Raw genomic sequence first — 68017 nt, 5'->3', positions numbered from 1 at the left:
TTTTTTTATTGATTTCAGAGAGGAAGGGGAGAGAGAGAGAGACATCCATGATGAGAGTCATGGATCGGTGCCTCCTGCATGCCCCACACTGGGGATCGAGCCCACAGCCTGGCCATGTGCTTTGACCGGAGTGGAACCCGGGACCCTTCAGCCTGCAGGCCGACACGCTATCCACTGAGCCACACCGGCCAGGGTGCTCTCAGAGCCGCCCACCTCTGTGATGCCGCAGCCTCCTGGGCCCGATGACCCGTCTCTTCCGAATGCACTGCGAGCCCTCCGGCCACCACGCAGCAGACGCGCGGATTTCCGTCCGTGTTTTCATGACGACTCTCCTCCTTCCCTCGGTTCCTCCCTGTGAGCGGGGACCCCTCCTGCCTCCTCGTTCTAGGACCGCGTTCCGGACCCTGTCCCTCCCCACCGCGGAGCCCTCCCGGAGGCCTGCCTTCCCAGCGAGCCACCCGCCCGCCCCGCCCGCCCGAGGGGTCAACGACCTGCTCCCTCTCCCCCCCCCCCCGCCCTCTCGCTCCCCCCCAGCGGCTCCGTCCCTTCCGGGGGTGACCTCGAGCCCTGTGGGGACTCCCCAAGGACAGTGTGTGGTGGTGATGACGACACCCGCTGCCTCATGGGGGGGGGGGGGAGTTGTCGGGGTGACAGCAGGAGATCACGCCCAGTACTGAGCCCACTTTCTAACCAGCGTCAGGGCTTCATTCACAGGATCCAGAATCGCCATTATCTCGGGTCTTGGTTGTAAACTTCTGCTCAAACGTTCGTGTCGAAGGAGCCGATGCGGGTTTGACGGGATCCACTCGGGAAGGTTTTCGTTGTTTGTTTTTCGTGTCGATCGTGGCTTTGCAGCTGCTGACCTCCCGGGGCCTCAGGAACAAACACAGGACGGCAGGCGCCCCCCAGGGAGCTGGGGCGTGTTCCACCTTCGTCAGGTGGCGCTGCTCCGCGCCGGCCCGGCCGCCGGCCACTGGGCTCGCGGACACGGTCCCCCTGGCGCAGGCCCCGACGTTCACGCCGTCTCCTGTGGTGGCCAGCGTGCCTGCTCACAGCATTCATTTAACTCGTTCACCCCCGAAGGGACTTTTGATACCTTTTCCTTTCATTCAGACAGTGCCTGGCATACGACAGGAATTCAGTCACGTGTGGCTGTTATTATTATTATTATGTTGTTGTTGTTGTTGTTGTTGTTGTTGTTGTTGTTAGCATCTTACCTGGAGGCCTCTCGCAGAGTTGATGGTTCTCTTATCCACTGATTCTCTAACTGGCAGTCCGTGAGTCCTAAGTGACTGATGCGAGCACGTTTGTCCCCAGGGCCAGGTTTCCCGCATCGCTCCCCACACAGACCCGAGGTCAGGGACGTGCCCTTCGCCCGGACCAGCCTGGCCCCCCTGGCCGACCGGAAATGTAAGTGACCCGCCCCCGCCCCCCGCCCCCTGCCTCCCGCCCCCCACAACCCCCCACCCCCCGCTCCCCGCCTCCCGCCAGTGCCGCCACGTCCGGGCGCAGCTGAACGTGGTGTCCGCTTCCTTTCGTTTTGAAGTGTGCGGGGACGGGGACGGGGACGGGGACGGGGTGGGGGGCAGAGCCGGTCCTCACAGCCTGTCCACCGGGCAGCGGCTGCTCCCTCCCTCCGGGCGTTCCGCTGGGACTAGGAAGGCCGGCACCCGCCTTGCTGTCTGTGCTGCTGTCACGGGCCGTGTGCGGAAGAAGGGGTGACAGCCTGCTCCTGGGGCGGCCCCCGTGCCCTCCTGTGATGCGTGTCTGCCCTGCGTCCACGCCCGCCCCGGCAGGGAGGACGCGCTCCGTCGGGACTGCGTGGCTGTTGCCGATTCCTGTTGTGTTTTACCCAGAACGTCCCACAATACAAACACCCATCAGCTCCCTCCCGCCGGGACCTGCGTGCTGGTGTTTGCAGGTGCGACCTGGGGCGCTTCTTCTAAAGTCGATTCCGGGCCACACGCCCCGACACTCAGGTCTGAGGCAGGCTCGCGTTGCTCCCATTGTGCAGATGGGCAGACTGAGGTCTCGCTCAGCAGCCTTCCGCGGTGAAGAGCGCGCCAGGCTACGGGCAGCTGCTCCCAGCACAGCGTGCTTCCCGGGCCCTCAGGTCTTCCTTCTCCCCAGCCCAGCCCCCAGTTAGAACATGCGCCAGGCACACACACGTGCGCGCACACACATGCACACGCTTGGCACACACATGCACACGGACACACACTTGCACACACGCCCGCCCTCCGCTCCTCTGGCCTGCAGGGGGTGAGTGAAGTCGGAGCTGCCCCCCCCCCTTTCTGGACCCCCGTCTCCCCCTGAGCCTGGGACGGGGCGGCCTGCCGCGCTGTTGGGAGAAGGAAATGAGATGAGAAGGTCAAACCCTCGGCAACCGTTGTCCAGAGGAGATGTCCCCTGAGCCTCTTGTGCCCCGACCGTGGGGAGGGCGCCGACGAGCCCTCGGGGGACACAGTGACCCGGGATGGGGCAGCACCCCGTCATTCAGCAGAAGGAGAGGGAGAGGGGGCGGGCTCCGCCAAGTCCCACATGAGCAGCAGAGAGCGCGGTCTCTTCCTTAGCTCGGACTCCTCTGCGTGCTCCCCGCCATGCCCGCAGACATGCACACGCATGCACACACACACGCACACGTGCACACATGCTCTGTGCGCAGTGAGCGTTTTCTGCGGTGGGGACTCCGTCACGAAGGAACGTCAGGTTGCCCTGGTGACCTTGCTGCTGAGCAGAAAAGCCTCCGTCGGACAGACATCTGGGTGTGCAGTCTCGTCTCCCCAGGACGTGCCCTCACTCCTTAGCAAGTAACACCTTGGCCCTGGCTGGGCTGGCTCCGTGGAGAGAGCATCGGCCTGCGGACTCAAGGGTCCCGGGTTCGATTCTGGTCCAGGGCGCGTGTCTGGGTTGCAGGCTCGATCCTCAGTAGGGGGCGTCAGGAGGCAGCCGATCAGTGGTTCTCCCTCATTATTGATGCTTCTCTCCCTCTTCCTCTCCCTTCCTCTCTGAAATCAGTAAAAATACTACATTAAAAAAAAAATAAACAAGAAATAACCCTCAGGCGTCCTGCCACCGCCCCCTCGAGACTCAGAAGCGGCTTTGACGGTCTGTCTCCTTCTCTCCCGCCAGTTCTGTCCGGAGAGCCCCTGCGGACGAACCGCGTGCTCCCCGCCATCCCCAGCCAGCGGGGCCGCGGGGCCGCGGAGGAGGGCGAGGAGCACTGACCCGACCGGGCCCGTCCACCACCCCTCGGAGGGCGAGGCCGCTCCGGTCGGTGGGAAGAGACTGACTCCGTGAATCGCACTCTGTGAGCCACTCGCCGCTTTATGACCGAACGTCTTTATTCCAAATAGAGCGTTTCCCGAGGAAGCCGGGAGCCCCGGGCTGCGCCTGCGGGCGAGGCCGGCGTGTCCGTGGCGCCCACGCGTGCTCTCCGGGAGGCGCGGCTGCCGGGCCGGCTGGGGCTTACACAGCGCTCCGCTCCGTGTCCAGCCTCGTCCGCTCCGGCCGCGCCCGAATCCCGGACGGTGTATCCAGGCTCCGCTGTTCTGTGCTCGCGTCCACGTATGGACGGCTCCAGAGCGGGTCCACTGTCCCCGCAGAGAGGGCCGTGCCAGCCGGGGTCCACGTCTCGGCCCAGCGGGACGGAAGGGCGTGTCCACGTTCCTCAGGTTCGCTGCGTGTTGCACCCTCCGTCTCTCTGTTCCAACACACAGGTCCCGGCCTCCTCAACGCAGCCCCAAGGCTGTGACTTAGAGCTCGGAGCTCGCGCCCGGCCCCTCCCAGGGTGTCAGGGTGTCTGTGTGCTGTTGGGGCTGGTTCGAAGTTCAAGGCTCCGCCACACAAGATCACAGTCACTCCGTGTTATTACATTTTTAAATATGTTTTTATTGCTTTCAGAGAGGAAGGGAGAGAGAGAGAGAAACACCCATGATGAGAGAGAATCATGGATCAGCTGCCTCCTGCACGCCCCACATGGGGGGTCAAGTCCGAAACCCAGGCAGGTACCCTGATGGGGTAATTGAACCGTGACCTCCTGGTTCATAGGTCGACGCTCAACCACTGAGCCACACGGGCCGGGCCCTCCATGCTATTTCGGAGCCTGGGTGTGATTCTGTAAGCACCTCAAGTACAACACGTACCTTTTCCATCAGCTTCACTTGTTTAGAGAGGGCAGACCGTGCCAGCAACTTGACAGACGCTCCCTGAGGCCAGCACAGCCCTCTCCACACGTGTAGGACGTGTGCAGCGCCCGCGGGCAGCAGGCACTTACACGTGTAGGACGTGTGCAGCGCCCGCGGGCAGCAGGCACTCGCACGTGTAGGACATGTGCAGCGCCCGCGGGCAGCAGGCACTTGCACGTGTAGGACGTGTGCAGTGCCCGCGGGCAGCACGCACTCGCACGTGTAGGACGTGTGCAGTGCCCGCGGGCAGCACGCACTCGCACGTGTAGGACGTGTGCAGCGCCCGCGGGCAGCACGCACTCGCACGTGTAGGACGTGTGCAGCGCCCGCGGGCAGCAGGCACTCGCACGTGTAGGACGTGTGCAGCGCCCGCGGGCTGCACGCACTTGCACGTGTAGGACGTGTGCAGCGCCCGCGGGCTGCACGCACTTGCACGTGTAGGACGTGTGCAGCGCCCGCGGGCAGCAGGCACTCGCACGTGTAGGACGTGTGCAGCGCCCGCGGGCAGCAGGCACTCGCACGTGTAGGACGTGTGCAGCGTCCTCGGGCAGCAGGCACTCGCACGTGTAGGACGTGTGCAGCGCCCGCGGGCAGCAGGCACTCGCACGTGTAGGACGTGTGCAGCGCCCGCGGGCAGCAGGCACTCGCACGTGTAGGACGTGTGCAGCGCCCGCGGGCAGCAGGCACTCGCACGTGTAGGACGTGTGCAGCGCCCGCGGGCAGCAGGCACTCGCACGTGTAGGACGTGTGCAGCGCCCGCGGGCAGCAGGCACTCGCACGTGTAGGACGTGTGCAGCGCCCGCGGGCAGCAGGCACTTGCACGTGTAGGACGTGTGCAGCGCCCTCGGGCAGCAGGCACTCGCACGTGTAGGACGTGTGCAGCGCCCGCGGGCAGCAGGCACCTGGTCGGTCCAGGAGAGAAGAAGGGAGGAAGCAGGGGGCAGGGTGGGCGAGGGAGAGAGATGTGGGAGTGATGGTGAGCGGTGAGTCGTGCGCAGTCCCGTCCGGGCGATGGCGGTCATCAGACTCGGGGGTCAGGAAGGAGAGCTCCTGTGACCTTCGGTGCGGCCCGGCCAGGCAGCCGCAGGCGGGACTCCAAATCCAGTCCAGGGGCCTCCCTCACGGCCGCAGACACAGAGCAGGCGAATGGCATTCAGCAGATGGTGGACAGTACCCACGGCCCTCGGCAGGAAAGGTCCCCGCCCGGGGGAGGAGGCCGCCGGCCCAGCCCTCCGCGGTGCCCCAGGTGAGCCGTGAGGGCTGCCGCCTGCCCGTCCTTCTCTGAGGCCCTCCGTCTCCCAGATGCCGCACAAGCCGAGGCCGGCCTGGCTCTGCTGCTGCCAGGAGCCGGTCCCTCTGGGTGTGTGCCCCGTGAGAGTCCCGGCGACATGGGGGCGGGGGAGCAGCCCAGAGGGGCCCGGCCCCTTAATTCAGAGACTGTGTACACGGCAGCAATGACAGGGTTCCATTAAAGGACGTTTGCCGGCGTTTGCTCGTGCGGAGGGAGCAGGCTGGGGGTGGGCAGGCCCGAGGCTTTGGGGCCTGGGGAGCAGGCAGGGGGGCGGGGGGAGTCACGGACGAGAGGAGGAGAGACCGCAGCACGGCTCTCGCTCTCCTGTGTCCTCCGGCTGCACACGCTCCTCGCTGTCCCGAGTGTTTACGTGAACGTCCGGGCGCTGACCCGAGCCTCGGACAAGCGCCCTCACGCCGATGTTCACCGCGTCATGCCTGCGGCCCCGAGACCACGGGACCTAAGGAGGGGGCGGTGGGTCCCGTGCTCCGCCCGCCAGGCAGCCTGCGCTAGGAGCTGAGTGGCCGCGTGGACGCCCCGCTCTCCGCCTCCCACAGGCACGTGAGGGTTCCCCGCGGTTCAGGGGACTTGGCGACGGCGGGTGGAGGACTCGGGAGGCAGTGAGATTGTGGAGTGGCCATGGCCGGCCCGTCCGCTTTCCTGTCTCAAGGTCTTTGAAAGGCCCTTTGGATTCGCCTCTGCCGGGGGCGCGGGAGGCAGACTCGGGGTGCAGAGCCCGACTCCGGACAGCCTGGCACCCAGGGGGCCTGGCAGCCCGCAGCCCGCCAGGAGGAGGCCCGGCGTCCCCTGCGGCGGCTGGCAGGGCCCGTCCCAAACAAGGCCAGCTGCGGCCGCCCTGCCCGCGCCCAGGCGTGGCTCCTGGTTAAATACTGCGGTTATGTAGGCTGGCGGATCCCCACCTAATTTTCTTAAAAAGTCATTGGTTGGCTGCCTGCACGCCCCACACTGGGCATCGAGCCTGCAACCAGGGGATTGAGCCCACAACCCGGGCATCGAGCCCGCAACCCAGGCGTGTGCCCTGACCGGGAATGGAACCGTGACCTCCTGGTTCCTAGGTTGATGCTCAACCGGTCGGTCACGGGGTAAAGACTCAAGTGGCAACTGCAAAAGTCAGACACGTCACCGTCCACCTCTCTGCCCGATGTGCTCAGACCCCAGCTCCGTCTGCGCCAGGACACGTCAGCAGTTCTGCTGGTTTGTAAGCCGTGTCGTCACGGAGCCCACGGGACGGCTCTCCCAGGACACGTTGGCAGCTGCGTCCCCCGCCAGCCGAGCGGCGAGGGCTGGCTGTGCCCTGATGGTGAGGGAGGGCGCAGGTGTAAGGCCCACCCCAGCGAGCATGCGCCGGACGACGATCGGGCGAATCTGTCGGCGCCTGACGAACGGCCTGAGGTCCGACCTGCACGGCCTCCCGGATCCCCCCCAGGTCAGTGTGGCCGAAGTCGGTGCTGAGTCCTGGGGACGCTACGGCCCGTCCCGGCGAGGATGCGCGCAGTTTTACTGAAATAAAGAGAAGGGAAAGTGACTCTCTGGAAGGCCGTTTCACTGAGGAAATGGGGATGTGGTTTGGCCTCGCCCGGCCCCTGGGAACAGCAGGACACACAGCCAAACTCCGCGGAGGTGCTTTCCCGGGGCCCTTGTCGGGGTGACCCTGCGACAGAATGGTGCCGGGTTCAGGGGCGCAGCTCTGTCCGGCCTCCCCGAGTACAGCACCGTGTTCTCCTTCCGTCCCCGTGCGTCCCCTCTTCCGTCCCCGTGCCCCCATCAGCGTGCCCTGTCCGCGTCCCTGGATGCTGCTCCTGACGCCGAGCAGTGAGGACGGCAGTTCAGGCTTCCCCGCCCTCCTCCCGCTCCCGTCTCAGCTGGTGTTTGTTTCACGATCTTTTTTTTTTTTCATGATTCTTTCCACCAGTTTTGCAGTCCTGGCCTCAGTAACGCCCCATCCGCCTCGGCCCGCGGGCGGCTTCCTGCTCCGACTCCCCTCCTCCCAGGCCCTCCCGCTGGCCTTCACCCAGGAAGGGGCCCTCCTCCCAGGTCCTCCCGCTGGCCTTCACCCAGGAAGGGGCGCAGGCACCGCCCACCCCCGGGGCCAGGACCCAGCCCCCGCCCACCCCGCCCCCCACGAGGCCTGCCCAGCGTCCACCCAGGGCCCCGGCAGCCGGGAGCAGACAGAAGCCGCGCCCGCTGCCCCCACCGGGGACTGGGTTTTGTGTGACACACAGAGGGGGCTCCTGAGGGGTACCCCACATGCCACGGCACCCGCTCCCCAGCGCGCACACAGCCGTCCCAAAGCTGTCGCAATAACAGGGCTCGGCCGCTCCTGGGGGCAGGTTTCATGAACTTCCGGTGACGAAGGTTTCAACACTCGGTCTGCCCTGATTTTGCCGCCTCCGACCCAGAGCAGGGCTGAGGGTGGAGGGGCCACGTCGCGGCAGAAGGGAAAACAGGAAACGGAGTTCTCGGGAGGAAGAGCCGGAAAGGAGGCTTTCACCGGATTTGGGTGCAAGTGTCCAGGCCCGGCTCTGCCTCCGCTCCCTCCGCTCCGGGCCGCCCACAGGCTCCATCCGAGGCCCGGGCTGTCCTGCTCCACCGCCCACGCCCGCCGCTGCTAGGCCTCGCCCCTCCGGCTCGGGCTCCGGCTCTCGGGCCTAACGGGCCCTGGGCCTGGCACGCTCCGTCTCCTGCCACCTGCCCCGCCCAGGGCCCCCCGCCCACCCGCCTCCATGGAGAGGCCCGGACCCCACGCCGACTGGGGGAACCTCCCGGCCCAGCCCCGGAGCTCCCTGGGGACCTGGGCACGACGTGGCCCACATCTGCCCGCACTTCTCCGTCCCTCGATGACCGTCTCCCGTTCACTTCCCTCTCCCGGACCTCCCTCCCTCGGAGGAAGGCTGGTTTCCTGGGGGACTCAAGGTTACTGGGTTCACGGGGCGTGGGGGGAGCGGGAGTGGTTGCCGCCCACAGTGGGGACTGGAGCCCCGAGTTCGGGGGACCCCAGCCGCCACGGGCCCTGGGCCCTGAGTCTGCTCCCGGCCGGCTCCCCTCAACCCCCTGGTGAGGGAACAGCCGGGGAAGGGGGACTCTGAACAGAATTGGTCGAGTTTCTCCAAGTCACTGACCCAGGAAGGGGCCAAGCCTACATGTGGTCCCTGCGTGGATTCCCGTGTGAATAACCCGCTGTCAAAAGCCTCTGGGAGCCCGGCCGGCCGGCGTGGCTCCGTGGTTGAGCGTCGCCCTAGCAACCAGGAGGTCACGGTTCGATTCCCGGGCAGGGCACAGGCCCGGGTTGTGGGCTCCATCCCCAGTGCGGGGCGTGCAGGAGGCAGCCGATCCATGATTCCCTCTCATCACTGATGCTCCTCTCTCTCTCTCCCTCTCCCTTCCTCTCTGAAAGCAATAAAACTGTATTTTTTAAGACGTCTCTGGGAGCAATGTGATATGGGGATGGTTGTTTACTTCATTAGGGTTATGATCATGTGTGGCGTGTGGTGTGTGGTATGTGGTGTGTGGTGTGTGGTATGTGGCGTGTGATGTGTGGTATGTGATGTGTGGTGTGTGGTGTTAGGGTTCCGGCAGAAAATGCCCTTATCAGAGATGCATACGTGAGCACGTGGGCGGCATGGCCACCTGGTGAGACGGGAAGGAGGTGGTGAGCGTGGCAGGTGTGGGCGATGGGCCGATCTGGGGCACCTGGTGGGGTGCGCGTCCCGGCGGCTCCGCCTCCTGTTTGCGGGCAGCATCACCCTGCTGGCCTCCCCGAGACGGTGCCTCCCGGGGTCATTCCTGGGTGCACCCCCGAAGGCCAGACCCCAGCTGCCCCGTGCCGCGCTTCCCCGAGACCCTCGGCCCTCCGTGTCGGACGGCCGGGCCCCTCCCGCCGTGTCTCCGAGGTTTGCCTGGACACGAAAGGTCTGACTTTCAAAGTTTAAAAGCGTGAGCCGCCCCAGGTGGGAAGAGGAAGCTCCCCTCAGTCAGTCACCCCAAGGAACCCCCCTGCCCGGTGGGGGCAGCCGGGGAGGAGTGTGGCCCGGGGTGGGGGGCTGTGTCGGGAATTGGGGTGGTGCTTCCCGGAGGAAAGGACCCCTGGGCTGTCTCCACAAATGGGGGGCTTATCGGGCAGAGGAATCACCCTGTCCTCCAGGCGGGGCACCCTGATGCGGGGGCAGAGGACATGGCTTTGAAGCCACCGCGCCGCCCCTCCCCACCAGGCGCCTGCCGGCTCTGCCTGGGACCACGTTCTGGCTTTTCTGAGGAGGGGCGAGCTGGCCGGTGACCCCGCCCCGGACACCCCAGGGAAATGCCCTCCCCCCCTCAGGGCACAGTCACCTGGGACTCTGCCTCCTGGGCCCCGCTTCCCGCCTGCGGCCAGGCTCACCCCAGGACACACAGGGCGGGGACGCTGTTGTTGCTGCTACGGGGTCGTGACCTTCTCGGGGGAGGGGCCACCGCTGCCCCCCTGCAGCAGGAAGTTTCCAATCATTTCAGGAATCTGTCAGAATCTGTCGAAGGACATCCTGAAAAGCAAGGCTTGTGGAATGAGTGCCAACCCCCTCTTCTCCGGTAGACAGGACGAGGCCGATTAGAGGGTCCCCTCGGGCATTTGCTCCTCCGGCTTCCTTCCTGCTGATAAGGGCTTGCCTGGAAGCCGTCAGTGTTTACGGGTCACTGCACAGCTGCCCTCTCCCATGCCCCTCCGGGCGCTGAGCCTGGCGGGCCTCCTCGGTCACATTGGACCTGAACTTCCATTTGCTCCCTTTGCTCCATGCTCCCTCTGCATCAGGTCCAGCTCCTTCGTACGAAACACGAAACACGTCGGTGGGTCAGCTGCGTTCCCTGGCGGCTCTCCGGCCTCCTGAGCGGCGCTGTCGATGCTAAAAGGCGTCGGCCTCCCCAGAGGCCCCGGGGCCAGGAGGCCCTGAGGACCCCGGGCTGAGCTTTCTCGTCTGGGCTCAGGGCCCAGGGCCCCCAGGCACCCCACTCACCTGGCCTCCATCACACCCGCCTTCTGGGCGCTCGGCCCCCGGAGGCACCAGGGTGCGTGGGGAGACCTGCCTGCGTGGGACCAGCCGCTGGCGGTTAGAAATCTGCCCCCTCACATGGTGTACTCATCAGGAGCGCGCCTGCCTTCAGATAACGGCGACCTCTGACCTCCCTGTGGCGGCAGGAAATCCATTGTGCGGCAGTGCTGCTCGCGGGAAGCCAGGCCTGACGGAGCCCGGGAGACGCTCAGCAGGACGCCGAGTCCTGTGCTGACTCGCCAGGCGCTGAGTCACAGCCACGCCCTCCCCTCCCGAAGGCTCGGTCGCCTTTCAGATCGGAGGCTGATCCATCTGCTCTCCGCTCCCCGGAGCGTCCGCTACCACGGGCAGGGCAGATCCTCGCCGCCCGCGGGGCCCCTCGGTCACGGGCTCTTCATCAGAGAAGGACGAGTGAGGCTGACGGGGCCTCGGCCGGGTGCTAGGTGGTTGGCGCCGGGTCCTGGGCACCGCAAGGCTGCGGGTTCAACTCCCCGTCGGGCACATGCCCAGGTTGTGGGTTTGATCCCAGGTTGGGGCACAAGCGGAGGCAACCCATCGATGTCCCTCTCTTTCCCCCTCTCTCCCTCCTCCCCCCTCTTCCTCTGTCTAAAACCAATAGAAGTCATGTCCTTGGGTGGGGATTTAAAAACAAACAGCTGCGTTGAGTGGAGCACAGAATGTCCAGCCAACACGGCAGAGCTGCCCAGCCCCCGCTTCCCGGCGTTGGCCTCCCGGGTCTCGTCCCTCCTCTCTGACCCCAGACGCTTCCCTGGAAACCGTCTTGCGTGGCAGCCAAGGACATCAGATTCAGTGCCAACACACACACGAGGGCAAATCATCTTTAAAAGGAACAGCACTGGGAGCCCTGGCCGGTGTGGCTCAGTGGATAGAGCGTCGGCCTGTGGACTGAAGGGTCTCGGGTTCGATTCCAGACAGGGCATAGGCCCGGGTTGCAGGCCTGATCCCCAGTGGGGTGTGCAGGAGGCAGCAGATCCATGATTCTCTCATCATTAATGTTTCTCTCTCTCTCTCCCTTCTTCTCTGAAATCAGTAAAAATACATTTAAAAAAGAACAATACCGGGAGCTATAATTTCTTCTGTTTTTCAAAGAAACAAAGGCATTGATTTCTCTGTGGTCTTGTCCGTAACAACTCAATGTTGGCAGTATGAGCAACAGAGGCCTCATCTCCTAGGGAGAGATGCTGGGGGCTGGGGGTGGGGGGTGGGGGGTGGGAGGGAGAGCAGGTGGGGGAGAGGGCAGGTGGGAGGGAGGGCAGGTGGGGGGAGGGCAGGTGGGGGGAGGGCAGGTGGGGGGGAGGGCAGGTGGGGGAGGGCAGGTGTGGGGAGGGCAGGCCGTAACCAGGAAGTGTTGTCGGGTGAGCACGTCTGGTAACTGCCCGATCTCGGAGGGAAAGGCTCGCGCCTCTGGGTTCTATTTTCTCTTCCTGTTTATGGATTTCCATACGGCTTTGATATTCATACTGTTGTGTCATTTTCCCTAAAGAGAGACTGAGGCAGGAAGAAAAACGGCCCCCTTCTGAGCTGGGGCTCCCGAGGGAGGGCTCCCAGGAGACGGGCGGACAGACGGGCGGAGATGCTGCTCCACCGTGGGCGCCGCCCCCTGACGAGTGACAGGCCTCGTGGACCCTCCGGCACGGTCCCTGCAGAGACCAGCAGACGCCGCGTCCTGCAGGCAGGCATGTCCTGGGCCCGGGCGGCGGCCTCGCTCAGGGCCGGCTCTTCCTCCTGCGGCTGGTCCGTCAGGGCCCGGAGGAGAGGACCTCCCTGCAGAGAGAGCTCCTCAGTCTGTCCGTGCCCGCCCCCCTGCACTTGGCCCTGCTCACCTCTGCCTGTGCCGGGTTGCGACGGCTGCCGTGGGGCGCGAGGCTGCGCCAAGGCGTGGCTGGTGGGCTCTGAGCCCTCAGGGCCGCGGTCTGAGTCGGCTCCCCCCTCAGCCTCGCAGTGTGGCCTCCAGGACGCACGGCGGGTTAACGTGCCCAACCACAGACGCCGCTTCTCCGACAGAAGTCATCAAAGGCCCGGCTTCGAAGCCTCACCAAGCGCCCCCGTCAGCTCAGACTCACGGCGCCCGTCGGAATCACGGGCCGGGGGACGGGAAGGTCAGGCGGTGGAAATGTCACCGCGCAGTCTCGGGTGCAGAGACTTCCGGGACGGGAACACTGTGGAGGTGCGAACACATTTCCACGATTCGCAGTGGATTCTTTCCACTCCCCTCCCCCGTCCTCATCACACTGCCCGCTGGCGAGCTGGGCACACACGCACCTCTGACGTCGGCGTGTGCAGTGCGGAGGGTGCGTGTGCTGCGCGTCACGCGTGAAAGGAGTGTCTCGCGGACAGTTAGTCCTTCACGTGGTCACGACAGTCCCGTGGGCGCGGTGACTGGAGGAGACGAGCCCGGGGGCTGCCTGCTGAGGGATGGAGCTGGCAGTGATGGGGGTGAGGCTTTGAGTGAGTGCTCGGGAGCCTGAACAGGACACGGCGGCCTCTGTCCCTGATCCCGGCCCTTTCCCCCCCGAGAGCACTGTCCCCCGAGAGCGACAGGGCAGGGCTGCTGGCCCATTACAACGGGGTGCGGGCGGGGCAGCCACAGCCCCGGGAAGTGTGCCTGAGGGGCGCCTCTCCGACGGCACTGCCTGCTCTCCTGGCCCCCCTCATGCCTGGGCGGCGGGGACACTTTTCCTGGGGCTCATCCTTGTGGTGCCGGCCAGGACCCCCACCTTCGCTCGCAGATGATAAACCCGACAACGAGGCCCTCCCCTCTCTCTGCCTCTCTCCCTCCTTCTCAGCGTGTCAGCTGGCCGGAAGCATGTACACAGAGGGGCTCCACAGTTAGTGGGGCGGGCGGGTGGGTGGGTGGGTGGATAAATGGATGGGTGGGTGGGTGGGTAGATAGGTGAATGAGTGGGTGGATGGATGGATGGATGGGTGGGTGGGTGGGTAAATGGGTGAATGGGTGGGTGGATGGGTGGGGGGTGGATGGATGGATGGATGGGTGGATGGATGGGTGGGTGGGTAGATGGGTGAATGGATGGGTGGGTGGGTAAATGGGTGAATGGGTGGGTGGATGGGTGGGGGGTGGATGGATGGATGGATGGGTGGATGGATGGGTGGGTGGGTGGATGGATGGATGGGTGAGTGGGTAGATGGGTGAATGGGTGGGGGGTGGATGGATGGGTGGGTGGATGGATGGATGGGTGGATGGATGGGTGGGTGGGTGGATGGATGGGTGAGTGGGGAGATGGGTGAATGGGTGGGTGGATGGGTGGGCGGTGGATGGATGGGTGGGTGGGTAGATGGGTGAATGGATGGGTGGATAGGTGAATAGGTGAATGGGTGGGTGGGTGGATGGGTGGGCATGTGAAATCTATGCGTCCATATAATACTCTGGAACTTTGACCTTTTACATATGAAAGTTGATACATTCAAGACAATCTCCTATGTAATATGCATACAAATGCCTGCCCCCCCACACACACGTGTTTCCCCAGCAGCCCGCACATGGGCCCTCACGGGCCTGCACCTGTCCTCAGGTGTCAGTGAGGAGGAGCAGACTGTCACCTGAGCAGAGAGGGTGAGCATGTGAGGACCCTGCCTTTCCTACGACTCACCCCTTTCACACCCGGCACCTCCCTGAGCCCGGCTCCCCGCCTGAGCCCGGCTCCCCGCCTGAGCCCGGCTCCCTGCCTGAGCCCGGGTCCCTCCGAGCCCGGCTCCCTGTCTGAGCCCGGCTCCCTGTCTGAGCCCGGCTCCCTCCCTGAGCCCGGCTCCCTGTCTGAGCCCGGCTCCCTGTCTGAGCCCGGCTCCCTCCCTGAGCCCGGCTCCCCACCTGAGCCCGGCTCCCCGCCTGAGCCCGGGTCCCTGTCTGAGCCCGGGTCCCTCCGAACCCAGGTCCCTCTGAGCCCGGGTCCCTCCCTGAGCCCGGCTCCCCGCCTGAGCCCGGGTGCCACCCTGAGCCCGGCTCCCTGCCTGAGCCCGGGTCCCTCTGAGCCCAGCTCCCTGTCTGAGCCCAGGTCCCTGAGCCCGGCTCCCTCCCTGAGCCTGGGTGCCTCCCTGAGCCCGGCTCCCTCCCTGAGCCCGGCTCCCTGCCTGAGCCCGGGTGCCTCCCTGAGCCCGGCTCCCTGCCTGAGCCCGGCTCCCTCCCTGAGCCCGGCTCCCTGCCTGAGCCCGGCTCCCTGCCTGAGCCCGGGTGCCTCCCTGAGCCCGGCTCCCTCCCTGAGCCCGGCTCCCCGCCTGAGCCCGGCTCCCTGCCTGAGCCCGGCTCCCTCCCTGAGCCCCAGTCCCTGTCTGAGCCCAGGTCCCTGAGCCCGGCTCCCGCTCCCTCTGGCCTTTGCCCTTCACCCAAAGGGGAAGTTGTCTTCACGTAGGAGGGTCCTCGGGTTTAAAAGTGGCTGAAAGGTCAAATGACACAGAGACACAAACAGGAAGCTGAGGGTCAGGGCGTCCAGGAGCGCGTGTGGAGGAGGTTCGAGGAGGGACGGGGTGGCCAGGCCCAGGGCCGCCCCCGCCTCTCGCCCCCTCCCTGTGCCCCCACTTCAGTCTAAAAGCCTGGCCCGGAGCTGCGGCCTCACACACGTCCCCCTCACGTCACGTCCCCCTCACGTCACGTCCTCCTCACACACGTCCTCCTCACGTCACGTCCCCCTCACGCACGTCCCCCTCACGTCACGTCCCCCTCACGCACGTCCCCCTCACGTCACGTCCCCCTCACGTCACGTCCCCCTCACGTCACGTCCCCCTCACGTCACGTCCCCCTCACGTCACGTCCCCCTCACGTCACGTCCTCCTCACACACGTCCTCCTCACACGTCCTCCTCACACACGTCCTCCTCACGTCACGTCCCCCTCACACACGTCCCCCTCACGTCACGTCCCCCTCACGTCACGTCCCCCTCACGTCACGTCCCCCTCACGCACGTCCCCCTCACGTCACGTCCCCCTCACGCACGTGCCCCTCACGCACGTCCCCCTCACGTCACGTCCCCCTCACGTCACGTCCCCCTCACGTCACGTCCTCCTCACACACGTCCTCCTCACACGTCCTCCTCACACACGTCCTCCTCACGTCACGTCCCCCTCACACACGTCCCCCTCACGTCACGTCCCCCTCACGTCACGTCCCCCTCACGTCACGTCCCCCTCACGCACGTCCCCTTCACGTCACGTCCTCCTCACACGTCCTCCTCACGTCACGTCCCCCTCACACACGTCCCCCTCACGTCACGTCCCCCTCACGCACGTCCCCCTCACGCACGTCCCCCTCACGCACGTCCCCTTCACGTCACGTCCTCCTCACACGTCCTCCTCACGCCACGTCCCCCTCACGCACGTCCTCCTCACGCACGTCCTCCTCACGTCACGTCCCCCTCACGTCACGTCCCCCTCACGTCACGTCCCCCTCACGTCACGTCCCCCTCACACACGTCCCCCTCACGCCACGTCCCCCTCACACACGTCCCCCTCACGTCACGTCCCCCTCACGTCACGTCCCCCTCACACACGTCCCCCTCACACACGTCCCCCTCACGCACGTCCCCCTCACGCACGTCCCCTTCACGTCACGTCCCCCTCACACACGTCCCCCTCACGTCACGTCCCCCTCACGTCACGTCCTCCTCACGCCACGTCCCCCTCACGTCACGTCCCCCTCACACACGTCCCCCTCACGCCACGTCCCCCTCACACACGTCCCCCTCACGTCACGTCCTCCTCACGTCACGTCCCCCTCACGTCACGTCCCCCTCACGCACGTCCCCCTCACGCACGTCCTCCTCACGTCACGTCCTGCGCCTCCCCGCCCCCCCCCCACACCTGTCTCGGGTCTGTAGGCCGGGCCACTCTGGCCGCGTCAGCATGTGGGTGCGGGTCTCCCGTGGCGTGTGCTCCGCCGTGTCTACGCGGGACAGTAAGAATGCCCGAGGACGGGAAGGCATGGCAGGCGGCTCCGAGCGTCCAGAGTGATCCCGCAGACCGAGCGCGCGGCTGGCCCAGGCCGCCTGACGTGGGTGACGCACCGGGCAGGGAGCCGGGCTCAGGGTGGAGAGGAGCAGACTGACACAGAACAACGGGATCTCGGGGATCACAGCGGGGGGGGGGGACCCCCCTCCACCTGCGTTCGCTCACATGACGTGCCCCAGCGAGAGAGCACGGCCCACGGCTTCCGCGGTGAGTGAGGGGCCAGCCTGTGGCGCGGCCGCCGCGGGGCGTGTCCGGGGCCTCACGGGGTTCTGTGTGGACTGTGGTGGGAAGACGGGCTTTTGTGAAAACCCACAGAGGCGGACGCTCCCATGTTTGAATTGTTACCGTATTCAGAAAGAAACGGGGAAACACTAAACCGGGAGCCAGGCTGCTCGGGGCCAGGGCGTGGGTAAGCGGGACGCCCGCTGTTGGAGGACCGGGGAGAGGCACCCTTTGGACCCCGGGACCGGCCGGCCGCCCCCCCCATTTCTCACTGTCCTCACGGCATCCGGTGTTCCCACCAGGAGCCGAGCCACCCGCTCCCTGACCTGCAGGGCGGGGCGTCCCCGGACGTTTCCACGGACCAGAGCACCCGGGAGCTGCGGGCCCCGGAGAGGGTGGGCACCTGCGTGAGGGACGGGCCACAGGACATGGGCGGGGCCACGGCTTGTCCCCGTGTCCGTCACACCCACATCACTGCACCGAAGGTGGAGACTTCAGAACCACCTTCTTCTTTTTTTTTTTTTTCTAAAATATATTTTATTGATTTTTTTACAGAGAGGAAGAGAGAGGGACAGAGAGTTAGAAACATCGATGAGAGAGAAACATCAACCAGCCGCCTCCTGCACACCCCCTACTGGGGACGTGCCCGCAACCAAGGTACGTGCCCCTGACCGGAATCGAACCCGGGACCCCTGAGTCCGCAGGCCGATGCTCTATCCACTGAGCCAAACCGGTCTCGGCAGCCTTCTTCTTTTTTTAAATATGTTTTTATTCAGAGAGGAAGGGGGAGGGGGAGGGGGAGAGAACCATGGATCGCTGCCCCTGCACGCCCCACACGGGGATCGAGCCCGCAACCCGGGCCTGTGCCCTGACGGGGAATTGAACTGTGACCTCCTGGTTCATAGGTCGATGCTCAACCCCTGAGCCACACCGGCCGGGCCAGAACCTCCTTTCAGAATATGCCCTGGCCGGTGTGGCTCAGTGGATAGAGCGTCGGCCTGTGGACTCAAGGGTCCCGGGTTCGATTCCGGTCAAGGGCATGTACCTTGGTTGTGGGCACATCCCCAGTGGGGGGTGTGCAGGAGGCAGCTGATCGATGTTTCTCTCTCATCGATGTTTCTGACTCTCTATCCCTCTCCCTTCCTCTCTGTAAAAAAATCAATAAAACATATATTTTTTTAAAAAAATAATGTGAGTTATACTCTAGCCCTTAATCAGGCGAATTCAAACCTGATAACATGTATTAACATTAAAAAAAAACATTGAAACCTGTAAAGAATTTTTGTGAGTGTATTTGAGCCAAACTGGACATCTGCTGATAGATTAGGGAGACGGGAGAAAGCAAACGAGGAATCCCCTGGGATTGGGTAAAAAGTGAAATGATGGACAGGTGCTTCTTTTACAGAGATGGCTGTAGGATCGTTAACATAATAAACAGAGATGGCTGTAGGATCGTTAACATAATTAACAGTTGATGATTAACTTGATAACAATAACAATGAGGGAGCGTCCTGGTGCCACGTGTTGTGCCCTGAGGGGTCCGGGAAAAAGGGAAGTTACAAGTGACCCAGACCTCTCACCGATACGTTATCTTAGAGGCAAACAGGGAAACGGGCTCAGTAAAGATCTACGTGATCTTTGTCCGGGAAAACACCAGCCTAGGACATGACCCCACCGTAACCTGTGTGTAGTTCAGTATTTAGTTTCCAGACCGTCCTTGGTGGTTACTTTAGGCCTTTGCGTTTGCACAACTGCCCTGCAGGCCTCCCCTGAGCGTGTCAGGTGGGCGTGTAGCTCCTTTCGTCCTCACGTGGAAACCATCGCTGTTGACGGCGATTAGAACGGAACCTATGAACTCACCACACAACGTCCTGTGTGGCAGCTGAAACTTGAGTTTACCGATTTCTTTTAAATCAGCCCCGAGGCAGAAACCCCGAGTCGGCAGTTTCGTGTGATGATCCAAGGATCACAGCCAGCCCACGGAAGCCACCTGGGTCCCTCATCGACCGCCGCACCTGCCCCGCGAGCGGATGGCACGTTTGACAACGGACGCCTCGGAGCCCGGCGGCCGTTTCCTGTGGAAACGTGCAGCGTGGGAAACGCGTGGCGTGGGAGGGTTTCCGTGAGGAGCCGGCCCCCCTGGCCGTGGGGCTCGTTTAGAAAAAGGAAAGAAGCCACATCCGGCTGCGGCCCACCGTCTTCCAGACGCGCTGCCAGTCAAAGAGAAACCCGGGCGCACAGGAGGAGTGGGCGGTCAGAAGGGCGGCGGCGCCCCGTTCACCGGGACCAGCACAGCCCAGGTCCTCTCCGCTGGCTCCTCACCTCAGTCTGGGAACCGCCGCCGCCTGCTTCCTCCCGCTGCTCACGCTCAGGGCGGCTGTTCTAGAGCTGCTGGTGCCGAGGGGAAACGGAGCCACAGCGCTTCCTTTCCATCTGAAAGGGGCCCTTCACTGCCCCGGGGGGGGAGGGGTTGGATGGGGCCCTTCACTGCCGGGGGGGGGGGGGGGGGGGCAGGCTGAGGCCTAGGCCTGCTCCTAGCAGCTGCGCAGCCAGCTTTCCTCGGAGCCTGAGCCCTGGAGCTCCGTGTCCTTCAGCTCGAATCTGTCACAACCCGGCAAGCAGGGCCACCCCTCCTGGTGCAGAGGCTCAGCGGCGTCAAAGGTGTCACGCCCGTGGCACATCCCGGCGTCAGCGCCCCCACCCCACAACACCCCCCCTGAAACGTGCATTTAAAAGGCACAGACACCGGACGCTCTCAGGCCCCAGGCTTGCCCTGCCTCTTGCAGGGAAAGCGAGGCTTCCTCCTCGTCCCCCTGAGCCCTCGGTGGGAGGAGCAGGCCCCACGCAGGCCCTGGGCCGGGCGGGCACAGCGAGCACCCAGCGAGGTCCTGAGAAACGCTGTCCAGATCTGAAGGGAAGAACGTGTGAACCGCGTCGTTACTTTGCGTGGCTCAGGGTGGAGCGACTGGAAAACACTCAGGTTACACGTCAGAGATGGAGAGCTAATCACGTTCACGACCAAAACATTCAAACTACTGTAACCTCGGTCTCTGGGGTGCTCCCAGCATTCTTTACGCGGAGAAACCCCGGAGGACAGCTCGGCGGGGGTGTTCACCCGGCAGTGGGAAGCAGCCGGGGCTGCGCTCCCCTGGCTGCCCAGCCCCCAGCAGCCTTTGCCTTCAGGGCAGGAGAGGCCTTGGGTGGCTGTAGGCTTGGGGTGTGTTCTCCCCACTAGCCGGTCAGCTCCAGGAGGACGGGGCGGAGTCTGCTCCGTCTCCCACATGCCCTGGCGCCCGGCACAGCGCCCGGCAGGCGCCTCAGGAATATTGGAATGAAATGAAGGTGGTAGGTGTGGGGGTTGACAGTCACCCATCGGCCTCAAGAATTCACCTCCTGGCTTTGTTTGGACAAGGCCGACAGGCGTTCCTCTCTGGTCGTGGGAGAACGCAGCAGTGCGATTTAAGGAAAGAACTGCTGGCCTTGTCACCTAGGGACGTGACTGACTCCACACAGGGTTTCACAGCCGCAGGGGCTCTGCGGGGGCCAGGAGGAGAGGAGGTGGAGGAGGAGGAGTGGGAGGAGGGAGAGGGGGAGAAGGGGCAGCAGGGGGAGGGGAAGGGGAGGAGGGGAAAGGGAGAGGGGAGGTGGGAGGAGGAGGGGGAGGGGAAGGAGGATGACGGAGGAGGGGGAGAAGGGGAAGGGGAGAGGAGGAGGAGGAGCAGGGGGAGGGGGAGGGGAGGAGGGGGAGGACTGATAACATTGCTCTTCCTAGAAAACACAAATCCGTCCCATGAGCCCTCAGTCCGCATGGGGACGTAGGTCAGTAGCCTCCGTGGCTGCCCCGCTGACCTGCCTCCTGACGCTGCGGACCGAGTTCCGGGAACGGTGTCGCCTGCGTTTCTGGAACAAGGTCTGGGGGCCGAGTCCTCTTGCTCTGCGGGCGTCCGGCGGGGCTTCCTCAGACGCTGCGGCTCAGAGTCACCGTCACCGTCACCGTCACCGTCACCACGCTTTCCCGTGCCCTCCCCTCCCCGCCGGCCTGGACCCCACGCGGCCGCCTGCGTCCCGGCGGGTTTTCCCATCGATGCTGAGCCTGTGCTAACCCCCTCCCTTGTGTGCCGGAGCCTCCTCTCCGCCTCCTTCTGAGAACCAGTTCTGGGGTCACGGTTGTCCCGGGGTCACGGTTGTCCCGGGGTCACGGTTGTCCCAGGGTCACGGTTGTTCCGGGGTCACGGTTGTTCCGGGGTCACGGTTGTTCCGGGGTCATGGTTGTTCTGGGGTCACAGTTGTTCCGGGGTCACGGTTGTTCCGGGGTCACGGTTGTCCTGGGAGCAGCAGCAGCAGGAGAACTAACGCCCCCCCCCCCCACGCCCAGCCTCCCGTGGACGCGGGCTGGCGGGATGGAGAAGGGAGATCGGTCTGTGAGGACGGGAAAGAGCCCTCTGCCGGGAGCGGGTGGGCGGCCGGTGCTGAGTGGGCTGGGCCCGGCGGCGGGAGACCCTGGGGCTGGAATGGCTGGGGTTCACCCTGGGTGACCCCTCGTCCTCAGTCGGCAGGGCTCACTGTCACCTCCTCTGGGCGGGCGGCTCCCAAGCCTCGCTGCGGGGAGAGGGGAGCAGGCTGTGGCGCAGGCCGTGGCACAGGCCGTGGCTCAGGCCCCAGTGCAGGCTGTGGTGCAGGCCCGGTGCAGGTCGTGGCTCAGGCCCCGGTGCAGACGGTGTGGCCGGCCCAGGTCTGAGCAGTTCCCCAGGCGCCTCGGTGCAGGGTCCTAGGCTCCAGGGAGTCAGACGTAGACACAGCAGGAAGTCCCGCTGTCCCAGCTCGCGCTGCAGGGCAAACGCAGAGACAGTGGACTAACTGACCGGGCGGTGCAGGCTCAGCGCGGGGAGGAGCCAGCGGGGCTCCAGGACGGGCAGGGCGGGCCGTGCAGGCGGTTCTCGGGGCCTGAGGCCAGAGCACTGAACCAGCGCGTCGTCTACAGCGGCGAGCCCGTGGCAGCCGTTCCTTCGTGTCCCCGCTCCCACGGGAGCAGCACACGTGCACGCCCAGCGGCCCAGCGCCCAAAAGTGTGCGGATGCATAGGTGTCGTCTGGAACTGAAGACCCCAGAGGAGTGCAAATCGTTATGTAATTAGAGCTTCCTCCGTGCCTGGTGGCACTCACTGCCATGGTCTGAGGCCTGACTGTCCCCCGCCCCCGCCGCCCCCACCCCCCTCGGGGCCCCAGGAGCGTGAGGAGTGGGCTCCATGGCTGCAACAGCCTGCCGCCTCGGCCCAGGGCCCAGCGCTGCCTCAGCGACCTGAGCGGCGGTACCGGTACCGTCACAGACTCTGCGTCTGGACCTCGGGGACCGACCCGCTGGGGTCCTGTGTGTGTCCTTGTGGGGGAAGCGTGTGGATCCCCCACGCCGCTCACGCGCCTCTCCTCCAGCGAACAGGCCCCGAGAGAAACAGGTCATTACGCGGTGGCCGCGTGTGTTTTGACCCAACGCCGTCGTCTCACGAGCCCGCGGTGGAGCCGGCGCGAGCAGCCCTGGCCTGCAGTGAGTAACAAGGCATAGAGCCTTCCCCAAAGTTCTTCTGGCAAATTCCGCAGACGTCCGGAAGGCAGCCCCCACCTGGGAAACGCCACCTCCCCAGGGAGAGGGTGCATGCCCCGATCCCAGACCCAGGGAGAGGGTGTGTGCCCCGATCTTGGACCCAGGGAGAGGGTGTGTGCCCCGATCCCGGACCCAGGCTCTCAGGCGACCGGCTGCGTCGGTGGCGGGGCGGTTTGAGGAAGTTGAAGGCTGAGGGCACCGGCGGGTTTCGCGTTGAGTCCCTGTGGCCGGTGTGAAATCTCAGACTGAATCACTCCCCTCCACTCAGCCGGCGCGGCCCCCGTGCACCTCGGGTGCTGAGCCCAGGGAGCAGGCGGGCTCGGAGAGGAGGCTGCACCAGGGGCTCCCCTGCGACGCCGCGGATCTGCGTCCCCGTGGCTCAAATCCTCACGGAGTGAGTGGAAGCTGGAGATAGGATGACGAGCCCTGGCTGGGGCGGCTCAGTGGATAGAGCGCCGGCCGAGCACCAAAGGGTCCAGGGTTCAAGTCCAGATCAAGGGCACGTACCTGGGCTGCAGGTGCATTCCCAGCCGCGTCGGGTCTCCTGGGGGAGGCAACCAATTAATGTGTCTCTCTTGAATCGATGCTTCTCTGTCTGTCTCTCTCTCTCCTCCTTTCCCTCCCTCCCTTCCCTTCTCCCTCTACAAAATACCAATGGAAAAATTATCCTCTCATAAAATTATCAATGGAAAAGGCCCCCTCAGAGCCACAGGCCGGTGACAGACAAGGCGTCAGAGCACGTCCCTCCTCCGCCCGACTCCGTGACCAGGGGGCGGCGTGACGTCATCGGTGCTGCCCCGAGGGTCCGTGACTTCAGGCTCTTGGCTCCGCAGCCCCTCCGGCAGCGCCGGCTCTGTTTGCCGCCTTCGCTGACCTTGAACGTCGGGCCTGAGGGAGAGCCTGCCCAGAGCGAGTTAAACTGTAACCTCAGAGTCAGTGGGCAGGAGCCTTCGCTCCGGGGAGCTGGCTGCCCAGAGGGTTCCCGGGAGGAGCCTGTCTCTCCAACCCCCTGCCCGACCCAGGTCCCCCTTTCATGTGGGACATTTTCTTTTTTTTTTTAAAAATATATTTTATTGATTTTTTTATAGTGAGGAAGGGAGGGGGAGAGAGAGTTAGAAACATCGATGAGAGAGAAACATCAATCAGCTGCCTCCTGCACACCCCCTACTAGGGATGTGCCCGCAATCAAGGTCCATGCCCTTGACTGGAATCAAACCTGGGACCCTTCAGTCCGCAGGCCGACGCTCTATCCACTGAGCCACACAGGTTAGGGCTCATGTGGGACATTTCCGTCCTCACGTTACCTCCTCTGTCTGAACAAAGCCCTGTCTGAGCTGTGATGACAGGATGTTATCTTCATCACAGGAGAGGTATCTAACGCAGCTGTAGTCAAAGCACAAATGCAGGGTACGACTGGTTAGGTTGGGACAGAGGATCTCAAATTTTATTATGTGTCAGAATCACCTAAAGGGCTTTTTAAAACAGCGATTCTGGCCCGGCTGGTGTGGCTCAGTGGTTGAGTGTTGGCCTATGAACCAGGAGGTCACGGTTTGATTTGGGTCAAGGGCACACGCCCAGGTTGTGGGCTCGATCCCCAGTGGGGGGCGTGCAGGAGGCGGCCGATCAAGGATTCTGTCTCATCACTGATCTTTCTCCCCCTCCCCCTTCCTCTCTGAAATAACGGAAATATATTGAAGCCGTGGTTCCTTGAGTCTCTCATTGAGCAGCTCTGGTGGGGGGCCTGGGGTCTGCATTTCTCACGTTTCAGGGGCGCTGAGGCTGCCGGCGTGTGGCCCATCCTTCGAGCGTCATTGGATGGACGGTTCTCCCGCTTTCCGGCACGCCCCTGGGGGGACGCTGCGGGCGGGACTCTGCCTCCGTCAGTGGGGTCACAGGACGCAGTAAAAGCACACGGGGCTTTGAACGCGTCCTGCAGGACTGTGCCTCGGACCACTGGCTCGGCGCGCCTGGAGCTGGGCCCAGGCCGGGAGGGTTTGCCGTTCCCCAGGGGATGTGTGTGCCGCGCCAGCACAGCCAAGGGTTTGGCGAGCCTGACGGGGGGGTGGAGAAGGATGAAGCAAAGACAGACAGAGAATACGCTGTGTCTAGGTGGGTCTTCTGTGCCTGGCTGAGGCCACAGGACAGATCCAGACGGCAAGCTGAGCCTTTATTTTATAGTCAGAGGTAAACAAGGTAGTGGTCACCATAGTTACAATGTTCTTGTGAGTTTCACTTGTTTTGGCAGCACTTGCTGCCCCTCCCACAGCCCATTAGCTACCCAGGAAGGATCTAGGGGGCGTCATGAGGTCAAGCTTAATTATGCTAACAGGGCTGTGCCCTCTAAGCTGGGACTTGTTTGCGGCTTTACCAGCCGGTCAGTCCGAGGCTTAACCCTATAGCCTCTCCCTACAGATGTGCAGATGTGTAGTCAGGTGAGGCCTAGGCCAGCACCGAGCCTCCTGGAGACGGGGCAGGAGGGGCCGGAGGCAGAGATCCGTATCTGGACGCCCGCCCCTGGGAACCTGAACCCGCCTCCCTGGGGTGAGACTCCTGATTTCGTAACCAGGCTGCAAGTCGCCAGATAATTGCCCAAAGGAAGGCCCGCATGGCATTCCCGAAGCTCAGTGGTCAGGGCCACGTGCCCGGAATGCCTCTCCGGTCACCGTGTCCCTTTCCTGTGGGTGGGCAGGTGACCCAGGGTGGATGCCCGGGGCCGGCGCCTCCGGAAGGCTCATCTCCTGCCGCCTCACGACCGCCCTCGGCTGCATTTGCCAACGCTGCACAGAGGGGTGCTCAGCCTGAGCCCCTGGACCCCGAGATCTGCACCCCAGAAGCAGGAGGGGTCGGGGCGCACATGACAGGGACTGTCTCTGCTCCCGGAGAGGCCCGCGGCCGACACTGTGTGACCTCCGACACCAGTTGGCTCAAGGTCACTGCTGGACAATGACCCCGGAGCCCAAGGCTTCGTCCCGCGAGCGACTCTCCCCACATGACGAAGGTGGTACCTCCTCCTGGATGGTCCCCCCTGTGCACAGCGAGGAGAAAGCCGTCACCTGACCCGGAGAGGCTGTGGGGCCGGAGAGCGTTTCCTTCCACAACCATAGAGGGAGCAGAGAAGGGCACCTCCCCCCCCCCCCCCCCAGCGTTAGTCTTCAGATCAGAAAGAATGCCACAGGCCAACGCTCTACCCACTGAGCCACACCGGCCGGGCAGTCACGGCCTCTTTCCAACCATCTCTGTGTGAGTCAGGGCGGGGAGTCCCCCACGAGTGGCAGCCGCGCACGGAGGCGGCCAGGAGCTCTCCGGCCCACAGCCCCTCGGAGTCAGACCTTCCACTGGGCCGTCCTACGGGATCCCCCCCGCTGTCCTCTCCGAGGAGGGAACCCCGCGGTTGTTCTGGCTGAAGAAGAAAAGCCTCATCAGAGGCTTCGAACAGCACGTTCACACAATTTGGATCACGTGACATTTCACATTTCTGGCTTTTGCCAAGAGCAGCGAGAAGTCTGAGCGTCTCGGGGCGATTCCGCTCCGGTTTGTGACTTCGTGTGGGACCGGGAGGAAGTGGTTCATTCACCTCTGAGCCCGCACCCCAGAGCAGCTGGCTGTCCGTTCCTCAAGAAGCTGAAGAGGTTCCACCTCCCCCGTGAGTCAGAACGAAGGTGCTCATGGGGTGACCCTGTCAGGCCTCACCGTCGGTAACCTTGGTAGGAAAAGCCACGAAAAAGAAACCAGAGTCAGAAAGGAAAGCAGGAGTGTCCTCCCCACTCTCCGTCCAGAAGTTACGTGGCCGCCTACGATGGCTGCCAGATGCAGTCAATTTCCAACGAAATCTTTTCGCTCTCCGGGAACCAGAAGTATTTGGCAGCCAACACTCTTTATTCATCCTGAACTCTGTTTTACTATGAGCTGCATCGTGGTCAAAGTTTTTTATTTATTTATTTTTATTATTATTATTATTTTTTAAATATATTTTATTGATTTTTTACAGAGAGGAAGAGAGAGAGGGATAGAGAGCCAGAAACATCGATGAGAGAGAAACATCGATCAGCCGCCTCCTGCACACCCCCCACCGGGGATGTGCCCGCAACCAAGGCACATGTCCCCGACCGGAATCGAACCTGGGACCCTTGAGTCCGCAGGCCGACGCTCTATCCACTGAGCCAAACCGTCCCCGGCATGGTGGTCAAAGTTTTTTAAATAGGATAGTTCGGCTCAATACAATACGCGCTTCCTGCTTTTATAAAAATTGTAGGTCAAAAAACACATAAGATGAAATGAGACCGTTGCAACTGACACCCTACCTAGGATTTAGTAAAACGAATTATTCTAAGTCAGCATGTTAAGCACAAACGATATCAAATACTGTGTCTACGGTAAGTAGAGAAGAGTTTCCATGTCACCCGGCCGGTGTGGCTCCGTGGTTGAGCGTCGACCTGTGAACCAGGAGGTCACGGTTCAATTCCCGGTCAGGGCACTCACCCGGGTTGCAGGCTCGATCCCCAGTGGGGGCGTGCAGGAGGCAGCCGATCAATGATTCCCTCTCAGCAATGATGTTTCTCCCTCTCCCTCTCTGAGATCAATAAAAAGGTATTAAAATAATTAAATAAACCAAGAGCAGCGCTCCTCACAGACAGGGGTCAGGGGTCAGGGGTCAGCCGTGTACAGCGTGTCCGTGCTGATGCCTCTGCTCTCTGCCAGGTCCTCGGACACGGCCTGTGAGCAGCACACGTGTTGTTGGTGAAGCCATACTCACTCCCTCGCGGAGGAGGGTCCTGGACTGGACTCCAAGCCCGGCCCAGTCAGATGTCTGTAATTCACACGGAAGTGACCAGGGCCCTCGAGAGGGAGGGGCAGAGCGGGGGCCGTGCCAGGACCCCTGGTGACCGGCCGCCTCTAGGGAAACGCGTGGCCACCTGCACAGACGGGCATCTGCCTGGGCCGTCCTCCAGCGGTCAGTGCTGCTCGCGTCCAGCCCCCGAGGGCCAGCACCCTGGGTGCCTTCCCCCAGAAGGAACATTGTCCTCACCTGCCCGGCTTTATGGACCTACGGGCTCCAGGCACGGAGCCTGCTTGTCCCTGAACGGAGTTCTTTCAGATGAGAGTCAGCAACTGCCCTGCACTCGCGTCAGAGCTAACAGAGCGAGTGTCAGGGCTCCGGGGGGGGGGGGGGGCGAGGGGGGGAGTTGGTGGTGTCCGGGCTCCCAGGGGAGGGTGTCCGGGCTCCCGGGGGAGGGTGTCCGGGCTCCCGGGGGGGGGGGGGTGTCCGGGCTCCCGGGGGGGGGTGTCCGGGCTCCTGGTGGGGGGAGAGTTGGTGGTGTCCAGGCTCCCAGGGGGGGAGAGTTGGTGGTGTCCGGGCTCCCGGGCGAGGGGGGGTGTCCAGGCTCCTGGGGGAAGGGGGTCCAAATCCCGGGAGGAGGTTCTGGAGCCAGCCGGCCACTCCAGGCTGCAGCCAGGGCCAGCCCTCCTCGCCTCGGGGTACCTGGGCACAGGGGGTGCCTGGGACAGGGCAGGCCTGACTGCGGCTCGCACGTCTGCGCTGGCCAAGCCTCTGCAGACCAGCTCCCTGTGGCCGCGGCTCGGCAAGGTCACCAGGCCAGGCCCTTGACCGGGCTCCCAGAGGTCAGAGAATGAGGGGTGGGCTCCTCACCTGGGTTTAACCTCTGCGCAGAGCGTGCCCCACTGTGAGCTCTGGTCTCCAACATCACTCAGCAAAATGAAGCACAGTGCGCGCCCACTGACAACTCTGGAAAGCTGCTGCTGGCTGCTCGACTTGGAAAGGATGGCCGTGGAACTGCGGTATGAGGCGTCAGGATGGGGGTCACCAGTGGCCTCCCCATAATGAGGGCCCTCTGGGGTGCTGGTCGCCTGCTGTTCCCCGATCGGGGTGCAAGTTACGTGTTCAGTCTGTGAGCGTTTTTCCAGTTGTATCTTAGTCCAGTGGTCGGCAAGCTCATTAGTCAGCAGAGCCAGATATCAACAGTACAACGATTGAAATTTCTTTTGAGAGCTAAATTTTTTAAACTTAAACTTCTTCTAACACCGCTTCTTCAAAATAGACTCGCCCAGGCCGTGGTATTTTGTGGAAGAGCCACACTCAAGGGGCCAAGGAGCCGCATGTGGCTCACGAGCCGCAGTTTGCCGACCACTGGCTTAGCCTGTGCTTCTGCATATTGATTATCTTCAGTAAAATGTTTGAAAGGGAGTCAGTCCTAGTGTCCTCAGCTTATTTGGGATGAAGTGGGTTTTTCCTGGTTTCTAGCTTGGAAATTTAGCTTCAACCTGATTGAAGTTCCTATTTCATCTCAAACGTACTTTACTAAGTGGGTCTCAGTGTGGTCTGCAAGGCCTCGCTCTGAGATGTATGTTGAACTCCTGACACACGTGTTGTTCCGGTCGGTGAACGGAGGCTCTGAGGTCACCAAGGCTTTGCCGTCTGCGAGAGGCCGCCTCCGGCTCACCGCTGAGTTCGTCATTTCAGTGTGTTTTCTAAGGAATTTCATGCTCACAACGAGAAAGCTAAGACGAGGGAACTGAACTTGGGAGCCGCAGAAGCAAGACAGAGAAGGAGGAACCCTTTGAAAGAATAAGGGGAAGGATCAACCTCCGGAAAGGGAGAAAAATGAAGGACGCTCACAAGTGACGGTCTTGGTTTTTCCAGGGAAAAGTGACAACAGGGTCTGTGCCGGGAGGAGGGTTGGGCTGGGCTGACCGAGTTCACGGGAAAGGGAAAAGGGAATGACGCTGCTGCTGTCACTGTGGCTGAAGGTCACGGGCCGAAGGTACGTGGGAGTGCATTCCACGGCTGGCAAGAGCGCTCCCGTTCAGTAACCCCGAGGAGGGAGGAAGTCGTGATGCGGGTGAGAGCAAAGACTCGCAGTCACGGAGGATGAGGCCCAGGCTCAGGGGCAGGGGGAGGGGCAGTGGTGGGCGGGGGTGGGGAGAGAAGTCACTGCACAGCCCAGCCTGCACAGGCGGCCGCCCCTCACCTGATGACTGGATCCAGGTGTGGCCACAGCTGTGGGTTTCGGATTCAGAGACGCTGAGAAGGATGAGAAACGGTGGGTCAGGTGCTGAGTCATCACTGCAGATGCTGAAATCACGGGGCGGAGGCAGAACCTGGGGGCGTGCCGAGGCTGACACAGGGTTTCGGGGACCCCGCTGGGCACAGGCAAGGAGGTCCGTGGTGCCCTGGTCAGGGCCACACTGAAGCCACTAGCAAGGCAGGCCCAGTGTGCCCCCAACTATTTATCACCTTTGCTGGGTAACATCTCCCCTGGCTTTGCTCACCTTCTCTCAACTGACCCGTGTCCTCAGGTTACCCTCTCTGCTTCTAATGATCTAAAATCCAAAATGGTCCCCACTTATCCGCCCATTTTGGCAGGGATGGATATATATATATATAATTGCTTTCAGAGAGGAAGGGAGAGGGAGGGAGAGAGAAACATCAGTGCTGAGAGAACCACGAATCAGCTGCCTCCTGCACGCCCCACACTGAGGATCAAGCTCACAGCCCACGTATGTGCCCTGACCGGGAATTGAACTGTGACCTCCTGGTTCATAGGTCGACGCTCAACCACGGAGCTTTCTAATGACCAATCCTTACCCTGAACGTGTCACTTCGGGGCCAGTGCCCTACGGAGGTGTCTGCTAGGTTATGTCATCCCAACCGAGGGGGAGACACGCCCTCGCTGCCCTGAGCGCCATGACTGATGCCTTCTGTGGGCCTAGGATTTCCCCCATCCCCACCCGTGGGAGCTTCCTGGAGGTGAGGCCTGGGCTAATCCAGGAGAAGATGCCCACGAAAGGACCGGGTCTTCCTGCGCGGCTCCCCGTCTCCATGGCGCTGTGTGCTGCGCTCTGGGAACCACTGACCCAGTAGCTGGTCAGGAAGGAGACCAGTCCCACTGACGGAGCACCCTGCGTTTTAACCCCTGCAGCCCCTGCAGCCACCCCATCAGGAGGCCTTCACTCCCACTGGGCAGCGGCCACAGGCGTGGGAGGAAGCAGGGTTTAAACCCAGGGAACGTGGACCCGGAAGGCGCCCTGAGCCTTAGACACTGTCCCTGCCTAAGTGTTTGCTAGGTCTGCAAGGTCTGCTTGGAAACCAACAGCCCTACCAGGGGCAGAGCGGGAGGGCCCTGCGGGCTCCTGGGTAGACACCGGAGACAGGGCCTGAGCCTGCCTGAAATGATGGGTCCCGACCTGCCTGGGACCCTTTCAGCTCGAGACACAGGCCCGCTGTCTGTCTTTTAAAAATTACATGGTCACAACTGGGAAATCATTTGGTGTGTTTTCCTCTCTGATTCCTCCACGTAATGAAGAACCGTACAATTGTGTTGATATATGGGTGTAATTTGTGCCAGTCCGTTAAACCTTTATTGCCCTCCTGTAGCCTGGAGCCCCTCACCCCACACACTCCCCCATTCACACACGCACATACACATTCACACACGCACATACACATTCACACACACACACACACACACACACACTCCCACACACACACATTCACACACGCACACACACACTCCCACATTCACACACACACACACAGCAAAGCGGCTCTGCAGCTGTTTTCCCAGGGGGCAGCGGGGCAGGGAGGCGGCCATGCAGGGAGACCGCCTTTGCTCAGGGTTTCTGTCGCCTTTGGGGGGTACAGCCCGAGCGTCCCGGCCTGGGCCCCCCACCCGCCCACCCCTGCGCTGGCGTAAAAGCAGGAACATGGCTGGTCTCCCAGGCCCGGCCCGAAGCCGCGGAGGCCGCCACCTGCGGTCACCACCTCCGGGCGCCGAGCCCTCCACGTCCCCCGGGGAGTCGCGTCCCGGTCCCCACGGAGCCCGCGGTCCCTCGCGGCCGGTCCCCGCGGGCAGGCGAGCAGCCACGGCGAGCAGGGGGGCGGCGGGCGGCACGCGGGCTCTGCGCTCGCCCCTCGCTCCACGCGGAGCACCGCTCGGCACCCGCGCGGGGGCGGGGGGCGGACCCTGCGATCCCGGCCCCACGGGCGACCCCGGAATCCGGGACGCCGGGAGCCGCGTTACGGGAATCCGGCCGCCAGGCCCCGCCCCTCGCCGTGCGCGGCCGGCGGGCCAATGGCCGGACGCGCCGGGCCCACGGCGACCAATCCGCGCGCAGGGCCCGGCTCGGGGCGGGGCGGGGCGCGGGGCGGGGCCGGACGCAGGGCCCGCCCGGGAGGAGGGCCGCGTGCCGCGCCTGCGGGGAGGACGGAGCGGCCGGACGCGGGCGGCGAGCAGGACGCGGGCGCAGCGAGCAAGAGGCCGGGCGCCCTGCCGACGGCCGACGGGCCTGGCGCCGCGGGACGTGGCCGCGGAGACCGAGAGCGAGGCGTGCCGAGGTGAGGGCCGTGCCGAGCGGGGCGCGCGGGGCGAGGCGGGAGGCCTGGGCCCGGCAGTCGGGCCGCGGGGCCCGGAGGGCGGCGTCCCCATCGCGCGCCCCGAGTCCCCGTCCCGGGCCGGAAAACCCCGCGTTCCTCCGTCCCGACCGGAGCCCGCAGCCTTGTCCCCTAATCTCAGCGCCCAGGGCGCACCTCCGTGCGCCCCACAGCCACTGGCCAGCACCCAACACACACAACACACACCAAACACACACCAAACACACACACACACCCTCTGACTCCCTGTGGCTTCTGTCCCCCTTCTCTTCCCGTCCCGCGCGCTCCCTTAACTTCGGGCTCCCGCTCCCTTCCTGCCGGAGGGGACCGTCCCGCTGGCGTCGCTGGAGCTCCGCGGTCACCGCCCCCCGCCCCCCGCCCCCCCGCTGCTCTGGGGCGTGCGGGCCCCTGTGGGTTGGTCCCGGCGGGTCGGCCCCGGGTCCCAGTCCCTCCCGGCCCAGAACTGCCCTGAGCGGAGGACGAGACGGGCCACCGTTCGCTCCGGGTCCCTGTCCCGCGGACCGTGTGCGGGGCGTGCCGTGTGGCCGCCGCTGCGCGGATCGGAAGGGACTGGGAGCTCAGCGCGAATCTCGGGACCGTGGGGCGTCGGGTGCGCAGCCCGGTGTGCGGTGAGCGGCCAGGCCGCGGAGCTCACCCCGGGGCCAGGGCAGGCGGGGCGTGGGAGCTGGGCCTGGCGCTGCGTTTGGGGAGCAGCTGGGACGGAGGGGAGGGGGTGCGCGCCCCGGGGCGCCTCTGGCGGGTAGTTTTGGGCGCTTGTCTCCAGCGCGAGCGGAAGGAAGCAGTAAAGGGGGGGCCACGGGGTCGGCAAAGCGGGATCGAGTTTGTGGGGACTTTTCCCGCGTCCCAGGCTGCGTGGCGGGCAGTCCTTCAGCCGCCTGGATACGCTTCCTGGCGCCGTGGAAACTGCCCTCCTGCTCTCGTTTTTGTTTAGGAGTCACAGCCTCTTCCATTTATTTAAGTTTCCCAAGGGCGCCTGCCCTTCGGCTACCTGGAGGGTGCCGGTCGGTGACCACCTGCCTGCGCAGTAGTGTCCCCGCGCTCCACGGAGAGGGAAGCGAGGCCTGCCCCCCCCCGCCCCCGACACCCCATCGCTGCCCCAGACCCTGTGTGCGGGGGGGCCCCCGCCCCCCGGAGACCCCATCGCTGCCCCAGACCCTGTGTGCGGGGGGGGGCCCCCCGCCCCCCGGAGACCCCATCGCTGCCCCAGACCCTGTGTGCGGGGCCCGCTCCCCGGAGACCCCATCGCTGCCCCAGACCCTGTGCGGGGCCCGCCCCCCGGACACCCCATCGCTGCCCCAGACCCTGTGCGGGGCCTGCTGCCCCTGCTTGGGAGCTGGAGGACCCTCAGCAGGGGGGTGTTTTCTCGAGCCTCCTCTCTTTTTTTAAAGTTTATCTTCACTGTTGAACGTATCACAGATGCCCCCTCCCCCCATGGGCCTCCTCCCCCCCCCCCCAGGCCCTCGCTGCTCTGTCCTGTCTGGCCTGTGTGCGCCGAAGGTCTTTGGTTAATCTCTCCCCCACCCGCCCCTTCCCGCTGAGACTCCGCAGGCTGTTCTGTTCCTCAGTTTACTGTGTTCGCTGGATTCCACATGACAGAGCGTGTGATCCTTGCCTTTCTCCCATGGCTTATTCCTTAGCGTGATCCCTCCAGGTGCCTCCCTGCTGTCTGGCAGGGTAAGAGGCCCTTCTGTTTGCGGCTGTGTGGTATCCGGGTGTAAATGCCACAACTGTTTATCCGCTCGTCCCCTGATGGGCACGCGGCGGTGTCCAGGTCTCGCTGTTGTAAATAGCGCAGCCGTGCAGTGGGGTGCATACGTTCTTTCCGGGGAGCCTCTTCCAGTGCAGTCGGGGCTCCCGCCGCACCGTTTGCTGCTTGGCTCCTGGAGAAGCTGGGAGAGCCCTGGGTCTCCGTGTCTCTGAGGGCGAAGGCAGTCTGCTCGGTGGAGTCCCTCCGAGCTTTCCTACCGCACACCACGGAGACCGCGCACTTCCTGTGGCCTCGGAGCGGTGGAGGCTGGCGCTGCCCTCAGCCCCGGGGAGAGCTGACTGAGGTGGCTGACGGCCCGGGCGCGGGGCCGTCCTGATGAAACGCCGAGGGGTACCCACTCGCCGAGATACTTAAACTGGGGAGTGACCAGGTCAGCCTGGGGAGGGTCGGAGGGTACAGGGGTCAGCCTCGAGCCTGGGCGCATCTGGAGACAGGGAAGACGGGGGCCGTTACAAGCAGAGGTCAACGTGGAAAGAGCCAGGCCCGTCCAAGGCGGGGGGCTTGCCGGGGCCACGTGGCGAATGGACGGTAGACGGGAGTGCACACCCCCAGCCTGGCGGCAGACTCGGCTCCTCCGTGACCCTCTGCTGCCTCTTCGTGGGGTGGACACGCGTGGCAGGGCCTAGAGTCATGTGGCCACACAGAGGGTCTTCCAGAACCTGCTCCCCACGGCCTGTCTGTGCCTCGGAGCAGTTCGAGCCTGAGAACGTCTGAGCCCCGCGAGGAACCGGACTAGGAAGCTGGCCGTGCACGTCCACGGGGAGCGGCGTCTGGGAGCGTGGGAGGGAATTCCACGGAGAAGGTGCTGCTCCGCGTTACACGCTGCAGAGCAGGCCCGAGAGCAGGTGGTAGAGGCGGGAGTGAGCACAGACTAAGTGACTGGAGAAAGGCTGGCAGAGGGCTTGGCCTGACAGCTCTGCAGGGGTGGCCGTGGGGAGCCATAAAAGGTGAGAGAGTTGTGAATGGCAAGTCAAAGAGCCTAGTGTTTGCTTTGCACTTGGCTTTGCAAACATCCCGCCCGCCTGCCCGAGGGAGTGGAGCCTGAGGCTTGCTGTTCCTCTGGGAGTCGGTGCAGCTTGAGGGCAGGCCTGAGTGCAGGGTTGTTAAGTGTCGACTTGAAATGCCGGAGAAGGAGCAGGTAGCTGGGACGGCACACCGCAGCCAAACTTTCAGGTTCTTACCTGGCTGAAGCATTTGGCATGTTCTCCACCCTTTACAGAGCTTTTGGGGGAAGAGTGACGGCTTTAACGTCATGTTTTAGAGGCATTTATCCACCAGGAACGTTCCGAATGATTGGGAGGGAGGGAGGGGCTGGAAGCCAGGGCCCGGTGTGAACATGGTTGTGCTCCTGCATCAGTTCGGTCAGGATGAGGGCGGGAAGAGAACTAAGAAAGGCCTCCCGGACGGAGCCTGGAGAAGGTTTGTAGCTGAGACAGCTGAAAGGGAACGGGTAGGCCAGAGGCAGCCCGGGCCCACCGGCTTAGGCCGTTCACGGAGACCAGTGTCTTTTCCGACGGGGAAAGATAAGAACTGTGACTTTCAAGGAAGGTGTGTGCATGTCTCTGTACACGTGTGTGCATGACCATGTGTCTGTGTGGGTGTTGTCTTCAGACCTGTTACATTTATGTGCACCAGAGACGTCAAGTTGAAGGCGATGATACAGAACTGGGATTTAAGAGAGTCCCGTCCAGAAGGGTTGGAGTTATTTTGCTGAGGGTCATAGTTGACATGGCAGATCTTCAGAGAAGTTGGTATTTTCAAATAAGATGTCAAACCTGGGTTCCCACAAAGCCAGGAGATAAAGCCCGCCGAGATTTCCTGCTAGAAAAGGAGATAAGGGCAGAAGGCAACCACACGCTGTGGTTACGTGGAGGCCGGGGCGTTCAAGAAGCAGGGACGCCAGCCAAGTGCAGTGCCTCGAGCCTCGCCGTGCCGTCCTGGGCTGCAGGGGCTTCCCTGTCGGTGGCTGTCCAGCGTGTCCCCCGGAGACGCGGTGGGAATCGCGGTGGCCGATGGGCCGTGAGTGATGTGGAGCTCGTCTAGGTTCTCGTCTTAAAGCTGCAGAGCAGGCGCCCCCCCTCTCTGCACAGTGAACCCGTCGCCTGGTGAGCCTGGAGGGCTCTGCCTGAGGGGCCCCGTTCGGGTGACGCTTGTCCGTGGACCTCCGCTCTCTGGCCGACGGGTGTCACCTGTGCCCTGGACCGTGCCTTCCCGTTGGTCCTGGGAGTCTGTCAGGGTTTGCCCGTTCTGCTGTGTGTACCCCTCACCCGGAGGACGCGGGCCGGGCTGGGTCCCACAGCGCGCTCCAGGGTTAGGCGGGCGCGGGGCCTTCGCTTGGCAGCCGGGGCCTCGCTCACGGCGCTGTCTTCCCTGCAGAAACCCTGGGCTCATCGCACAGCTGCGCTTCCCTGGGCCGCTCTGCCCTGGGTGTTCTCCCGCTTCTGTAGCACCCAGGCAGGTGCCGCCCTCCGAACACCCAGGCCTGTGCCACCCTCCGAATACCCAGGCCTGTGCCACCCTCCGAACACCCAGGCCTGTGCCGCCCTCCGAACACCCAGGCCTGTGCTCCCCTCCGAACACCCAGGACTGTGCCGCCCTCCGAACACCCAGGACTGTGCCGCCCTCCGAACACCCAGGACTGTGCTCCCCTCCGAACACCCAGGCCTGTGCTCCCCTCTGAACACCCAGGCCTGTGCCACCCTCCGAACACCCAGGCCTGTGCCGCCCTCCGAACACCCAGGCCTGTGCTCCCCTCCGAACACCCAGGCCTGTGCCGCCCTCCGAACACCCAGGCCTGTGCCGCCCTCCGAACACCCAGGCCTGTGCCCCCCTCCGAACACCCAGGCCTGTGCCCCCCTCCGAACACCCAGGCCTGTGCCACCCTCCGAACACCCAGGCCTGTGCTCCCCTCCGAACACCCAGGACTGTGCCGCCCTCCGAACACCCAGGCCTGTGCTCCCCTCCGAACACCCAGGACTGTGCCACCCTCCGAACACCCAGGCCTGTGCCGCCCTCCGAACACCCAGGCCTGTGCCACCCTCCGAACACCCAGGCCTGTGCTCCCCTCTGAACACCCAGGCCTGTGCTCCCCTCTGAACACCCAGGCCTGTGCTCCCCTCCGAACACCCAGGCCTGTGCTCCCCTCTGAACACCCAGGCCTGTGCCCCCCTCCGAACACCCAGGCCTGTGCTCCCCTCCGAACACCCAGGCCTGTGCTCCCCTCTGAACACCCAGGCCTGTGCCGCCCTCCGAACACCCAGGCCTGTGCCCCCCTCCGAACACCCAGGACTGTGCCCCCCTCTGAACACCCAGGACTGTGCTCCCCTCTGAACACCCAGGCCTGTGCTCCCCTCCGAACACCCAGGCCTGTGCTCCCCTCCGAACACCCAGGCCTGTGCCGCCCTCCGAACACCCAGGACTGTGCTCCCCTCCGAACACCCAGGCCTGTGCTCCCCTCTGAACACCCAGGCCTGTGCTCCCCTCCGAACACCCAGGCCTGTGCCCCCCTCCGAACACCCAGGCCTGTGCTCCCCTCCGAACACCCAGGCCTGTGCCCCCCTCCGAACACCCAGGACTGTGCCCCCCTCCGAACACCCAGGCCTGTGCCGCCCTCCGAACACCCAGGACTGTGCTCCCCTCCGAACACCCAGGCCTGTGCCGCCCTCCGAACACCCAGGCCTGTGCCACCCTCCGAACACCCAGGCCTGTGCCACCCTCCGAACACCCAGGCCTGTGCCACCCTCCGAACACCCAGGCCTGTGCCACCCTCCGAACACCCAGGCCTGTGCTCCCCTCCGAACACCCAGGCCTGTGCTCCCATCTGAACTTCGAACTTCCTCAGAGCTGTCATTTGGTTTCGACTGCGACATCGGTTAAAGGCCTTCTCTGAACTATGAAGACGTGTGTGCACTCGTATTTCCTGCCAACACTCGTACACGCAGGTCCCTGATCCACCTGGAGTGTCTGTGTCTGGGATGAAGGGGGTCTCTGTGTTATTTTTGTTATTACTGTTATTATTTTGCAATACCACTAGTTCTTTATCCCCCCCACTGATATGAGGTGCTTTTCTAAAAATTAGATACTGCCCTGGCCGGTGTGGCTCAGTGGATAGAGTGTCGGCCTGCGGACCAGATGGTCCCGGGTTCCATTCCGGTGAAGGGCACGTACCCTGGGTCAGGGCCCTGGTGACGGTGCGTGCGGGAGGCAACCAATCAGTGTGTTTCTCCCACATCCACGTCTCTCTGTCTCTCCCTCTCTCCCACTCCCTCAAACCCAATGGGAACTGTCCTCGGGTGAGGATCACCAACAACAAAAAGATACTGAGTTACGGACAGCGTGGGGCAGAAGTAGGCTTCCAGTTGTGAGTGCACGGAGCAGGTCCTTCCCGTGTTACATTAATGCGTGTGTGTTTCCCTCGGGAGCAGTGGGCCTGCCTTTGCCCTGCCGGGTGCTTGGGTCTGAGCGGGAGGAAGCCGCGTTCCCTCACCCCCGGGACCCACGCTCCTGGGAGTCAGACCCTCACACTCGTCAGAGGTTCGGAGGCAGAAAGGGAAGAGGAGGCCCGATTGGCATCTCATCTGAGGCCATCTCGGGGCTCCGGGGGGGGGGGGGGGGGGGGGGGAGGCATTGCCGGACGAGGAGAGCAGATGTTCTGTCGTTTGTCCTTCCCTTTACGTCGTTTGTAAAACGTTATCTCCGGGAGTCTCTCTTGTCAGGGCCGGGCCCAGGTGTGAATTCTTCAGGGGAGGGAGCAGTTTCTCTGACCCCGCAGTCTTGATTACATTTTGCTCAAAGTAATTCACAGGCCAGAGTGGCTGGTGGGGGGTGGGGGGGGGGAGAGCTGTTCCGAACCCCACGTCTGTTCCTGGACTTGGCAGCTCACACCCCCGAGGGCTCGCTGTTTCTCCCCGGTGCCGTGGCTTCGTTCCTGAGACACGCGTGCGCCTCAGCAGATGGTGCGTCCGCTCACCAGGTGCTGCTTGTTCTTGTCGGGAGTTGGGGTTTGGCCGCTCCCCGGTGCTCCCCCACGAAATCCTGCGTTGGTTGTGCAGTCCCGCAGCCACCCTGCCGTTCGGGTTCGGGCCTCGCTGCTCTGAACTGGGAACGGGAGGAGGTCGTCCCTGCCCTGTACGTCCCTCCCCGTGACACTCGGGCTCGCGGGGACGCTCGGAAGGCTTCACCGTTGGTCACGAGCTGCCGCGTAGTCGGGTTAGGTTTCCTAGACGCAGGGGAGTCTCGGATGCTGCTGTGAACAGGACTTTTCTGGTACATTTCTGGTTGTTCGTTATCGACGCCGAGGAAAGCTGTACTTTCTATGGTCTTCTCTATTCAGCGGTTATATTGAACTTGCACTAGTCCTGATAGCCTGGCACTGGGTTCTTACTCCTGATAGACGATCATCCGCAAGCTTTTCTTCTCCCCTTGGTGTCTGTCCATTTGCGTGTCACATGTTTGATGAAGCTGCCCCGACAGTGCTGAGTGACCGACGACCCCCGGCATCTGCCTGTGTCCTGGCCTTAAGGGAAGGCTTCGAGCGGCGGCGTGCACTGGGAAGTTCGCTGCAGCCAGGGCTGCGGTGAGCACCCGGGGCTGTCTCCCGAGCGCGCCCTGAGCCGGGGAGAGTCTGAGCACTTCACGACGCACTCCTAACCCAGCACTCCGGGCAGGACCTGGCGGAAACGGGGCTGTGGAGAGGTGATCAGGAGACGCTTGGCCCCCTGTACGTTCCCAGGTCCAGAATCACGCCAGCATGGCCAGCCCTGAACGTGGCTTCCGTGTTGTGAGCAGGTGCACGGTGTGTCGGCGCACGAACAGACTGCGGTCTAACCAGGCCCACGTTCTGGCTTGGATGTCGCTTTCGTTTCTCCTGGAAAGTACCGAGCGGGGAGTAGCTGAGCACTCGGTGTGTGTTTGGCCATTTCCTTCTTCGGTGATGTGTCTGTTCCAATAGTTTGCTCGCTGTTAATTAGGTTTGTTTTCTCATTATGTTTCCCTAGTTTAAAAACACATTCTGCAGTAGGTCTTTATTGGGAAATGGATTTGGAAGTGTCTCCTCCCAGTCTGCGGGTGGTCTTTTTATTCTCTTACCAGTGTTTTTAAAGAGCAGAGGCCTTCATTTTCATGAAGCCTAATTTATCACTTAGTGTTGTGTCTAAGAAGTCTTTGCCTAACCAACTTCCCAGAGGTTTTCTCCTGTGTTTTCTTGCTCGAAGTTTTAGGTTTTACATGTAGGTCCATGGATCAGTTCACGTGAGTTTTGGTAAATAAAGCTTATTGGAACTCAGCCATGCCAGCGTGTGTACACGTTGTCTGTGGCCCCGTTAGCACTCCAGGGCCAGAGGGCCTGGTCGCCGGAGAGGGAAGGCCCTCGGAGCCTGAACAGTGTGCTGCTTGCCAGCGGATTACCAGGTGCTCAGGGCGACTGAGGAAAAGCCGGGAGGGGAGGGTGAGCAGTGCAGGCTGGTCGGGGCAGAGCTGGGTGAGAAGGTGAGTGTGAACAAAGCTGTAGGAACTGACGTTTATATGGTGACGTAGAACGTCCGGTCGGTCATGTCCGGTGAAGAAAGCAGTTGGAGGACGTTATCGTGTCCCCGTTTTTATAAAACAGGAAAGTACGTGTTTACGGGACGTAAGGTTATGCACGTGGGGAATTTACAAGATCCGCGCCCCCGGTGTTCAGCGCAGCGTTACTTACCAAAGCCAAGACCCGGGCGCCGCCGCGGTGTCTGTCCGCCGCGGTGTCTGTCGGTAGCGTTATCTGTCGGTAGCGGTGTCTGTCGGTAGCAGTGTCTGTCGGTAGCGGTGTCTGTCGGTAGCGGTGTCTGTCCGTCGCGGTGTCTGTCGGTAGCGTTATCTGTCGGTAGCGGTGTCTGTCGGTAGCAGTGTCTGTCGGTAGCGGTGTCTGTCGGTAGCGGTGTCTGTCCGTCGCGGTGTCTGTCGGTAGCGTTATCTGTCGGTAGCGGTGTCTGTCGGTAGCGGTGTCTGTCGGTAGCGGTGTCTGTCGGTAGCGGTGTCTGTCGGTAGCGGTGTCTGTCCGTCGCGGTGTCTGTCGGTAGCGTTATCTGTCGGTAGCGGTGTCTGTCGGTAGCGGTGTCTGTCGGTAGCGGTGTCTGTCGGTAGCGGTGTCTGTCGGTAGCGGTGTCTGTCCGTCGCGGTGTCTGTCGGTAGCGTTATCTGTCGGTAGCGGTGTCTGTCGGTAGCGGTGTCTGTCGGTAGCGGTATCTGTCGGTAGCGGTGTCTGTCGGTAGCGTTGTCTGTCGGTAGCGGTGTCTGTCGGTAGCGGTGTCTGTCGGTAGCGTTATCTGTCGGTAGCGGTATCTGTCGGTAGCGGTGTCTGTCGGTAGCGTTGTCTGTCGGTAGCGGTGTCTGTCGGTAGCGGTGTCTGTCGGTAGCGGTGTCTGTCGGTAGCGGTGTCTGTCGGTAGCGGTGTCTGTCGGTCGCGGTGTCTGTCCGTCGCGGTGTCTGTCGGTAGCGGTGTCTGTCGGTAGCGGTGTCTGTCGGTAGCGGTGTCTGTCGGTAGCGGTGTCTGTCGGTAGCGGTGTCTGTCGGTAGCGTTGTCTGTCGGTAGCGGTGTCTGTCGGTAGCGGTGTCTGTCGGTAGCGGTGTCTGTCGGTAGCGGTGTCTGTCCGTCGCGGTGTCTGTCCGTCGCGGTGTCTGTCCGTCGCGGTGTCTGTCCGTAGCGGTGTCTGTCGGTAGCGGTGTCTGTCGGTAGCGGTGGATGAGAAGGTGCGTACGTGGACGACAGAGTGAAAAAGGACAGCCTGCCGTTGGTGACAGCAGAGGTGGGCCTGCGGGCGTTGTGCTCAGTGAAGTCGGTCGGAAAGCGACCGTGCGATCTCACGTACGTGTGGATATAAAAAACACGTGGGTAAACACGGCAGAACGACGCACAGGGAGAAAAGGAGCTGGTGGCTGCTGGAGGGCGGGGGGGGGGGGTGATTTTTATGTTGTTTGGTGTTTTCCCCCGGACCACAATAGCTGTAGCAATGCAGAACGAAGAAATAAAAAGAAAGAGAAATTGGCAAGATGCTCCACGAAATTACTCGGTCGTTACCTTGGTGGGATTACAGAGGATTTTCACTTGATGTTTTTCAATTTCTTTTTATTTGAAAATTAAAAAATACGTATTTCCTTTGCATCTGTAACACATCATCGTTACAAATTTAATTTCCTTTATGCTGTCAGTCCTGCCCAAGGCGCTGCGTCCACAGCACGGGGCCTTGGCCGCAGAGGCAGGCGCGGCCGGGCAGGCCGTCGGGTGCTGGGAGCAGAGTTCCCTGGGTCCTTCAGGAGTCGGCTTCGGCTTCAGAGCAACTTTGGAGAGCACGTGCGGGTCTCGGGGAGCCGTGTGTGCAGCTATGGTTATAATCACACTAGAGGCCCGGTGCACAAAGTTCGTGCACGGGGGTGGGGGGCAGGTATCCCTCAGCCCAGCCTGCACCCTCTCCAATCTGGAACCCCTGCCTGCCTGATCGCCCCTAACCGCCTCTGCCTGCCACCCTGATCCCCCTATCTGCTCTCCCCTGCCGGCCTGATCCCCCTATCTGCTCTCCCCTGCCGGCCTGATTGCCCCTAACCACCTCTGCCTTGGCCCCCGCCACGGTGGCTTTGTCCGGAAGGATGTCTGGAAGATGTCCAGTCTAATTAGCATATCGCCCTTTTATTAGTATAGACTAGTCCAGTGGTCGGCAAACCGCGGCTGGCTCGCGAGCCACGGTTTGCCGCTGTTGACTAATGAGATTGCCGATCATTGGACTAGACTAAATGTTACCGTGTAGTTGGAAGCTGTGAGGCTTAGGCCATTGTGGCATACTGTGTGCAAGGAGGTAAAGGGTTAGTATATGACAGTGGTCGGCAAACTGCAGCTCGCGAGCCGCGGTTTGCCGACCACTGGACTAGACGATCTGCAGGAGAGGCGGGGAGCGGGGCGCTGATGGCCGTTTCAGGTGGAACGTTCGCCGTCCACAGGATGCGAGGAGGAGGAATGAGCAGAGTCCTGGCCACTCCGTCCCCTTTACAGCAGGTCCGAGCGCAGTGGGTGCCTGCCTCCGAGAACGTGTTGGGGTGCTGCGTGGCCCCCTCTGTCGGGACGGACGGTGGCGTCACGTCACTGAGAGCTGTCCCCCGTCCCCCACATCTCATGGCCGTCCTTTCAGAATGGAAAGCGTGTCGCTCGCTGTTCAGGGAGCTGGTGGCTCTGCAGCATCCTCGGCCCTTTAGGGGCCTCGCGTCCGGGTGTGATGGGAACAGCGCCCCCAACAGGAAGGCCCCCGTCTCCCGCAGCCACAGGGAGCCCCTCTGCGTGGGGACCGCGCTGGGTGGGAGGGAGGGCAGGACGCCCGCCCCCTGCTCACGTGTTCTGCGGCTCCAGGAACGTGTGTGAGGTGGGGTTTCTCGTGAGGGCCTGGTGGCCACTGGGGAGGAAGGAGGGAATCGGGTGGCAGGAAGTGGTCTCTGCCTCACCTGTCAGTCAGAGCGGCCGCTGTCGGGGGTTTTGTGAGCGGCTGCATGGCGGTGCGCGTGGCCGGAAGCTTTACACTCGGTAAACGCAGGGCTGTGAGGCGGAGGCAAGAAGGGCCGAGTTTCATTTGGGAGAGAATGCTGGCAATCGAGCCTTTTTAAACTTAAACTGTTTACTTTGGACTCAGTGCTTGCGTCAGAGGGAGGGACATTGGGCGGGGGGGGCTGCCTCCCGCCTGGCCTCCGGGGCCCCGCGGGAGCCGCGCCGAACCCACGCCGAACCCGTGTCCTTGTGGGGACACGCACACGGAAGGAAGTTCGTGTGGTTCTGTCCTCTCTCCTGTCGCTTTGTGCACACGTGACAAACGCGCTTTCTGTGCTAACGCGTTGTGAGAGCTGACACGTCTGCGCATGAGGCCCTTCCTGTGGCTGCGTGTGCCCGTGCTGGGTGTGCGTGGCTTCACCGGCCCCGTCGTGCACGACCGGCCCGTCGTGGCTGGCACGCCTGTCGGAGCAATGCCAGGTTCAGGGTCTGTGTGCAGCTGTGATCAGTGTGCAGACTGCTGCTCAGCGGCCCGTGCCCTGGCCGGGCAGGTTTTGTTTTAATGGGTTCTTGTGAATCACAAGCCGTGAGGTGCGGTCTCGGCTGCACGGCTCTCTGGGAAGGCTGTGCCGGCTGACACGGTGGCTGCGCGAGGCCCGAGTCACTGCAGGGTCTGTTCTCGCCGCACGAGGGAGGGTGTGGCGGGCACTGCGTGTCGTTGGTTTACTGTTTTCACTGAGCGCGTCTCACACGGCCACAAAGCGTAAGTGCGAGCTCGCGGCACACCAGCTTCGGTCACGGCTCCGAACACGCCCGCCTCCCAGAATGCTCGCTGGCCCCCTTCCCCCGAGGCGCCCCCTCCCTGGCCTCTGCGCCTGGCTGTGCACTGCAGCGTGCCTGGTCCGCACCCTCCGCCCTGTATCACGTGAGACCGGCCCGGGGTGGACGTGCCGTGGTCCGACTTCGTCACAGCGACTCCGTGTCCGGGCACAGCGCCCTCCGCGGGGGAGCTGCCGTGAGCCCTGAGCGTGGGCTGAGGTGCCCCTCGCTCCCGTGGCGCGGTGTTGGGCGCGGAGGGCCGGGTCTCAGAGGGCTCTGCCTGGTGCAGGGCTGCGAGCTGCTTTCCAGAGCGTCCTGGGCGGGTGCCCGTCTCTTCGCTGTGACGGGACCTGGGGGAGGGGGAGGGGGTGACGGGAGGGGGGGTGAGTGTCATCGTGTCTGTTTGAGTTACTTGTATTTCCTTTCCTGAGCGTTGCCTCTTCAGCTCACCTGGCCTGTGTGTCTACTGGGGGGATTTCAGGGACGTGCAGGCATTCTCGTGTGTCAGGGTATTGCTGCTCGTGCCGTGCGGTCCGGCTTTTTCCGTTGTGCAGGCAGCTTGAGGCGCTCCTGCTGGGTTTGCCCTGCAGACACTCGTCTCGAATGCTCCCTCTCGGAGGACTTTCTGGGAAAGAACAGGCACTTCTCCCTCACCCTAAGGTGACATCGTTTTCCAGCTGTTTCTGAACTTTTTATTGATGTTTAGAGAGAGGAAGGGAGAGAGAGAGATGGGAACATTGATGAGAGAGAAGTATCACTCATCGGCTGCCCCCTGCACGCCCCCACTGGGGATCGAGCCTGCAGCCCGGGCGTGTGCCCTGACCGGGGATCGAACTGGGAACCTCTGGGTTCCTGGGTCAGCGCTCAACCGCTGAGCCCCGCGGGCCGGACCCCCACTCCGCCGGTGTAGCCGTAACTTGGGTGGGAATAAACAGACCCTGAAGACGTGGCTGTTTTCTGCCCTCCCAGCACCGTGCCTCGTTAGAAGGCCGTCTGCGGGGGGAAGGGTGCGGGGAGGTGTGAGCAGTGACCTTCCTGTGTCTCTTACAGACTCGCCCCGCACGATGGCCGCCCTGCGGACGCGGACGCGGACGCTGCCCGCCCTGCTGCTGCTGCTCACGGCCGCGTGCCTGGGTAAGTCCCCGCCTCCCCGCCCGCGGTCTTACGTTCACTCGGTGGAACCGCCGCGCTGGGCTGCGTGTTTATTCCTCTGGCGTCGCTGCTGCGAGCATGTTGTCTCTGACTCAGGAAGTGGGTGCCGCGTGGCTGTGACTGGCTGTCTGGGGAAGGGAGCTTCTTTAAATGAAGAAAAGGAGACCTGGTAGCCGTCAGCGCTCCGCCTGACGCCGCGGCCGGAGCAGCGGTGGGACTGGCGCCGGAGGGTCGCGGGCGCAGAGCCTCCACGGCCACCGCAGGGCCTGTCCGCGCCGGCCGCCGCCCGTCCACAGGGAGACACGTGCAGGGTTAGGGGTAAATGTGTCCAAACCGTTAATATTTGACGTGACCGTGATGTGCAGGCGTTAATCCGTGCACTGTCTCGTGGAACATAGTGCAGAACAAACGTGAGCCGTCTGCGCAGACGGGGCTGCGCGACCCACACTGTCCTCCCCCACAGGGAGCTGGGCCTGAGAGCCAGGAGGTCAGGGGTCGATCCCCAGGAGGGGCCTGCAGGAGGCAGCCCATCGGTGATTCTCTCTCAGCATTGATGTTTCCTTCTCTCCCTCCCCCTTTCCCTCTGAAATAAAGTAAAATGCTGCTGCCTCACAAATCCCTCCAAAACTGCGTGGCCTGAGGTGACAGTGACGGTTCTTTCTGGGGTTTGGGGGTCAGGACAGCCAGGCCCAGCCCGGCGGGCTCCCCTCCCCGACTCCTGGGGCCTCCCGTGGCCTGCCGTGCTGCGGCGAGGCCTCGGCGGGCTGTGTCCGGAGCACGCACGTGTATCCCCGCGGGCCTGGGCTCCCAGGGCAGGGCCCAGAGGAGAGGCGTGCCTGAGGAAGTGGCATTTCCACGGCCCGGCTGGCAGTCACGTGGCACACGCTGCGACGGGGCAGGCGTGGGCAGCGCAGACCTGAGCGGGGAGGAGGGCGGCTGCACTCGGACAGACTCTCGCCGCCTCTCTGACCTCCTAGGTCAGCGTGTTGACCCCGGGCCGCCAGCCAGTCCAGCGTTGATCCGTTTGGACCTGCAGCCGCGAATGCCGGCCGTTTCCTCACGGTCCCTCTAACGTTGGCTATTGTGTGTTCCAACCCGCCCTCCCGCCCTCCCACAGGGCACCTGTCTGCCTTTCTAAGTAAAATCCGCTTCCTACAGCTTAGTCTCCAGGAGCGAGTGGCCTGTGAAACCGGGGTTACGTTGGAAGGGGCTCGTTTAATGAGCCTGTGATTCTCTCTGGAAACGTGAACATTTGCCATTTCTCGTATCACCCTTAGTCTGCGTGGTTAAAAATTACTGACTCTCTGGTCATGTCTTTTGTCCTTTAATACTCCAAATTAAGTTTATAGTTGCTGTTCCCTTGACTTGGAGAGAGTGTCAGGAGGGGCTGCCCGGGGAGTCAGGGAGGGTGGGACTGGCCGGGTCACGTTACCCACGGGGGCGGTTTCACCAGCTGGAGGCGCGAGGGCCCGCCCCGCCCCGCCCCTGCGGGAGGCCCGGCCCGTGATGGGCAGGCCAGGCCACACCCACGGGTCCCTGTTGCTCCTTCCAGGGGGACTTCTGGATCCTTGTGGCCACATCGACCCCGAGTCTCCGGTCGTGCGGCTCGGCTCCAACTTCACCGCGGTCTGCGTGCTCCAGGAAAAGTGTATGGACTACTTCCACGTCAACGCCGACTACATCTTCTGGAAGACAAACCACGTGACGGTGCCCCGCGCGCAGTACGCCGTCATAAACCGCACGGCGTCGAGCGTCACCTTCACCGACGTCGCCCTGCTCAACACCCAGCTCACCTGCAACATCCGCACGTTCGGGCAGATCGACCAGAATGTGTACGGAGTCCGGGTCGTGTCCGGCTGTGAGTGCTCAGTCCCTCCGGGCGCGGCTCTGACCCCGAGTTCCGTGTTCCGTGTTGTGTGTGAGTCTTAGGAGATGCAGGACCTCGTCCGGCCAGTGCCTTCGGGACACATTTGTTTTAAAAAACAAGCTTAGGAGCGGAACCACAATTTCATTACGAATATGCAGGAAACCCTAAAAACCAAGTTGTGTGTTTTCCCTGAAAGCCAAGGGCCTGTCCGTTCAGAGAAAAGTCTCCTGAGAGGAGAGACCCCCCCCCCCCCCGCGCCCCAGAAAAGAATTGTTGAGTTGAAACCTGTGAGTTGGTTCAGCGTCACTTGCAGTGTGTTAGTGCCTTAACCGCTGAGAAAACGCGCCCTGCGCAGGGGTAGGGGAGTGAGAGCCGGAGGAAGTCTGTCCACGCAGGTGAGCTGGGCGCCTGCCGTTGGCTCCGCTTCCAGCACAGAGCAGAGGGCAGCGGGGGGAGAACCGGATGGACCGCCATTTTTCCACCTGTTTCCTCTCGCTGACGCGCAAACACAAAGGGCGCTCAGTGGGGATCGGCGGCTCCGGTTCAGCTATAATGAAGCGGGTTCCACTAAAGACGAAGGGGAAGCACTGGTCCCGGTGGTCCCGGTGGTCCCGGTGGTGCCGGCAGGAGGGGGCTCACTCTCCAGAAAGAAGTCCGAGTTTAAACAGGAAAGCAGTTAGCTTCTCGGGCACCGTGTCGGCCGCGCCCACACTGCGTGGCACTTGCTCCTGCGCAGTTCAGGGGTAACTTCTTGGGCAGGATGTGAGTTGCGTGTTGCTTGTGGACACGACGCTTTCTGAAAGTCGCTCCCTTTCCCCTTTCAGTGCCTCCAGAGAAACCCACGAACCTGAGCTGCATTGTGAACGAAGGGAAGAGGATGACGTGTCAGTGGGACCCTGGGCGGGACACGTACCTGGAGACGAACTTCACCTTGAAGTCTGAATGGCAAGTCATTGACGTCCGTCGTGTCCCGAGTGTGTGAAGTTGGGCAGGTGCTGGGATTTCGTCCAGTAGGAACATTCAGTGCAAGTTTTAAAACATTTTATTTAACCTTCAACGTTGGAACATCTGAAACGTAAGAGTGGGAGGAGTCGTATAATGCATCCCGTGTGCCATTGCCCAGCTTCAGTGATGGCGGCTCACAGCGTGTACTTGGTGTGTACACCCCGCCCCCCAAGCTGGTCTGAGGTCATGTCATCGCATCCGTGAATATTCTGGTCATTTTCCTAAAGGATACGGACACTTTAACTCCATTCCACTGTCACACCCAAATGTGATGGAAAATGCTTGAACGCTGTCGTCCCGTTTTCAGTTAGCGTTGTTTCCTCAGTTTGGGTTTATCCTCTTTATTTTAAGAAATAACACGTACATGTACGTTTTCTTAATGGATGCACAACGTAAACGTGTGAGTGACGGAAAAGCCACCTGAACTTCCTGTGGTGATAGAGGTCCGAGAGCCGTCACCTGGCCTGAGGGGCGGGCCGGGCACTTCTGGGAGACACGAATCCTGTCCCCGCCCCCTCCCCGTGCCCCCTGCGCAGGAGGCCGCCGCGGGAGGACTGGGCGGGAAGGGAGAGGAGCGGCACTGAGCCCTCGGCAGGGAGGAGCCGTGGAGAGGGGCGGCCGGGGGAGCATGCTAGATGGAGTGCTGCCGGAGGAGGCGTTTGGGAATAATTTCGTGTTTGGTTACAGATCAAACGTGTCTTAAAGATAAGCAGGTTAGTGTGCCGCGTCCAGCAGGGCAGGTTTGGTGAAGGGTTAAAGAGGACGACGAGAACACAGCTGGGGCCTGGTGGGCCGCTGCTTCTCCGACGGAGAGACCCCCGCGGCTGTGAGCGGAGTGTTTGTGTCAGAGCGCACACGGCGAAACAAGGAGTGGTCACCGTAGTTAGTGTTCCTGTGCGTTCACTCGTTTTGGCAGCACCTGCTGCACCGCCCACCGCCCGTTGGCTGTCTGGGAAGGGACTAGGGAGGCTATAGGTCAGGCTTAGTTAGGCTGGGAGGGCTCTGCCCTCCACCTGGGACTTGTGTGTGGCCCGGCCGCAGGTCAGTCCGAGGCTGAGCCCTGTAGCCGCCCCTACAGGTTAGTTTTTAAGGAAGTTTGTGTTTTTGCAGTCGGTTTATTCCAGACGCGTTGGAATCACCTGGGTCTCAGAGACTCTTCGCGCTCGAGTTTTCAGGTCTCCTTTAATGCCCGATTCTCCCGTTTCTGTCTTCAGGGCCACGGAGAAGTTCCCCGACTGTCGAACGAAGCGCGGCAGCCCCACCGCGTGCACCGTGGAGTACCCGCCGGTGTACTTCGTCAACATGGAGGTGTGGGTGGAGGCGCGCAACGCCCTGGGGGAGGCCACGTCCGAGCACATCAACTTCGACCCCGTGGACAAAGGTAGCCTGCGCCGCGCTTGCCGGGGCTTGTAGCCGAGGGAGTTTAGGTTTCAGTTAGTGTAGAAGCAAGCACTTTTGCCAGTCCATTTTGTCGTTAAAAATAAAATAGTTTGGACAAAAAAAGTGCCCATCGTCCCAGCACACACACAGCTGGTCCCACGGGGACTGTGACCTCCGGGGTTCGTCCGGCTCCCCAGCCGCTCACAGGGTGACGTCACCGTGTGCTGCGGCCAAGGCTGATTTAAAAGTCTGCGTGTTGTCACATTTATCGTTCTCTGGCCTCTGAGCCCGAAAAGATAGAACAGATGTGACGGGTGACAAGGACGTTTAGAAGCTGCTGTGTGACGATCCGGGACGAGGGGCCGGGCACGGACGCTGTGAGAGCAGAGGGTGGGTTTGTGTGTGACGATCCGGGACGAGGGGCCGGGCACGGACGCTGTGAGAGGAGAGAGGGTTTGTATGTGACGATCCGGGACGAGGGGCCGGGCACGGACGCTGTGAGAGGAGAGAGGGTTTGTATGTGACGATCCGGGACGAGGGGCCGGGCACGGACGCTGTGAGAGCAGAGAGGGTGGGTTTGTGTGTGACGATCGGGGCTGAGGGGCCGGGCACGGACGCTGTGAGAGCAGAGGGTGGGTTTGTGTGTGACGATCCGGGACGAGGGGCCGGGCACGGACGCTGTGAGAGGAGAGAGGGTTTGTATGTGACGATCCGGGACGAGGGGCCGGGCACGGACGCTGTGAGAGCAGAGAGGGTGGGTTTGTGTGTGACGATCGGGGCTGAGGGGCCGGGCACGGACGCTGTGAGAGCAGAGGGTGGGTTTGTGTGTGAGGATCCGGGACGAGGGGCCGGGCACGGACGCTGTGAGAGCAGAGGGTGGGTTTGTGTGTGACGATCCGGGACGAGGGGCCGGGCACGGACGCTGTGAGAGCAGAGGGTGGGTTTGTGTGTGACGATCCGGGACGAGGGGCCGGGCACGGACGCTGAGAGCAGAGGGTGGGTTTGCACGAGAAGCCGGTGGGCCTGAGGCTCGTTTCCTTCTCCAGTGAAGCCCATACCTCCACGCAACGTGTCCGTCAGCCACTCGGAGGAGCTGTCCAGCATCCTGAAGCTGACCTGGGTCAACTCCGGCATCAACAAGTTCATCGGCCTCAAGTACGACATCCAGTACCGGGCCCGGGGCACCGCGGCCTGGAGCCAGGTACCGACGTCCCCTCGCGCTCAGTCTCTCGTGACCCTCGCTCCCGCGGTCGTCGCCTTGTCACGTGAGCCGATCGCCACGGTTCTGCGGCACACCCAAGTACGTGGCGTTTTTGCCGATCTGACGGGAAACTAGGTGCAATTCTGATTCGTTCGCGCCAGACCGCTGTGCTGGCTGTTGTCATTCTTTCTAAGTTTGACAACTAGAGGAAGGGTTAACAGTGGAAGTTTCTGTGCTCCCCAGCCGCTCACGCTGCCGACCTCAGCTGCTTTTGGCCTTAGTTCTCCCCAGAGCTCGAGTCCACTCACCAGGCCGTCTCATTAAGTCAGTCTCTGACGTCTCGGGCGACTTGGGAGCCCGTCCTGAAGCCTGGGGTTTTGTCGGCTGCTTTGCTTCAGATTCCTCTGGAAGACACGGCGTCCACCCGCTACTCCTTCACGGTCCAGGACCTGCGGCCCTTCACGGAGTACGTGTTCCGGCTGCGCTGCATGAAGGAGGACGGCCAGGGCTTCTGGAGCGACTGGAGCGAGGAGGCGTGGGGGACCACGTACGAGGACCGTGAGTGACCGCGGCGCGCTGTTCGCTGCGGGTGCCCTGCCGGGCTGAGGGACCACGGCCTCCTTGCCCGCTTAGTGGTCATTTCATTCAGACACTTTTGCTCTCAGGGAGGTTGAGCCCTAAGCTGTCGTGTGCGTGTTGGTAGCCTAAGTCGGCCCCCGGCCTGGCGTCTGCGCTGCGTGAGGAAGTGGCTGTGGGAGGAGTGGCAGGAGGTGTCCCCGCCCACTGACCCTCCGCAGTGGCAGGAGCAGTCATGGGCACGAGACTTTCTGGGCGACCGCACGTGTGCTCTCTGGAACCCCAGAGCCAGGAGCAGGAGCCGAGGACGGCAGCCTCGGGGTGCTGTCTGCAGGGACCATTCCCAGCCCAGACGTGTTCTGAGGTGTCACGCTCCTCACTGCGTCGTCCTGCTTGTGGATTGGCCTCCGTGCACCCCCAGGCAGCTCCCCAGCCTCGGGGCAGTCTTCTCTCTGGGTTTGGTCCGCACGGCACCGCTTAGACTTGGTTCAGATCCTCTTGGAAATTCTGCTGACAGCCATGTTTCCCACTTACATTCATAAACGTGTGTTTGAGTCGGGCAGTCTGCGGGGATGTTTAAAGCCTGCTACGGCGTCGGACGCCGTTTTATAAAACGCTGCTTTCGCGTGGTGGTGCAGTCCCGTGAGCTCATCTGAGTTACTTCTTGCTCCAGTTGTCCCCAGATAGGGATGAGCTAACCAGACTCCATCTGTTCTAACTTGTCTCACAGTCTCACGTGTGTAATGGGGGCCTTAAGCACATGTTCAGATGGGACTTTCAGGGCTGTTTTTAGCAGTAAGACGTGGGATGCGCCTCGGGGACTGCTCAGGGCTGTCTGTGGCCTCACGGTTCTGAGATTACAGGAGCCTCCAGTAGCTGACTCCTCGGGCCCTATGACCCCCGGCTCCCGGCCAGACGGGCCGTGACGGGCGTGTGAGGGAGGGACGGGCCGTGTAAGGGAGGGACTGACTGGAGGGTGGGGATGTTAACAACGGGAGGGAGTAATCTCCAGGCTTTGTTTCTGTGACAATAAAAGGTTTATCAAGTGCGTGTCGTTCCTTTAGGACCATCCAAGGCACCGAGCTTCTGGTACAAGGTGGAGCCATCGCCTGCTCACGGCTCCAGGTCCGTGCAGCTCATGTGGAAGGTGAGCGGGCCCATGTCTGTTCTCCGGCTCCTGAGGACGTGCATCGTAGGGGACGTGACGAGGGGGCCTTAGCTTCCATTTTCATTCATCTTCGCATCAGCAGCGCACCGAGTTTTGCTGACGAGGGCAGGCTCAGGCTGTAGCGAAAGCCTCGTCAGGCCTCCGCGTGGCGGGAGGCGGGCAGGGGGGCTGTGAGGACAGGGACGGAGTCTCGTCGACTCTCCCGGGTGCCCAGGAAATCATGAGGAAAGGTCTGCGTGATCAGAGTGCACGCCAGTAATAGGAAATAAAATCGTCGTGTGCTCCATAAACGTACGTGAGCGGATCATACCAGAAAAAGGCAGAGAAAATACTGGGACGTACCGTTAACCTGGCCCCACAGCCCTCCCACCTCGCCTCGGCCCGTGGGCAGTGCTCCTGCCCCCGCGGTGAACACGGCACGGAGGCCTGGCCCGTCGGTGAGCACTGAGGTCGAGCCCGCTGGCAGGGTCGGCACACGGGGAGTCAGCTCTGGTCTGGCTTCAGGGAACACACTCTAACATGAAGTGTCTGTTACCCTTTAGGGAACACGCTCTAAAATGAAGGATCTGTTACAGACCCTGCAGGGAACACGCTCTGACATGAAGTGTCTGATACAGACCCTCCAGGGAACACACTCTAACGTGAAGTGTCTGTTACCCTTCAGGGAACACGCTCTAACATGAAGGATCTGTTACAGACCCTGCAGGGAACACACTCTAACATGAAGTGTCTGTTACCCTTTAGGGAACACGCTCTAAAATGAAGTGTGTGATACAGACCCTCCAGGGAACACACTCTAACGTGAAGTGTCTGTTACAGACCCTGCAGGGAACATGCTCTGACATGAAGTGTCTGTTACCCTTTAGGGAACACGCTCTAACATGAAGTGTCTGTTACAGACCCTGCAGGGAACACGCTCTAACATGAAGTGTCTGTTACAGACCCTGCAGGGAACACGCTCTAACATGAAGTGTCTGTTACAGACCCTGCCTCCGTTTGAAGCCAATGGGAAGATCTTGGATTACGAAGTGACTCTCACGAGATGGAAATCACATTCACAAAACTACACGGTCCGTGACATGAAGCTGACCGTGAACCTCACCAGCGATCGCTATACCGCAACCCTGACGGCCAGGAACCTGGTGGGCACCTCCGACGCCGCCGTGCTCACCATCCCTGCCTGTGACTTCCCAGGTGGGTGTCTGAGGGCCTGGCTCCCGAGGGGCTCGGGACTCCTGTGAGGACACGCACTCTGACCCCCTCAGGGCGGCGGTGCTCCGCTCCGTGAGCCACCTGCTTGCTTGGGCGTGGCTGCCGCCTGCTCCGCTGGCGTTCGCTGGCTGTGTGCTCCCTCGTTCTGTCCCGTTACGGTAAGGTTCTGGGGACCTGAGGTGCACACGGCTTAAATGTATTGTCGGTTGCTTTCCAAGAAAAAAAGTTATCATTGACCTACACAGAGCATCTGAAGAGTTTGGGAAAAGAAGCATTTGATGCAGTGACTACGTGTAAATTACAACGAAGTGCTTTTGTTCATGGAAATGCGTGTTAATGTTATAGCACGTTATAACATATATGCTACAAAAACGATAGCGAGGTAGATTGCACGGTTATGGAAATGAATGCAAAATACCACTGTTTTAAATGTTCGTGTCCATGTTGTGTTTTGAAGCTACTCGCCCTGTGAGGGACCTCAGAGCGTTTCCCAAGGACAACCGGCTGTGGGTGGAGTGGAGCGCCCCCCGCGAGCCTGTGAGCAAGTACGTCCTGGAGTGGTGCGTGCTGTCCGACAAGGCGCCCTGCGTCCCCGACTGGCAGCAGGAGGATGGCGGTGTGCACCGCACCCACCTCACAGGTACCCTGACCCTCAGGCCGGCTCCTGCCACCTGCTCTCGGCCAAGAGGGTGGCCCTGGGGCGGCCAGATCTCAGCACAGCCAGGCGTCCGGTTCACTGGGGCACTCAGCTCCCTGGACCGTGCTGTGTGGACAGAGGGCACCCTGCCGTCTGCCATCCGAGCCGTTTGCTCACATGGGCGCCCACGGCGCTGCAAGGTGGCAAGAAGCCAAGGCGGCCTGGCCCTGCTGCTCCGGGTGTGTGCTCCCTGCTCCCGGGTGTGTGTGTGCTCCCTGCTCCCTGTGTGTGTGTGCTCTCTGCTCCCGGGTGTGTGCTCCCTGCTCCGGGTGTGTGTGTGCTCCCTGCTCCCGGGTGTGTGCTCCCTGCTCCCGGTGTGTGTGTGTGCTCCCTGCTCCCTGTGTGTGTGTGTGCTCCCTGCTCCCGGGTGTGTGTGTGCTCCCTGCTCCCGGGTGTGTGTGTGTGCTCCCTGCTCCCGGGTGTGTGTGTGCTCCCTGCTCCCGGTGTGTGTGTGTGCTCCCTGCTCCCGGGTGTGTGTGTGCTCCCTCCCGGGTGTGTGTGTGCTCCCTGCTCCCGGGTGTGTGCTCCCTGCTCCCGGTGTGTGTGTGTGCTCCCTGCTCCCTGTGTGTGTGTGTGCTCCCTGCTCCCGGGTGTGTGTGTGCTCCCTGCTCCCGGGTGTGTGTGTGTGCTCCCTGCTCCCGGGTGTGTGTGTGCTCCCTGCTCCCGGTGTGTGTGCTCCCTGCTCCCGGGTGTGTGCTCCCTGCTCCCGGTGTGTGTGTGCTCCCTGCTCCCGGGTGTGTGTGTGCTCCCTGCTCCCGGTATGTGTGTGTGCTCCCTGCTCTCTGTGTGTGTGTGCTCCCTCCCGGGTGTGTGTGTGCTCCCTCCCGGGTGTGTGTGTGCTCCCTGCTCCCGGTGTGTGTGTGCTCCCTGCTCCCGGTGTGTGTGTGCTCCCTGCTCCCGGGTGTGTGTGTGCTCCCTGCTCCCGGTATGTGTGTGTGCTCCCTGCTCTCTGTGTGTGTGTGCTCCCTGCTCCCGGGTGTGTGTGTGCTCCCTCCCGGGTGTGTGTGTGCTCCCTGCTCCCGGTGTGTGTGTGCTCCCTGCTCCCTGTGTGTGTGTGCTCCCTGCTCCCTGTGTGTGTGTGCTCCCTGCTCCCGGTGTGTGTGTGCTCCCTCCCGGGTGTGTGTGTGCTCCCTGCTCCCGGGTGTGTGTGTGCTCCCTGCTCCCGGTGTGTGCTCCCTGCTCCCGGGTGTGTGCTCCCTGCTCCCGGTGTGTGTGTGCTCCCTGCTCCCGGGTGTGTGTGTGCTCCCTGCTCCCGGGTATGTGTGTGCTCCCTCCCGGGTGTGTGTGTGCTCCCTGCTCCCGGGTGTGTGTGTGCTCCCTGCTCCCGGTGTGTGTGCTCCCTGCTCCCGGGTGTGTGCTCCCTGCTCCCGGTGTGTGTGTGCTCCCTGCTCCCGGGTGTGTGTGTGCTCCCTGCTCCCGGTGTGTGTGCTCCCTGCTCCCGGGTGTGTGTGTGCTCCCTGCTCCCTGTGTATGTGTGCTCCCTGCTCCCGGGTGTGTGTGTGTGCTCCCTGCTCCCGGGTGTGTGTGCTCCCTGCTCCCGGGTGTGTGTGTGTGCTCCCTGCTCCCGGGTGTGTGTGCTCCCTGCTCCCGGGTGTGTGTGTGCTCCCTGCTCCCGGGTGTGTGTGCTCCCTGCTCCCTGTGTGTGTGTGCTCTCTGCTCCCGGGTGTGTGTGTGCTCCCTGCTCCCGGTGTGTGTGTGCTCCCTGCTCCCGGGTGTGTGTGTGCTCCCTGCTCCCGGGTGTGTGTGTGCTCCCTGCTCCCGGTGTGTGCTCCCTGCTCCCGGGTGTGTGTGCTCCCTGCTCCCGGGTGTGTGTGTGCTCCCTGCTCCCGGTGTGTGTGCTCCCTGCTCCCGGGTGTGTGTGTGCTCCCTGCTCCCTGTGTATGTGTGCTCCCTGCTCCCGGGTGTGTGTGTGTGCTCCCTGCTCCCGGGTGTGTGTGTGTGCTCCCTGCTCCCGGGTGTGTGTGCTCCCTGCTCCCTGTGTGTGTGTGCTCCCTGCTCCCGGGTGTGTGTGTGTGCTCCCTGCTCCCGGGTGTGTGTGTGTGCTCCCTGCTCCCGGGTGTGTGTGCTCCCTGCTCCCGGTGTGTGTGCTCCCTGCTCCCTGTGTGTGTGCTCCCTGCTCCCGGGTGTGTGTGTGCTCCCTGCTCCCTGTGTGTGTGCTCCCTGCTCCCGGGTGTGTGTGTGCTCCCTGCTCCCTGTGTGTGTGTGCTCCCTGCCCCCTGTGTGTGCTCCCTGCTCCCGGGTGTGTGTGTGCTCCCTGCTCCCTGTGTGTGTGTGCTCTCTGCTCCCGGGTGTGTGTGTGTGCTCCCTGCTCCCGGGTGTGTGCTCCCTGCTCCCGGGTGTGTGCTCCCTGCTCCCGGTGTGTGTGTGCTCCCTGCTCCCAGGTGTGTGTGTGTGCTCCCTGCTCCCAGTGTGTGCTCCCTCCCGGGTGTGTGTGTGCTCCCTCCCGGGTGTGTGTGTGTGCTCTCTGCTCCCGGGTGTGTGTGTGTGCTCTCTGCTCCCGGGTGTGTGTGTGTGCTCTCTGCTCCCGGGTGTGTGTGTGTGCTCCCTGCTCCCGGTGTGTGTGTGCTCCCTGCTCCCGGGTGTGTGCTCCCTGCTCCCGGTGTGTGTGTGCTCCCTGCTCCCTGTGTGTGTGCTCCCTGCTCCCGGGTGTGTGTGTGCTCCCTGCTCCCGGGTGTGTGTGTGCTCCCTGCTCCCTGTGTGTGTGCTCCCTGCTCCCGGGTGTGTGTGTGCTCCCTGCTCCCTGTGTGTGTGCTCCCTGCTCCCAGGTGTGTGTGTGTGCTCCCTGCTCCCAGTGTGTGCTCCCTCCCGGGTGTGTGTGTGTGCTCTCTGCTCCCGGGTGTGTGTGTGTGCTCTCTGCTCCCGGGGGTGTGTGTGTGCTCGCGGCTCCCGGGTGTGTGTGTGTGCTCCCTGCTCCCGGTGTGTGTGTGCTCCCTGCTCCCGGGTGTGTGCTCCCTGCTCCCGGGTGTGTGTGTGTGCTCTCTGCTCCCGGGTGTGTGTGTGTGCTCTCTGCTCCCGGGTGTGTGTGTGTGCTCCCTGCTCCCGGTGTGTGTGTGCTCCCTGCTCCCTGTGTGTGTGCTCCCTGCTCCCGGGTGTGTGTGTGCTCCCTGCTCCCGGGTGTGTGTGTGCTCCCTGCTCCCTGTGTGTGTGCTCCCTGCTCCCGGGTGTGTGTGTGCTCCCTGCTCCCTGTGTGTGTGCTCCCTGCTCCCGGGTGTGTGTGTGCTCCCTGCTCCCTGTGTGTGTGTGCTCCCTGCTCCCTGTGTGTGTGTGCTCTCTGCTCCCGGGTGTGTGTGTGTGCTCCCTGCTCCCGGTGTGTGTGTGCTCCCTGCTCCCGGGTGTGTGCTCCCTGCTCCCGGTGTGTGTGTGCTCCCTGCTCCCAGGTGTGTGTGTGTGCTCCCTGCTCCCAGTGTGTGCTCCCTCCCGGGTGTGTGTGTGCTCCCTCCCGGGTGTGTGTGTGCTCCCTGCTCCCGGGTGTGTGCTCCCTGCTCCCGGTGTGTGTGTGCTCCCTGCTCCCAGGTGTGTGTGTGTGTGCTCCCTGCTCCCGGTGTGTGTGTGTGCTCCCTGCTCGGGTGTGTGCTCCCTGCTCCCTGTGTGTGTGTGTGCTCCCTGCTCCCAGTGTGTGCTCCCTGCTCCCTGTGTGTGTGTGCTCCCTGCTCCCAGTGTGTGCTCCCTGCTCCCTGTGTGTGCTCCCTGCTCCCTGTGTGTGTGTGCTCCCTGCTCCCGGGTGTGTGTGCTCCCTGCTCCCGGTGTGTGTGTGTGCTCCCTGCTCCGGGTGTGTGTGTGCTCCCTGCTCCCGGGTGTGTGCTCCCTGCTCCGGGGTGTGTGCTCCCTGCTCCGGGGTGTGTGTGTGCTCCCTGCTCCCGGTGTGTGTGTGCTCCCTGCTCCCGGGTGTGTGTGTGCTCCCTCCTGGGTGTGTGCTCCCTGCTCCGGGGTGTGTGCTCCCTGCTCCGGGGTGTGTGTGTGCTCCCTGCTCCCGGGTGTGTGCTCCCTGCTCCGGGGTGTGTGTGTGCTCCCTGCTCCCGGGTGTGTGCTCCCTGCTCCGGGGTGTGTGTGTGCTCCCTGCTCCGGGTGTGTGCTCCCTGCTCCCGGGTGTGTGTGTGTGCTCCCTGCTCCCGGTGTGTGTGTGCTCCCTGCTCCCGGGTGTGTGCTCCCTGCTCCGGGGTGTGTGCTCCCTGCTCCGGGGTGTGTGTGTGCTCCCTGCTCCCGGTGTGTGTGTGCTCCCTGCTCCCGGGTGTGTGCTCCCTGCTCCCGGGTGTGTGCTCCCTGCTCCGGGGTGTGTGCTCCCTGCTCCGGGGTGTGTGTGTGCTCCCTGCTCCCGGGTGTGTGCTCCCTGCTCCGGGGTGTGTGTGTGCTCCCTGCTCCCGGGGTGTGTGCTCCCTGCTCCGGGGTGTGTGTGTGCTCCCTGCTCCGGGTGTGTGCTCCCTGCTCCCGGTCTCTGGCCCATCACTGGAGAAGCCCTTCTCTGGCATTGACTCCTCACAGCTGCCGGAGGAGGCGGAGCCGGCACTGGTTCCCTGAGGGTTGTAACTGGACATGCGAGTGGACAGAGGCAGTGAGAGCCCAGGACGGGGGGGGGGGGGGGGGGCCTGTGTGTCAGGGAGCGGCCTGTAGTGGCTGTGCAGTGGACAACACCGTTAAAGAGAAAACAAACAGCGTGTGTGCCTGTGCGTGCGCGTGTTCCCGGTGACGGAGGACGCCGAACACGGTGAACGAATGAGAGGACCGCTCTAAGCAGATGCGGGCGGCCGTGCCCACCGGGACGGGACAGTGGGAGCGTCTTCTCCAAACAGGCCGTCTGGCCCTCGGTGACCTCCTGGCCGACAGGTGTCCGGTTTCCAGCCTTGACCTTGGAAGCTGGGAACCAGAAAGGAGACGGTGCTGGGCAGACCGGCATCGGGGCAGCAGGGCTCGGCCGGGCCACGGTGTGGCTGGTGCCCACTGTCACGGGGGTGGAGGGTTGCTCGTCTGCCCAGCTACAAGGCGAGGGGGCGCCCGCGGCTCAGGAAGCGGGGCAGCGAGTGTGACTTCGTGAGGAGAGCCGGGAAGGTGCGTCCTGGTCGAAGGTCAACTTCAGCGCCACCCCCTCCCCCACCGTGGACGGCCGAGGGCGGGCAGCGCGCCGTGCTAGTCACCAGGTGGGCTGAGCAGCAGCCGCTCGTCTGGAGGGTTCTAGAAGGCGGAGTCGGGATCACTTCTCCTTGTAAAACGGGGTGCTTTCTGGGGAAGTGACCCCGTCTCTTTCCCGAGTCGCCCGACCCCGTGGGCCTGGCTCCGGAGCAGGCTCACCGGCAGACACGCCGTCGGGCTGGGAGGCAGATTCCGGTGCCGAGAGATCGGCGGTCTCACTCCCGACTGATCGCCGTCCTCACTCCTGACGACATCAACGCTTTGCCCGCTCATGGGCACCGAGGGTGACCTTTGACCCTCATAAGCAGGTTCCTCTTGAGCGTGAACCCAGCTCATGAAAGTCAGGGCTCCCTCCAGCCGCTGCCGGTTCAGCCGGAAGCTCAGGGTCAGGAAGCGACGGTGGAGCCTGAGCCGTGGGACCAGGCGTTCTCGTCGCAGGAGAAACAGCGTTCACCCCCTTCTCCCCTCCAGGGCGCCTGGCGGAGAGCACCTGCTACCTGATCACCGTCATCCCGGTGTACAGCGACGGGCCGGGGGCCGCCGAGGCCGTGCGGGCGTACCTGAAGCAAGCCCGTAAGTCCCCGTCCGCCCCCCCATCCGCCCCCCGTCTGTCCCCCGCCCCCCGTCCATCCCTGAAGCAAGCCCGTAAGTCCCCGTCCATCCACCCGTCCGTCCCCCGCCCCCCGCCCGTCCCTGAAGCAAGCCCATAAGTCCCCGTCCGCCCCCCGTCTGTCCCCCGCCCCCCGTCCGTACCTGAAGCAAGCCCGTCCGCCCCGCCCCGCCCCGGGACGGTGTGAGCAGAGCCGCTGCAGCCCCGTCAGGCTGTCTCCCGTCCCGCGGGCTGCGGTGAGGAAACGTCACTGAACCCCAGTGGCGTTCAGTCAGCGGACGGCTCCTCTCCCCAGCGCCCTCCAAGGGCCCCACCGTGCGGACCAAGAAGGTGGGGAAGAACGAGGCCGTCCTGGAGTGGGACCGGCTCCCGGTGGACGTGCAGAACGGCTTCATCAGGAATTACACCATCTTCTATAGGACCGGCGCGGGCAACGAGACCGGTGAGCGTTCTGGCTGGGGGCCCGGTCCTGCTCAGGACTGCGCCCGATCCATCTCCTGCTGCCCCTCCCGGGGGGGGGGGGTCCCTCCGCAGACACAGGGCGCGCCCAGGCAGTTAGGGAAGTTGTTGGGGTGAAATACACTCCGTTCCTTTTGACACTTTCGCTGTCGGACGTTGGCCCCGGGAGCAGAGGCCCCCGAGCAGCTGACTGAGCCGGTGGTTTCTTCCAGCCGTGAACGTGGACTCCTCCCACACGGAGTACACGCTGTCCTCGCTGACGAGCGACACGCTCTACATGGTGCGCATGGCGGCCTACACGGACGAGGGCGGCAAGGACGGCCCCGAGTTCACCTTCACCACCCCCAAGTTCGGTGAGAGCGGGCGAGCCCCTCTTCCTTCTGGTTCCGTCCGACCGAGGACGAGGCTGCTGGGACCCATAAAGTGCCTCTTGGGTTCATGGACGAAGGTCAGGAATCAGGGCCTTGGTGCTGGGACCGGCTTTCGTCTCTTTAAACGAGAGGAAGCTTCCCACCTTCGTCGTCGACTTACTCGTTGTGTTTGACTGTTTCACCGGGACCCTGACACCCCCAAACCCGGGCGCCTCCTCGGTGGGTCCGTCTGTCTGTGCTGTCCCTGCGTTTACGGCCGGTGCTGGGCCTGGTCTGCCCCGTCCCCACGGCCCTGCAGCCCTGCTTCTTGGACACCCGCTTCCCGCCCCCCAACCCCTGCCCCCCGACACCCGACACCCCTTCCCATCCCCCCACACCCGCTTCCCGCCCCAGGCCGAAGCCTGGCTGTCACTCAGGAGGCCTCCCTGGTCTGGTCTTCGTGCCTCTGTCGTCCCGATCTTCCTGCTTCTCGGTCTGACTCCCGTGGCCTCTCTGTCCTCAAAAATCCCACTTCCCTTGGTTCTCCTAACCCTTTGTTTCCCAGGTAGCCCTGCACCTCCCTTCTCCGCCTTCCCGCCGCCTCCCGCCTGGTCCCCTGTGCCTTCCCGCCGCCTCCCGCCTGGTCCCCTGTGCCTCCCCGCCGCCTCCCCTGGTCGCTGGGAAAGCTGCTCTCTGGAGCTCTGTGCTGGTTGGGCTCTGATCTGCCAGGACCTCAGCCACCCTCTCTGTTCCCAAACACCCCGCTCGCTCTTCGTTCAGGCCACGGCCGTCCCACGCTCATCCCTTTACTCTCAGACCTTCTCCCGTAAAAGCCCCTCGAGAGGGCCGGGTGACTTCACCAGAACGACCAGGCCGTCTTTAGAAGTCCCCGCGTGGACGTCCCAGCGACGGCCCCTCCCGCACGGGGACGGGGAGGCGTGGAGTGAGGGTGGGCCGCTCTTCCGACCGCTCTTCCTCGCATGTGCCGTGGGCGCTCCTGAACCCGCGGCCCCGGCAGAGAGCGCCTTGGAAAGAGGAAGGACTCGTGAAGTTGGGTCTGCAGGTCCCGTCGGGTCCCGGGGGCCAGTGTAGCTCCGTTACTGACTGCCCAGCTTCCCAGCTGCCCCGGGCAGGGAGGGCGCTGTGGGCGGGAGGAAGGTCAGGGACTGCCCTCCCCCTCCCCACCAGCAGCGTGAGGCTGTCGGGGCCAGCCGGTGCGCGTCATGGAGGGTGGGGCTGACAGGGCTGAAGTGTGGAAAGACGGACAGGGGGACGGGTTCATCTTCCCAGGAGTCCAGCCTCTCAGGGACCCGGGGCCACTTCCAGCCGTAAAGCGAGGTTACAGCGCGGTGCGCCACGCGTACCCGCCTCCCGTGCACACGGCACGTTTACCTGCAGTCTGGCCAGCGCGCAGTAGGGCTGTCGGGTGAAGGCACACTCCGTGCGGGCGCTGTGCCGGGGGGATGCCCGCAGCCCCGCTCGGGCCCCGCTGTGCGGAGGGTCTGTGGGTCTGACGCGGGTCTGCGTGCGCGGCCCGAGGCCGGTGGCGGGAAGCGTGTCTCCTCGGCATCGCTGAGCCGTCTCCTCCCGTCTCGTTCCAGCCCAGGGGGAGATCGAGGCCATCGTGGTGCCCGTCTGCCTGGCGTTCCTGCTGCTCACGCTGCTGGGCGTGCTGCTCTGCTTCAACAAGCGGGACCTGTGAGTACCGCGCGCCTCCCGTCACGGCGCGGGGTCCTCCCCGCGGCCCCTCCGCACGGCCTCGTGCACGGCCTGTGGGCCTGTCCCTGCCGGCAGCAGCACTTCATCACCGAGACGCCCCTGGTGGCCCCGCCCTGACCCCGGCCCAGCCGGCCCTGCTCTGCGGTCTGGCGCGGCTTGTCCACGGCGCTCCCCTGGCGTCCTGAGGGCAGCGCGTGGCTGCGGCTCACGCTTCCTCCTCGCTGTGGAGCAGAGTCCTGGGCGCGGTCCATCGGACTCGGGCCGCGCTGTGACGGAAGCTCGGGGGTTCTTTGGTCGTGGCTCCCATGAGCCACGCTCTCTGCTCGAGAGTCGCGTCTTGGCGTCCCGAGTTACCGTGTACCTCAGTGAGGAGGGTCGTCGGGTCGTGTGGCAGGTGCACGTGTAACTTTATCGGAAACGTCACCCCGTTCTCCAGGCTCGGGGGCGTGATCGCTGAACAGCGGGTGTGGGGTTAGTGGAGACGTGTACCCCTCCATGGAGAGTCCCCCCTTTTAAGCGTCTGACGGGACTCACGGGGCAGCCCCGGGGCTGAGCCTTGTCTTGTGGGAAGACGCGCTTCCACACAGATGGCGAGCGAGTGCTCCCGTCAGTTCAGGGGGGGTTCGGAGATGACCTCCCGTCGGCCTGTGGGCCGCGGTGTGCGCTTTCTGCCACGTTTCCCGGTTGTGCCGGGGGCGCCTGGAGGTCCCGTGACTCCTCCGGACTCTGTGCGTGGCCTCCCCTCACGTGACGCCCGGCTCGGACCCGGGCTGCGCAGGAGGGACCGCGCGCAGAGGGTCTGTGCTGACGGGACAGCTGCCTCAGGCTTTGTTCCTCTTTCTTCCTTTTGAAAAGTGAGGTTCGTTCCCCTTCACCTGGGGCCGGTCTGAGGTCGCCTGCTGTCTGATCGTCGGAGGCTGAGCGGTTTTGGCCTCTTGGTGGGAGGGGCTGAGCTACAGCCGCTGTGACCCGGGGAGCTCGCCGTGGTGGCAGGCGGGCTTTGATCGGGTTTTCCCGGTAGAAGCCTTGTTGACGGCCTTTCGCTGCGACGAGGGCGGCCCCTCGGCCCTGCACCGTGCTGCTCGGCGGGGCAGGCCTGGCTCTATGGGCTCCGGGCCGGCGGGCGCTGTTTGGGGGGGTGGGGTCAGGGACCTCCTCGTGCGCTGCCCGCGCCCTCACCAGCGCGTCTCCTCCCCAGGATTAAGAAGCACATCTGGCCCAACGTCCCGGACCCGTCCAAGAGCCACATCGCCCAGTGGTCGCCCCACACGCCGCCCCGGGTAAGACGGGGCTCCGACTCGTTAGGGACTCGGGCAAGTGGGGCGCATTGGGGGTCAGCCAAAGGTCACCACTTGGACCAGACGTCACGGGAACAGCCGGGCCGCGCAGGAGGACGGTGACGGGTTTAGGGGCGCTGCCCGTGCCGCCGGTCCCATTGGAGCACGCTCCCTGACGCAGGGTCCGCCGTGAACGCCTGGCCGGTGTCGGCACTGCTCCGGGCAGCCCGTAGGCGGCCGTTAGCGTCGTGCCCGCCGGCCCTCGCAGCCTGCGTGCTCCCACGCTGACGGCCGTCTCCTCGTGGACTCCGGGAGCTTCCCGACGCGGAGGGTCTGGACGTCCTTCCCTCCTCGAGTTCCGTGTCACAGGCGGAACACGTGTGTGTTCTGTGGGACGGAGTCAGCCTGTTTTCTGAACGTTGCTGCTTTTCTGTCCCGAGAGCCCGGGGCGGCTGTCCGCGTGGAAAGCGAGTGCTGTTCTGCCAGCAGCGTTGGCTGGGCTCGGACGAGGCGCCGCCGCCGGTCCCACGGAGAACGCCCCGTAGCGGGCGCCGTGGCAGGTGGCGGAGCGGTGTTACCTCCGGCGGCCACGGAGACCCTGAGACACGGGCTCTGGCTCCGCCCTTGTGTGTGCCTGCAGTTCCTCAGTGACGTGTGGTAATGACGATCCCTTCTCTCCCTCCCTCTCTCCCTCTCTCCCCCCTTCTCCCTCTCTCCCCCCTTCTCCCTCTCTCCCCCCTTCTCCCTCTCTCCCCCCTTCTCCCTCTCTCCCCCCTTCTCCCTCCTCTCCCTCTCTCCCCCCCCCTCTCTCTCCCTTCCCCTCTCCCTCCCTCTCTCCCTCTCTCCCCCCTCCCTCTCTCTCTCTGCTCCTCCCTCTCCCTCCCTCCGCCTCCCCCTCTCTGCTCCTCCCTCCCTCCCTCTCTCTCCCTCTCTCTCCCTTCCCCTCTCCCTCCCTCTCCCCCTCCCTCTCCCTCCCTCCCTCTCTCTCTCCCTCTCTCTCTCCCTCCTTCTCTCTCCCTTCCTCTCCCTCCCTCTCTCTCCCCCTCTCTCCCCCCCTCTCTCTCCCCCCCTCTCTCTCTCTCCCTCTCTCTCTCCCTCCCTCCCTCCCCCTCCCTCCCTCTCCCCCCCCCCCCCCCTCTCTCTCTCTCTCTCTCTCAGCACAACTTTAACGCGAAGGACCAGATGTTCTCGGACGGCGCGCTCACGGACCTGAGCGTGGTGGAGATCGAGGCGAGTGACAAGAAGCCGCTCCCGGAGGAGCTCAAGGCGCTGGACCTGTTCCGGAAGGAGAAGCTGAGCACGGGCGGCCACAGCAGCGGCATCGGCGGCTCCTCGTGCATGTCCTCGCGGCAGAGCCTGTCCAGCGGCGACGAGGCCGAGGCGGCGTCCGCGCAGAGCGCCGCGAGCGCCGTGCAGTACTCCACCGTGGTGCACAGCGGCTACCGCCACCAGGTGCCCTCCGTGCAGGTCTTCTCGCGCTCCGAGTCCACGCAGCCCCTGCTCGACTGCGAGGAGCGGCCCGACGATGTGCCGCCGCCGGGGGACGGCTCAGACCCGCCGCCCCGACAGCCGTACTTCCGGCAGAGCTGCCGCCAGCCCGAGGCCGGCGCCCCGGCCGGCGAGGACCCCGTGGGGCCCGGGCAGCCGCAGGCGTTCCGGGAGGTCCCGGGGGCGGACGCCTTTGGGCCCGCGGCCCAGGGGCCGGGCGAGAGGTCGGAGGCGGGTGGGATGGAGGCCGCGCTCGACCTTGACGAGGGGCCGCCGAAGAGCTACCTCCCGCAGACGGTGCGGCCCGGCGGCTACATGCCCCAGTGAGGCGCCCGCCACGCCGCCCGCAGGCCGCCGGACGCGTCGAGCCTGCGCCTCGGATCCACGGAGTCCCACTCGCCGAGGTGACCACGCGCCTTTGTGGACAAGCGCGTCCTGCCCTCCATCCCAGACCCTGATCCGCTCACACTACACGCCGCCCCCGCGGGGCTGCCACGGCCTCAGGGCGCCGCGGCGGGGACACGCACGCTGTGCTGAGGGCTGAGGGGCGACGGTCAGGCGCGGCCCCAGAGCTTGCCCAGCAGCCCGGCCGGACGGCCGTGTGCGCCCTGACCCGGAACCGCGCCCGTGCGGTCACAGCACAGACGCGCCCGGGACGGCGGCTGCCGGGGCAGGAGGGAGTTCAGCTTGCCGTTAGAAGCAGGTTCTTGCACCTCCCGGCATCGGCCGTGCCCAGAGGGACGAGGCCAGGCTGTCCGCGCCCGCACGCCAGGCCGCTCGCCGGCCGAGGGCGAGCCTCCGTGTGAACGTGTTGCCCTTGCGGGTCTCGGGGCGCAGGCGGTGCCCTCGGCCTCAGACGTCCTCCCGTCGGGCGGCTCTGCGCTGTCGGGACAGGCTCCTGTCCGGTGGCGTGGGAAGCGGCAAAGGGCACGCCTGCTCTCCGCCCCCACGTGACGAGCCGAGGGGTCAGCTCGGCGGTGACGGGACCGCAGCCTCGGTCGGCGCTGACCCACGGCCCCTCCCGCCGCCACCCAGCGAGGACGCGGCTGAGGTGGCTGCGTGCGGAGACGCTGCCCTCCTGGGACCTGGGGGCTGTGGGTTTCGCTTTTCTGTCCTTTAAAGCGGCAGCAACCAGGCCGGCCCACAACAGCGGTTCTCAGAGACCCAACAGCTAAGAAAGCGGGTGAACTCCAGCTGACATGGCGCCCCCTCAGGACTGTGCTCACATTGATGTCCATCGCTGCCTGTTCCCGCCCAGGCCTCGGGGCGCCCCGGGCGCGTCTCCCCGTGGGCGCGCCTCGTCTTTCGGGAAGTCACCTCCGTCCCGTTCATTTCCTCGCGGTAACCAGCCCTGTTCTGTGGTCACTTCGGTTGTGCCTCCTCGTGGCGCGGTGGCCGTAGGAGAGCGGGCGCGCAGTGTGAGAACGAGGGCCTGGAGGCCAGGATGCCGCACAGGAAGTGGGGGACGGGGTGCAGGCCCGGGCCGCCACAGGGCACGTCAGACCACGGACGTGGTTACTACAGAATTCCACTCGGGAAACACGTGTGATCACTGGCGTGGGATGTGCATCCTGGCCCCGAGAACACGGAAAGTGCTTTGTCGAATGGTGCGGCGGAGGCGTGACCAGGCGGTCTGTGTTTCATGCATGTGATTGTGTTAAACGCGGGCAGAGGCACCGGCTCTGGTTCGTGTCATGTTTAGTCTGTACACAGGGTGTCCCCCAAAACCTATCACGCTTTGAACAGTTAGGATCCAGCGGTGACGTCTGAGCAGAGCGCCTGAGCCGTCGGCTGTGGCAGGTGCGTTCAGGCGCCGAGCGGGCTGCCGCTCCTCAGCTCTAGGCTCCACCAGTGGCCTCTGGGCGGAGCGAAGCCGCTCACGCAGCCCTCCAGGCCTAACGGACATGGCGCCGGGCCCTGCCCCTGCAAGTCGGCTCCGCTCCCGCGTCTGGTACCCCCCCCCCCCCCCCCGGAAGGAGAGTTCACGCAGGAGTCGGCCAGCGGCCCCCGTGCTGTGAAGGTGGGATGCACTTTTCACTGTTGCCCCTGAAAGGCCATCCTCACGGTGGAGCGTCTCAGGCGTGTGGGGACGGAGCAAACAGGCCTCCGTTGTGTAAGACATTGCTGGACGCTAGCGCTCTTGGGTGCGTTGTGGCTTTGCCGGGAGGGTCTTGCCTGGATAATGAGGAATATCGGGGTGCAGTAATGCGAGGTGCAATGTGACAGACAGGTCTGTGTTCCACAGTCGTCTTCTCCCTTCGGGTCTGAGAACGAAGTCCTAGGCCGTGCACGCTGTCTCAGTGGAGGTTGAAATGGCTGAAATGCCCAGATAGTGAGCTGCCTGAGGGGAGGCCACTTGTTAGGATTGCTGGGCGCCTCCTGTGTGGGTCATGGTCAGTCCTGTTGCCCAGCAAGGTCACTTCTAAACGTTCTTTGCACTTTTCTGTGAATCAAGAGAAGATGGAGCCACTAAACGGCCACGTGTCCAGAGTGAGCCCAAAGCGGGAGGGTCCCAGGTCCCCGAGACGCTGTGACCCCACGGACCTGGGGCCTGGCCCTCCTGCTGGTCCCGGCAGCCGTTGCCCAAGCCGTGGGCCGGGTGCGGGGAGGTGTCTGGGCCAAATGTGGCCTCTTGGATTCACATGTTTTTCATATGCTACTGGTGTGTGTGCGGCGTGGGTCGGTCGTGATGAAAACGCACTTGAGGCCAGGGCCACGGCGTCCCTTAAACACGAGCCTTGGTGAGGGGGAACTCGGCGTCCAGGGCTGATCCACAAGCACGTGTCGCAGATGACGGGGCATGTTAAGGTCAGTGTTGAAGTCCTTCGGTCTTGACACGCGTGTGTGAACAGTGGACGTGGGCGTGCCTTGGCCAGTGCTGCCCTGTCCCCTGCACCGGCCCCGTCCGCCCAGGACACCAG

At 63.5% G+C, this 68017-nt stretch overlaps 2 protein-coding genes across 2 annotated transcripts in view; both read left to right on the top strand.

Annotated features, from left to right (window-relative positions):
- ANKRD55 (ankyrin repeat domain 55) overlaps window positions 1-3227 on the top strand; it is a 34759-nt gene extending 31532 nt beyond the window's left edge. Inside the window, exons 10-11 of the mRNA XM_054714373.1 lie at window positions 1318-1410; window positions 3133-3227. Coding sequence (XP_054570348.1) covers window positions 1318-1410; window positions 3133-3227 — 188 coding nt within the window. The remainder of the gene's footprint in view (window positions 1-1317; window positions 1411-3132) is intronic.
- A 28296-nt stretch (window positions 3228-31523) lies between these two features.
- On the top strand, window positions 31524-67055 carry IL6ST (interleukin 6 cytokine family signal transducer). Its single transcript, XM_054715366.1, has 16 exons — window positions 31524-31665; window positions 44862-44945; window positions 46516-46821; window positions 47655-47775; window positions 49050-49216; window positions 50262-50416; window positions 50815-50974; window positions 52057-52139; window positions 53144-53354; window positions 53830-54012; window positions 59665-59766; window positions 60099-60245; window positions 60475-60615; window positions 62214-62310; window positions 63530-63611; window positions 64767-67055. The coding sequence occupies exons 2-16, from the start codon at window positions 44876-44878 to the stop codon at window positions 65421-65423; spliced, it is 2682 nt and encodes an 893-aa protein (XP_054571341.1). The 5' UTR covers window positions 31524-31665; window positions 44862-44875; the 3' UTR covers window positions 65424-67055.
- Window positions 67056-68017: the final 962 nt, after the last annotated feature.

The sequence above is a fragment of the Eptesicus fuscus genome, chromosome 4, assembly GCF_027574615.1.
Source record: "Eptesicus fuscus isolate TK198812 chromosome 4, DD_ASM_mEF_20220401, whole genome shotgun sequence".
NCBI lineage: Eukaryota > Metazoa > Chordata > Mammalia > Chiroptera > Vespertilionidae > Eptesicus > Eptesicus fuscus.
This window is presented reverse-complemented; position numbering and strand designations above follow the sequence as displayed.

Coding starts and splice junctions, on each gene's coding strand:
- IL6ST (XM_054715366.1), top strand. CDS start 44,876: ATGGCCGCCCTGCGGACGCGGACGCGGACGCTGCCCGCCCTGCTGCTG. Junction 50,417..50,814: donor GCACCGCGGCCTGGAGCCAG/GTACCGACGTCC, acceptor GCTTTGCTTCAG/ATTCCTCTGGAAGACACGGC. Junction 59,767..60,098: donor GGCGTACCTGAAGCAAGCCC/GTAAGTCCCCGT, acceptor TCCTCTCCCCAG/CGCCCTCCAAGGGCCCCACC.